This window comes from Buteo buteo, chromosome 4 (assembly GCF_964188355.1).
Source record: "Buteo buteo chromosome 4, bButBut1.hap1.1, whole genome shotgun sequence".
NCBI classification, from domain to species: domain Eukaryota; kingdom Metazoa; phylum Chordata; class Aves; order Accipitriformes; family Accipitridae; genus Buteo; species Buteo buteo.
The window spans coordinates 26,541,601-26,609,178 of record NC_134174.1 but is presented as its reverse complement, the minus strand read 5'-3'; the positions used below and the strand labels follow the sequence as shown (position 1 = coordinate 26,609,178).

The 67,578-nt window shown below is 46.5% G+C and overlaps 5 protein-coding genes across 11 annotated transcripts; 4 read left to right on the top strand and 1 right to left on the bottom strand.

The window, feature by feature from the left end:
- Positions 1–7,146: 7,146 nt before the first annotated feature.
- On the top strand, positions 7,147–23,957 carry LPAR2 (lysophosphatidic acid receptor 2). 2 transcript variants are annotated; one of them, XM_075025197.1, is made up of 3 exons: positions 7,147–7,386; positions 11,566–12,308; positions 16,136–23,957. In XM_075025197.1, the coding sequence occupies exons 1-3, from the start codon at positions 7,346–7,348 to the stop codon at positions 16,435–16,437; spliced, it is 1,086 nt and encodes a 361-aa protein (XP_074881298.1). In that variant the 5' UTR covers positions 7,147–7,345; the 3' UTR covers positions 16,438–23,957. The 2 variants fall into 2 exon arrangements, with proteins under 2 accessions (XP_074881298.1, XP_074881299.1); XM_075025198.1 differs by lacking the exon at positions 7,147–7,386 and adding an exon at positions 10,267–10,347.
- Positions 23,958–27,056: 3,099 nt separating this feature from the next.
- Positions 27,057–41,607, top strand: PBX4 (PBX homeobox 4). 2 transcript variants are annotated; one of them, XM_075025193.1, is made up of 9 exons: positions 27,057–27,415; positions 30,947–31,020; positions 37,490–37,731; positions 38,090–38,280; positions 38,563–38,698; positions 38,945–39,101; positions 39,306–39,412; positions 40,211–40,312; positions 40,748–41,607. In XM_075025193.1, the coding sequence occupies exons 1-9, from the start codon at positions 27,204–27,206 to the stop codon at positions 40,838–40,840; spliced, it is 1,314 nt and encodes a 437-aa protein (XP_074881294.1). In that variant the 5' UTR covers positions 27,057–27,203; the 3' UTR covers positions 40,841–41,607. The 2 variants fall into 2 exon arrangements, with proteins under 2 accessions (XP_074881294.1, XP_074881295.1); XM_075025194.1 differs by having other exon boundaries at positions 27,058–27,415; positions 40,211–40,297.
- A 120-nt stretch (positions 41,608–41,727) lies between these two features.
- On the top strand, positions 41,728–48,305 carry MVB12A (multivesicular body subunit 12A). 2 transcript variants are annotated; one of them, XM_075025195.1, is made up of 12 exons: positions 41,728–41,875; positions 41,969–42,014; positions 42,318–42,659; positions 43,105–43,178; positions 43,391–43,463; positions 43,838–43,925; positions 45,029–45,088; positions 45,274–45,345; positions 45,436–45,583; positions 45,649–45,736; positions 45,843–46,470; positions 46,560–46,796. In XM_075025195.1, the coding sequence occupies exons 1-11, from the start codon at positions 41,798–41,800 to the stop codon at positions 45,938–45,940; spliced, it is 1,167 nt and encodes a 388-aa protein (XP_074881296.1). In that variant the 5' UTR covers positions 41,728–41,797; the 3' UTR covers positions 45,941–46,470; positions 46,560–46,796. The 2 variants fall into 2 exon arrangements, with proteins under 2 accessions (XP_074881296.1, XP_074881297.1); XM_075025196.1 differs by lacking the exons at positions 41,728–41,875; positions 41,969–42,014; positions 42,318–42,659; ... (5 more) ...; positions 45,436–45,583; positions 45,649–45,736 and adding exons at positions 46,984–47,100; positions 47,283–47,365; positions 47,723–47,787; positions 47,918–47,968; positions 48,078–48,305 and having other exon boundaries at positions 45,948–46,294; positions 46,375–46,470; positions 46,560–46,656; positions 46,772–46,898.
- Positions 46,970–63,570, bottom strand: ATP13A1 (ATPase 13A1). 4 transcript variants are annotated; one of them, XR_012650056.1, is made up of 27 exons: positions 63,221–63,570; positions 62,392–62,481; positions 61,891–62,081; positions 61,461–61,533; positions 60,984–61,139; positions 60,769–60,838; positions 60,000–60,106; positions 59,230–59,359; positions 58,894–58,949; positions 58,188–58,314; positions 57,775–57,912; positions 57,156–57,276; positions 56,385–56,542; positions 55,410–55,585; positions 54,895–55,005; positions 54,235–54,360; positions 53,799–53,907; positions 53,091–53,290; positions 52,597–52,693; positions 51,978–52,159; positions 51,534–51,648; positions 51,032–51,228; positions 50,453–50,595; positions 49,743–49,854; positions 49,356–49,499; positions 48,623–49,000; positions 46,970–47,382 (listed from the first exon to the last, which is right to left on the bottom strand). XR_012650056.1 is itself a non-coding variant. In XM_075025191.1 (26 exons), the coding sequence occupies exons 1-26, from the start codon at positions 63,557–63,559 to the stop codon at positions 48,890–48,892; spliced, it is 3,579 nt and encodes a 1,192-aa protein (XP_074881292.1). In that variant the 5' UTR covers positions 63,560–63,570; the 3' UTR covers positions 48,395–48,889. The 4 variants fall into 4 exon arrangements, 2 of the variants coding, with proteins under 2 accessions (XP_074881292.1, XP_074881293.1); XM_075025191.1 differs by lacking the exon at positions 46,970–47,382 and having other exon boundaries at positions 48,395–49,000; XM_075025192.1 differs by lacking the exons at positions 46,970–47,382; positions 54,895–55,005 and having other exon boundaries at positions 48,395–49,000.
- A 112-nt stretch (positions 63,571–63,682) lies between these two features.
- Positions 63,683–65,808, top strand: CHCHD5 (coiled-coil-helix-coiled-coil-helix domain containing 5). The gene is made up of 4 exons (XM_075026831.1): positions 63,683–63,785; positions 63,867–64,007; positions 64,116–64,267; positions 64,933–65,808. Coding segments are annotated over exons 1-3 (294 nt in total). The 5' UTR covers positions 63,683–63,783; the 3' UTR covers position 64,267; positions 64,933–65,808.
- Positions 65,809–67,578: the final 1,770 nt, after the last annotated feature.

Genomic DNA, 67,578 nt, shown 5'->3' with positions numbered 1-67,578 from the left:
TTATTAGCTGGAAACAGGTTTCATTCACAGGTGTTTCCTTCTGAACCATCAGCACTTCTTCACCATTTGCCTCCCTAGAATATAAAGACAGGGATGAGGGAGCTACTTGTAGTCTGGGGCTTTGATGGAGAAGTATGGGAATTCAGTGGGATTCATTGCTGGTTTTCTGGAGCAGGCTTTTTCTAGGTGTTTTTATTCTTTGCAGAATCAATCCTCTAAGGGTAAGAAGTATTTGGTTATCAGGCTGTGTGCCTCAAAATGTCAAATGTGATAAAGTATCTGTTCTTTGTTAAAACTAATGCAAATATTAGGTATCATCACAAGAAGGTGGTTTATAGATTGGGGCCCCTTTGTAGATCACTTGCTGCTTGCTTTGAGAGGAGTCAGTGGGGCAGATATGCTCCCAGCACGCTAAATCTCTGTGGTTTCTGTGTAGTGTGTATGCATGTACACCCTTAGAGTATGTTAAGTGAATGTTTGTATGGAGAGAATCTGTTGCTGAATGTTTATGTCGGCAGGTAGGAAAGGCCTTTCCCCAGGTCAAGAAGGGGCCAGCAGAAGCAGCTATTTATAAAATGGCAACTGCTGTCTTCCTGAGGCTAGCTTGGGCACAATTCAGGGTTCTATTTGGGTGGGAGATTTCATTCCTTAAGTGGAGCAATATTAATGTTACCCCTGTGCAGGGTGCTTCCGTGCTCAGTTATTGCTGAAGACCAGTACAGGCCGTTACGTTCTGCCTTGCTATTCTAGCAGTTACCAGTAGGTACTAAATTTACTTTTATTCTTTCTTCTAAGCTGTTTTGTTGTCTTGCACCATAGCGGGTGGCTTAGCAGCAGGAGTGGCTGTGTATGTTGTTTAGTGGCAAAGGAAATTATTCCTATCTATACCTTGGACTTTAACACATCTGGAATACTGCAGTGTATAAAATAAGTCAGTATTATTGCGTTCTTGTTTTATTTTACTTTAAAAGCTGTCTTCCAACAGTCAATTAGCAGATCAGATGAGGCAGAGTGCTGGGTTGATGAGGTAGTGAAAAGTGAGCTCCTCTGCATGTCTTGCTGGGAGTTCATGCTGCTGCAGACAAACAGCTTTTGTTTTCTTCTTCTCTCTCCCTCCTGCCCCAGTATGTTTTGTAAATGTACAGATTAACAGTACCTATCCCATATGGAAGATGGGAGAGTGAGTAAACCAGGTATATGAATTTCTGATCAGCTGAACTCCCACATTTGAAATTCAGAAAACGCTTTGCTTGGGGAGTTTTTGCTAAAGATGCGAGTTACAGTGTGCTTCCATCCTTTCCTTTGTATTACAGGGCAGGCATACCTGTAGGTGTCATACACCTCAGGCCATTCAAGAAAAGCATGTGCAAAGGAAAGTCTGGAATGAACTAAATCAAATATGCATGTCTACCCATCCAGGCCCACAGCTTGTGGCTGGAATCCTTTCAGGGCACTGGCTGCTCTCCTCTATCATTTATTTTAAAAAAAGATGTGTAGAGCTGTAATTCAAGCTTTGCTTAGACAGCGAGTTTCAGATACTTGGCATCCAGGGCCCTGGAGATGGTCAGTTTTGTAAGTATCTTATAAGCGGGTTTCAAGGCAGTTGTATTTTTCAGTATAAATCTGTTTAATAAAGGAACATGTAGACTTCCTATGCCCTTTACAGGAATTACTTGGTTAAGGGAATATTTTTCTTAGAAGGAGCAAGAGCTTTCTTGTTGCTTTTAATACCTTTGCAACAGAAGAAGGCATGGAAGCAACTGACTGAAGTATTTTTCCACTAGAAACATGCCTAAAAGCTCAAGGCTTTAGGAAGTTAGTAAAATATCACCAAAAATGATCAGAAGTTCAGGATTAAGTGAACAAAAGCAGAAAAGACTGTTTCATTTGTAATGGAAACCTTGAATGTTATGGGCCAGACTGTGGCCTGAATCTACTGAAATCATTTTAGTTACCCCATGCTTACTGATATGCAAAGGGCAAACAGAATGTGGGCTCTGGTGGTGAAGGCAATGAAAACCAAATGGTTTTGGCTGCTGACCAGGCAGCTGGGTTTGCCTAGGAAAGACCTTGTGCTTAGACCAGGACTGCAGGACCAAGGCAGGACAGGAAAGGTTTGCTAGCTATCGCTTGAATGTGTTCAAGGGGTTTGGTGGGGGAGAGGCTTGGAAAGGAAGGGTTGTGCTGAACATACCTTTTGCTTGTTTAAAGTGGGGGTGTTGTAATCTTTTCTCCATGACCTCACTCTTGTGGGAGCTGATTCTTGAGGAAAAAACGTGAGACTTGCTAATGTGATTCAGTCCATTGATGAAGCAGTTGTGGGCATAATGAAACATCCCTGGAGTGAGCTGGAATCTTCACCTAACTGGGGAAAAAGCCGTGTTGCTGCAAATTTTGCTTGACCAAGACGGCCCCAAAGGCTAACTCTCTGGAGGAAGTCACATTTCTTCAAAGGGACAGATATTCCCTTTTCTTGCTCAGGGAGAGTAGCTGTGTGTCAGTCCCTGATGCTCTTGTTGAAGATAAAGCTGCAGTTGTGCTGCATCTGCTTATTCTGTAGCTGGAGGGTTTTCTGAATTGGTTTTGTTTTTTCTTTCTAGACTTAAGCAGAAAGGCATGTTAAATGCTTTTTATGACTCTCCAGCCATAAGCTGCAGGCATCTGACATTAAACCAAATGGAGACACAGGGGAAGTGGGTTTTCTGAAATAATCCCTATAAAAGCAAAGGCTGAGGCATGTGGAGCTTGAGTGCCTGTAAAGTTCCCTGACTTTCCAGTGAGTGCCAACTGAACAGGGAGACTTCATCTTGCTGGGTGCCAGCCAAGATCAGAGGAGTTCAGAGCAAGGCAGTGTGCAGCCTTCTTGCAAACGGAGACTGAGCTGAGGGCTGCCTGCATGTGGTTCACAGGAAGGGAATTTCCACCCAGTTTTGTTTTTATTGACAATAGTGTGAAATGCCAGATGAAATTATCTTTGGGTGAAGATGAGGCCGAGTCCCGCTTCATAAACACAGCATCCCGACTTGATTTTAACCTCGCTGTGGCTTCTAATAATGTGACATCATTCAGGGGCCAAGCTATTCTTTCTCTGAACTGCTGTTTCTGCCTTCGGTATTGCTTGTCTCTGTGTAGGATAATCTCCTTCTTCCTGTGTGAATTAGGAGGAGCAGCAGCAGAGGGGCCCCTAGACCATCCCGACTCCAAACAAAACACCGCTGCAAATAACCCTCTCTTCCCTCCCCTACCCTGTTTTCTCTCCACTGCTGCAGAACAAATGTTTTCATCTTGGGAGAGTGCTGGGATAGCCAGTAACTGGGCAGAAGGAAGTTAGCCCGCCAAAATCCATTTCCAGGATAGTTACCTGGGGCAGGTAAGAGTGGTGGTTTGCCAGGACATGGATGTGTTTGAGGGAATATCCCAGCTGTTTGTTCTCGGTTGTTTTTCCATCTTGTCTAACAAGGCAAAGGTGATGAGATCCAATGTTATGTTTTGCTGCAGTGCTCTCCCTGCTTCAATTTAAGGTGTTGTCTACAATATGGAAGAAGCTTTAATTCTAAGTGTCAAAACGCAGCCAGAGCAAACCTTGGGAAGGTGAAAGGGGGAGAGGAGTTTTCCAGGTTCTTTGGGATTTGTTCTGGGGCAATTGATTGTAAATGGTTGCTAACTTGTTGGAGGAAAGGCAAATTCCTGTTGTAGGCAAGGCTGCAGTGGGCATGGATTTCTTCCCTACCTCTTTGTTGAAAAGTACTCTTTGATGCTGTAGGCTTGCAAACAACAGCTCTGCTCCGCCTCAGAGTTGGCTGCTTTTCAGCAGCAGTGGGTGTTATGAAATTCCTGCATTTTTAACACTGATGTATATGCTGCTTTCCATCGAAAGATTTGGCTGTTAGCTGAAGTTGTAAGAACCGTGTTGTTGTTTCGTTGTACTCGAGGGAGTGCTCCTCCCTGAGGGTTTGGGAATCTCTGGGCCAGTTGGGACTTGGGAAGTATTAATTTGAACAACTGGTTCTCTGCAGAGATCTGCTGGGGGAGAGATGATGACAGAACTCCTTCCAGAAGGTTTTTAACATTCTTTGGATTCCAGGAGAGGGGTCTCAGAAAAAAAGAAAAAAAAAAAACAAAACCAACCCTTCAGATTGTCATCCATGGGAACAGTCACAGCTATAAGGCTTGAAGAAAAATATTGGCTTTAGGCTTGTTTGAAAATGCAGAATCTACTAAAACAATTAACTTCACTTTGAAAAACAGAAGTGTAATAAAGGGGAGGCAAACATCTGTTGTCTTTGGAAATGTTTCTCTACCAATTCTCTGCTGGGCACCAGAATGCGATCAGATCTGCCGGCTGCATCAAGATCAGGTTACTTGGTGACTCTGCTTGAGCAGCCTTTCTGCTTGGGGAGGGGGGAATGCTGCACAACACCCTATGAGCCCCTTCTGAACTGGTGGAAGCAGGAAAACTCATGAAGTGATTGGAGGGGAAGGGGGGAGACAGAGGGGCTGAACAGGATGGGTATCTGGTCTCCTTGGTCTTGCCTGTGTTCAGCATCTGGTACTCAATCCCAGTGTTGTTGGAAGGTATCTGAGCTCAGTCTTTAAGAAATCATTACACTGGCTGCAAAAGCTGATGTGAGGTTTTCAGGTGTGGTAAGTTTTGGGTTTGCAGGTAGCACCCTGAAAGGGTGAGGCTGTGCAGGGCCCAAACTCATGTAACGTGGTTAGAGACACAAACTAAATGGGTCTTGGTTCCTTCTAATATCCCCCAAACCTGAAAATAAACAGACTCCCAAATTTCTGTTATGCAGAGAAGCGAAGTTAGTTTTTTTCCTAGACAAAGGGACTAGAAAAATTGCTGTTAAGGTCAGGACTTTGAAACCTGAAATATTCCCTCGCCTCCATATGCATGCAGGTACAGTCTGTGACAGGCTTATGTGAGCCCTGGCCTGATCCAGTCTGAGATTTCTTGTATCTCCCTTTGTCCTGATACTGGTGTGTGGGGACTGAGTTGCAAAAGCGCTTCTGACCCTTTGTCAGCACTGGGTGCTCCGAACTTGCTGGGTCTGTCTGACGCGCTGAGCTATTGTGATGGACTGTTGACACTTCAGTTGAAACCAGTTATGCTGGGCTGTTTTCCTGATTGCTCTGGGTGTTCCTTTATGAAAACGTTGCCTCTAAAGCACTTGCTGAGTGCCACTTTGAAACCTTAAAGGAACGAGTAAATCAAAAGTATTTTTAGACTGCTGCCATCCCAAACTCCACAGCTGCAGAGCACGTGTGACTTCGTAACTGTCTGAAGCCTATCGAAGCCCGTGCTGCTGCCAAACAGTTGCTCTGACCTGGGTTCTGCTTCTTGTGCACCAGCATGGAGAGTTGGATCAGTGACTTAAACCCGTTGCTGGCAGCACAAGTGCTGGAGCAGACTGAAGGGTGGGGTGGGGAAATGGGGGGGGCTGTTTTATTGCAGCTTGGACTTGGGTCTCTTTGGTCTTAAACTAATAATGTAACCAAAAGGATAATAAATGCCTCATGGGAAGGTGAAGGATCTGCTCTGTGTCAGTTGAGTAAGATGCTTCAAATTTGAAGTGACTTCTTGTAACTACAATATTGTTGTAACTCTGTCTAGCTGCAGTAAGGACTTCTGGCTCTCTGTGTTAGGACTGGCTTTCTTGGTAAGTTGGTTGTTCTCTGCTATGAGAAAGCAAGCTTGTTAAACTATAGCTAGTTTTTGTTTGTTTGTTTTCCCCAAGAAAGGACTCTGGGATACCTGTTAGTGCAACTTTTTTCTTCTGCAAATGCGTACAGAAATCTTGTGAAAGGCGCCTGTGCCCACTAATGTCTTGTGGGTGGCATTACTGGCCTGAAGGTGCAGAATTTGTAAGCCGGTGGCAATGATCAATTCTTTCTGAGTTTCTGTAGCCGTTGTGAACTTTCCAGCATGATTTTGGCCTTGGGAGGCTGCAGGACATAGGGGTAGAATTTAGGAGGCCTGGTGCAATTTTTGCAGGACTCAGTAGTTACCCCTCTGCTATCTCTCTCAGCCTGTCCTATTCATCCATCTTTTCTTCTGCCAGTGTCACTACTACTCTGTTTCCATTTATTGGCTGCCCTGTTCTGTTAATGTGTCCTTGGATCTTTGGCCCTATCTCTTTCCCCTTTGTGCTGGGTTCTCTTTGTAAATCTTCTGCCTCTTTTACATAACATTACTTGGCTCTGCCAAGCTCTACGGTGTATCTGACTGGCAGCAGATTAGGGTTGTGCTTGGTGATAACATTGTTCCTTGGGGAACAGATGATGGTAGGAGGAGGGTGGGAGAGTAGGAAACTGGAGCCGAATGGAAATTGCTGGGGCCTTTGCAAGAGCAGCAGGCATAAATCAAAATGAATGGATGTTGTGAACTAGGTTTTTTCCTTCATAATTTATACAGCTATGGCTTGTTAGCACTAAGTGTGCTGTTGGTATTTGTATAGTACTTAGCAGGTAAGATAATCTCAGATGTGTCAAGGACTAGCTAGACTGACTTATCAGAAATGTGAGCTCTCTTTCTAGCAGTGACATGCACTTTCACCAAGTGGCAGGAAAGTCCTTTCCAGTATGTGCCTCAGTTTCCCTCGTGTCTCACGACATCTCCTTCTCCCCGCTTCTTCCCTGTTTCAAGCTTTCTTGCGCTGCACTGGGCAAGTGTGGCTGCTGTGGGGGATTTGGGGGGCCGGATCCTGACCTGACAGTCCACTTGAGATGTGGGTGCTGTAGTTGTAGGCTAGGAAAACAGCCTGCTGGTACCAAGGGAAGACAGTTCCTCCACCATGGGATGGCACATGGTCATTTGGAAGATCTGCTCCCCTCCTGTGGTGGGGCGAAGGCTCTGGGGCAGCAGGCGAGCATGAGCAAACCCCCACCACGGGGCAAACTGGTGCGGCGGGAGCGTTGGGACCAGAGGGTACCAGTTCCCACAGAGCAGCACCTTGCCGGCAGGAACGGTCCACGAGGGTGATGCTGGCGGATCGGAGCTAACTCGTTCCAGCCAGAACCGGAGGTGCTTGGAAAGTGGCTTTGGCCTCCATGAAGGCGGCAAGGATTCGGGTTACAGCTCCTGGGTCTCCTGGAAGGACCCGCCTAGGGGAGGACCCAAGGAGGGACGGGCTCATCGGAGCTTTTGCAAACTTGCCTCCCAGGAGCCAGTGTTTCGGAGCGGTCCGTGATGGACTCTGAGGCTGTAACGCTTGCCTGAAACTTTCCTGTAAGGCACTTTGCCTTTTTTTTTTCCGTTGCTTGGAAAGCACCTCTGCCCTCCAGAGATGGGGATCTCCTTGCTGGATAGCTGCTCTGGTTTCCTGTGGTGGGGAGACCAATGCTAAATGTCAAGTTTGGATGCGGTGGTTGTGCTTTCAGGTAAGAACGCTATTCTTTGGAGTAAAAGCTTGTACTGTTTATGGCTTAAAAATATAGCAGTGGCTTGAATGTTTGGCCTCGTAAATCCGTGTGCAGTGGACATGGGCAAAACAGGTTGGATTTGAGTCCCCATGAGCCTTCATAGATCCATTGTTCTGTCTTCATCAACGCTGATTGTGGTTATTAGTGGGAGCATAAATTCAGCCATTCATCTCTGTTCACTTCCACACTAGGCTGGCTGTCGCTTTGTTAACAAGTGTTGAATGTCTTCCCAGATCTCAAGGAGCTGACTAGCATTTTCCACTTTTGCAAGCAAGAGGAAATGGAGAAGGGAGGACACTTACACCTTTACTTTCTGTGTAAAAGGACTCTGAACTTACCGTGAACCTGGGGTGGTAATTAACTGAGTAAGAAGGGAGCCGGTGTATGCACATGGATAACGCTGGCAAGGAGAAAAGATGCGTTCTGCGCTCATTTTGTGTGGTGGTTGCTTCCTACCAAACTGCAAAAGCTGTACTCGATTTTAAGGGGGGAGACTTGAGCGGAGTTTGAGGTAGTGTGATTAGAGAAGAGGCTGTGTTTGCGTATTGCTCAAGGAAAGGGGCTGCTGAATTGTTGCAGCACGTAACTAGAGTCTTGTTTTACCGAGTAAACAATGCTAGTAAGGAAAAATCTTGTAAGATCCTGCTGAGGAGTGTAAGGCCATGGAAGGGGGTTGCTCGGACACTGAACAATAGACTCATCCAGCTCCTTTGTGCATCATGGCACCAGCCTGACTTTCTATCTGCTTGCTGCTATGGGCAGGGTGTTCCTCTTCCCCTGGCACTGCCTGTTAAATTTTGATTTGTGGCACTGTCTGCCCTTGATGCCAAGCTCCAAGGTCAGTTTTCTAATTGCAGGGTAGTGGTGAAATGGCACACAAGCTCCCAGAACCAGTCACAAGCATTAACCTGTCAGTCCCTCCTGGACCCCACCCAGCTCACAGTATTGCACAGATTTAGTTTGTAACCTACGCACATTGCAGAGGGATTTGCAACTCTCAAGCTTCTCCCTGCGCTCTAACTGGGTCTTGCTTAAAGAAGCATTTCGGGCATTGTCATTAGGATTAATGCTGAGGGGCTGTTTCTCTAGATTTGAGTATTACACATGCAGAACACAGCTCCTTTGTGGGTTTGCACAGCTCTAATCCCCTCCCCCAGTAAACATACCATTGAACCAGCACTTGTATAATGCTTTGAAAAAAGTTCCTAATTTGCCAGGAGGAAGTTTATGGGGCCTGTCATAGCTGTGGGATCTTTAAAATTTGCAACAAAATAAGATTGGTCTCCATAACTTAGTGGCAATTTTAAAGCTAGTCTTATCTGGATTAAATTTGTCTTGGTGTCAGCCCAAAAATTACTGAGATTAAGACCTAGATCCATCAGCATGTTATTTCACTGTGGTATTTTAATGTTCCTGAAAAATTGAAGTGTAGTGTGAGCTGTCTTTGTGCTACACTGTGCACAGGGAAGTGCCTGTTCTGTTATGATCCTCATTGTATCAGTTAAACTTTTATAACTGGGGGGGGAACAGTTATGCTACTCCACAGCAAAAATGTGAATGGGTTTAAATGGCATTTGAAACCTGCTTGTTCATGTGGCTGGACAGTGTTCTCCAAACCCTGATACCGCTTTCATTTCTTTCCCCCTTTCTTTCCTGAGCATCCACATGTGTAGTCTTAAAAAGGTGAAGTGACTTACCTAACTTCAGCAGTAATTTCCTTTATTTGGGATTAAAGCTTTCAGAAATGTTTAGAGGAAACTCTTTTGCTTAAGAATGGCCTAGCCTTTGATTTGGTGCCTCCCCAGATACACCTAATGAAGGTGGTCACCCATCTGCCTGTGATTCACAGCGGTTGCATTTGTCCTGTTCCTAGGCTTTCCTCCCTTGTTCTTCTATCGCTTTCCTCTGAGCCAAAATACTCTCAAGTTACCTGCCAAGTCACCACATGGTATCTCTGCAGATCCCACTTGGTTGCCTTCATCTTGTGCGCTGCGTTTGGACTGCATGACTCCTGAACAGCTCTACAGCTTGAGATCTACGAACATCCCATGACCTGAAAGGAAAGATGGACTTGTTAATGTAGTACTAGCCCATGACTCCATCCCCTGGGGCAAGTTGATTCCTCTTCTGCCTCCTTGTCCTTTCTTCCTCACCAATATTTGTAAAAAATAGTATTTCCTTATTCAGCAGACTTTAAAGTGAATTAGTTCAGTTGTGTAGCTTTCTCACCTTATGGTAAAGACAGCCTATGCTGAAGCAGGCTGATACAGAGCCCATTATGGCAGCAGAGATCAAAAGTTCAGCTGCAGGTATGATAGGGTTTTCCTGGCTCAGCCATCTTGTTTGCACAACTTGGCATGTGTGCAGGCAGAGGTAGGTGCGGTGCAGGTGATAACAAACTGGCCTGCCTGCAAAGATATCTCCTCCCTGTTACTAACAGCAACCTTGCTGCTATGCTGAGAGCTCCTGCTGAAGTGTCCCAGAAAACTCTGCTGCCTAGAGAGTGGAGGAACATGCAACTAATTAGAGCCCCTGAGCTGTGTTTTGGTTTCGGGGATGATTAAAGTGAATTGTGAGTCGGGCACTTTGGGTTTTCTCCCTGTCTGAAGAGGATGGTACTCTTGCTGTGTGGTCTGTGTTAAGCTTTCTCTAAAATGAGAGTGATAGTTGAGCTCATGAGAGGACAGGGAGAACCAGTGACTTCATGTGCGGAACACACCAGGGTAAGGAAAAACTGTGTCATTTTTCAGCACCTCGATGCCACAAGGAAGGAGGCTCCAAACTGGGTTTGCCCATCCCAGCGGGAACTGCAGCCAGCCCTGACTTGAGATTTCCAAGCTCTTGGTTAGGAAAGGAACATGAACATCTGCTGTGGGGTGTGATGATCGGGCTTCTGCTCATCCCTTCGGTTTGTTCATGGTGCTTTATCTTTTCGTGTTTTCATTTTTTTTATGGACAAGTAGCACAGTTAACACCTGCTCAATTACTGGGTTTAAATTTTGACTCTGTAAGGTAAAACATCCTTTAACTTAACCTGCTGCTTCATGTTTGGCTGTCCACAGGACAGGATGTTAGATTACCAGAGGTATATGGGCTTTGAAAATTAATGCTTAACGTTATGATCCAGATGAATGGCTTGTCTGGTCTTGCTCCCAGAAATGCCGAGTGTGTCAAAGAAATGTGAAAAGTCCTTCTTGAGACTTAAACATCTTTTCCTATAAAGTTTTTCCACTGACTTCAATGAGTTTTGAATTGCAGCCTTGTTCCAGATCTGGAAGGGGAGAAGGGAGTTGCCTCCCTTGTTGCACAGGTGACTTACTGGGTGATACTCTGAAGTTGATACTGTGGATGCTGACCCCACACACTTGTGTAGTCTGGAAGTGCTGCAGGGGTTCCAGATGATCCGGCTCTTCCAGAGATCCAGCCCCACAGTTGTATGTGCTGACTTTTTGCTACTGTTTACTTTTCGGGGCCAAGGAGCTTGTTTCTGCCCAGCTCTTTGCCTCTCGGCAAAGTTTGGGAAGTACTTACCTGTTTTGGAAGGATCAGCAAGCGCTGCGCATAGAGCAGTGTTCGGAAGCAGCTGTGCATTACATTAGCCTTTAAGCAATAAAACTACCCAGGAAAGATGAGATATGTGTGCTCACTGAACCAGAAGCAGGAGTCCTGGGGACTGCAACAGCTGCAGAGGCTCAGAGTCTTCATCAGAGTGTTGTTCAGTGATTGACTGATAAACCTTCTTTGCTGCTGCTTTGTTTTTACATTTTTGAAGTAGGACATCTGGGACAACAGAAATAGTTTTGTCTGTCATCCCCATGAAGCTGCGTGGGCGGGACAGGGAGAATCTCTTATCAGATCTGGCAAACCTTATCTCCTCCCATGAATGTTCAAGGTTTTGCTGCATCCTCAATATGGCTTTGAGGACAGATGAGGACTTGGCCTGTGAGATGTGTAGCTCCGTCTCGAATACAGAAGTGGTTTTCTGTTGCTCGTGTGGTTGTTCCTGTGTTTCAAGCTCCTCCCTGCCTCCATCTGTGTCAAAGGCATTATTGTAATGCTCAGCATCTCCCTGGCTTGTAATAGTTGTATGTGTGTGTGCGGGCACAACAAGCTAACGATACTCTCATCCCTCTTTAGGACAGCAGCAATGAAGCACTGTTTTTACAATGAGACTGTGGGGTTCTTCTACAACAACAGCCGCAAAGAGCTGACTACATACTGGAGGACGAAGGATGTCCTGGTAGTTGCCCTGGGCCTGACAGTGAGTGTCATTGTGCTCCTGACCAACCTGCTGGTCATCACTGCTATCATCATCAACCGGCGTTTCCACTACCCCATCTACTACCTGCTGGGGAACTTGGCAGCTGCTGACCTCTTTGCTGGCATCGCATACATGTTTCTCATGTTCCACACGGGACCTAGGACAGCAGAGCTCTCCCTGAAGACCTGGTTCATCCGTCAGAGCCTGCTGGACACCAGCTTGACAGCCTCTGTGGTGAACTTGCTGGCGATCGCTGTAGAAAGGCACCAGACTGTTTTTACTATGCAGTTACACAGCAAAATGTCCAACCAGCGTGTGATGATCCTCATCTTCTGTATCTGGGTCACGGCTCTGCTCCTGGGGCTCATCCCTTCCTATGGCTGGCACTGTCTCTGTGCCCTGGAGAAGTGCTCCAGCATGGCACCGCTCTACAGCAGGAGCTACCTGACCTTCTGGGCCATCTCCAACCTGGTCATCTTCCTGATCATGGTGGTTGTGTACACACACATCTTCATCTATGTCAAAAGGAAGATGACACGGATGTCCAAGCACACTAGCTTCCACCCCCGCTACAAGGAGACCATGATCAGCCTTGTCAAGACGGTCACTATTATCCTAAGTAAGTCCACTTGCTGTAGTCAATCTAAATGACACTTTGATCCTCCATCCTGGGTTGTGTGGGGTTGGTGAGGTGAATCTGCTCGGGACAACATGGAAGATCGGGAAGTGACATTCTGCTTCCCTGGTCTCTGAAGCTGCTGGGGTGATGGTTTGGTTGGCTGCTGAGGAACTCGATGGTGTCAGGACTCTGCATGAATTGTGTGTGAGCTGTAATGGGAGCAACCTGGCAGACAGAGGGGAGGGCAAGCTCCTGAATCCCTTGCCCTCTGACATGGCTGCTCCTCTGGTTAGCAGAGACAAGAGGAACTTGGTAATATCTGACTGCTCTAAGTGCAGGTGCTTTGGGCACAGAAGTAGCTCTTCTATGTGCTCAACTCCTAGTATGCTTCCCCAATAGAAGGGTAGAATGGAATTGGGAGCTATAATCAGGCCTTGATCAAGAAACAGCACTTAGTTCATCCTTTATTAAAGGATGGAGAGAGGCTTGGGGCAGATATTCCAAGGTGATGGGAAGAGAGAATGAGGGAGTTACATCCAAATTCCTTACTGTTTACTGGAACAAAGCACTGAACTCTGTTCAGATTTTTTTTGGAGCGGCTCAGTACAAGGTCTCAATCTGCTTGGGTAAATACATCCCTGGGAACTCTCAACTCTTAGTTCGAGCTGCTCTCGTGAGCTTGGGATCTCCAGCAGAGTGCTAACTGCCTGTCAGTCTGTCTGCATCTGCAGTCTGTAGTGCAAATAAGAGCAGATCAGTGACTGGAAGTGGTTGGCGCTCAGGCTCTGCCTCTGCAGGATATTTAACTTTCTTTGGATATGTGCTGTTCTGTCCAGTGCTGCACATCTAACAGCGGAGGCTGGTGCCTGTATTGTGCTTTCAACAGCTTATGACTCCATGATTTCTTTAATCTGTTTTTTGCCTTGTGCTTTAATGGTCTAACAACCTTTCTTTAAAGTGAAATAAATCAATGCGCTCAGATCTTCCGCAACCCAGCTCGACTCTGGGCCTATGGTCACAACCCCTTGCTTGCAAATCTTCCCTGATAAGCGCAGAATTTGCTCCGTCAGGAAAACCTTGTAGCTGCAAACAAAGACTACTCCCTTGTGAACTCCTGCTGGCAAAGCAGGGCTCAGCAGGGGAGGGGAGCAGGGTGGGAGCAGTGTGGGGGGGCTGTTGGGCTGCTTGGTGTGTCCCTGCTTGGGGGCATGCTGGCTTGCCAGGTCCTGTTGCAACTTGTGAGCATCGAAACTGGAGTTTTCTGCCTGTTCCTGCCTTTCCTGTGATGTCGTCTTCCCTGCCTCACAATCTCTCCATCTCTTGCATGCAGCTGGGAGTTCATTACTGCCTTGGAGCTGATCAGATGCTGCACAGAGGGTCAGAATGATTCACTTCATATATTTTACACAGTCCACAGTGGAGAGAAGTTGTTTTGTTCCCCCTTCCTTCCCAAACGGTATCAGAGGGTCACCCTGTGGTGTCAGCAGGACTGCTTAATTTTACGGGGCTTCACAATATCAACTGGAAGAGGGTTGGCTGGATGGAGATGCCAGCCAAGAAGGAACAAGCAATTCACCCTTGGTGCATCACCTTGTTTTGGGAGATCCCTTTCCTCTTGATGTCTCCCCTTCTGGCTTGAGTGAGGAAAAAGCTTGGGCCAGAGGTGTCTCAGAAGAGCTGCTGTGGTTTCATGGGGAGTTGGGACTGGTGTCTGAGGACAGACAGAGTGGGGAGGAAACCTAATGTGGAAAGTTGAGGGAGACTCAGGAGTACATCAGGCCTTTGGGACTCTTGTAACCAAAGGGTTTTCCCTTCCTCTGCAGAGCAGCGTCGGACAGAAGCAGCAGTTGGTTCTGTACGGGTCCCTTGCACAGGAGGGAACAAGGGAGAGAATTGCTCAACTCTGGGGAAAATACCTTTCTGTTTGCATTCAGTGTACAGAAAATTGAGACTGCAGAGGGTTTTTTCCCCTCCCTGTGAAAGCCCTGGTGTAATTCTTTCTCCACCCTCTCATTCCCCAGCCTTCTGCAAACTTGGACTCTGCACAGAGGAATACTTTGCGCCTTATGCATCAGAGGGTGTAGCTGTTGGTGAGCGTGTGAGGAAGTTGAGGGTGCGGTAGGAGCTGTCTATGTGTGCCACTTCATTGCAAGGCAAGGTAGCAGCGGTTGATAATCCTGCAGGTCCTGGGCATTAAGAACAGGTCTAGGAGCTGACCTGGAAACCAGTAATAAGTCCAAGGTACATCTGGGAACTAGGAGCAAATTTTCCCACAGACCAGTTGAGTGACTCAGGATGTGATGATGACCAAACCACAGGGCAGAGTTGTTAGTGACCATGCTGTGTTAGATTATTAGGAGTTCAGGCTTCCTTCTGAATACTTTAGCTTCCATTAGGGAGCAAGGAAGTCAGCTGGATTTGCAGGCGAAGGCCCCAGACTTTTTAGGTACCTCTTTTCGTTTTTCCCCTCTCATCTTTACTCTTCCTCTGGCTTTACTTAGTGCTGCTGGAAGCCACTATTTAGAGAATCTGGCTTGCCTTGTGGATGATGAAAACCTGGCTAAAAATGTTACATCACTAAACAAGGAGGTCCCGTTCCTGCAGGTTCACTCAAGATAGAAGTATTGGACATTCCTTCATGACAACCAGGAATCTTTTGTATATTTGCTAAATTTAAAGGGGGTAATGTCATGTCTGCAAGTGTGGGGAAAGCTGCCTGGCCCAGATGTGTGGCTGCTGTGCTGACCTTCTGGGAGCGTGATTTGCTTAAATAAAAAGGGTTACCTGATGCAGTGGCCTGAAATTGGCTGGGAAGTCTCCCAGAAACCCTGAAGATCCCTCCCAAGTGTTCCTTGGACTTTTCACCAGTGCAGCATTTCACTCAATAACAGCTTTAAATTCAGCCTTTCGGTTTTGGTGCAGCTCCTCTGGCTGTTGTTCTTTCCTGACAGATGTTTTTCAGTAAAGGGTGTAGTTGCAAAGTTCCCAGAAAGTCTTGTTCTTTTCCACCCTTTCCCAGAAGGCACAGCAGGGTGCAGTTCCTGTGCTTTAAGATACAACCTTATGTATGACTTCCAGGAGCACTGATGGGCGAGTGCTCCATTTGCGTCAGCCTTAAAATCATGACCGCAAAAAGGGCTTTAGGAGCCGCAGGCACCTCCCACTCCGTCATGCAAAACAGCAATTACCCTTTTGCCAAAGAGCTTTGCAGGTGGTGGCAAGAACATAGTATCAGCCCGACTGAATCAGTGGTGGAGTTTGTCCAGCTCAGTCCTGGTGTTGGCCAGCCCATTGCTTGCCTATTTTCTGCTCAGCATATAGCTGTGTGAGAGACTTCATTGGAGTGCCCCAGGTGTTGGCCAGGACTCTTCTAAACTCATGCTGTTAACTAAAGCCCCCATAAACCATATGGACAGTGGAGATTATTTTGGTCAAGATGTATCACCCTGGCTCTTCCCTAATTTTATGACCTGCTTCCCTTTTTGGAGGGGGTGGCACGTAAATAGGAAATGTGGAGACTTTATCTTCACTCTGTAAATGTAATGATGGAGACAAGAGGAGGTAAGTGAAAGTACTTGGAAGTGTTGTTCTGAGTGAAAGGGATGGGGAAGGTGGAGGGGAAAGCCAATGCATCCATTTTTAGTATTTGCTGATTGAATCCTTGGTCTTCCTCCAAAGCAAAAATATAGTGAATCTAGTGGGGGGGGGGGGGGTTGTCCCTATTTAACTTTTTTCATGAGATAAATTCCATTGAACATCTTTATGGTGAATGACTGGGCAGGGCCAGGAACCTGCTTTTTCTCTAACATAGGTTCTTCTCTCCCCAGGTGCTTTTGTTATCTGCTGGACTCCAGGACAAGTTGTGCTCCTCCTGGATGGCTTGGGCTGCAAGAGCTGCAATGTTCTAGCAGTGGAGAAATATGTCCTTTTGCTGGCAGAGATCAATTCGTTGATAAACGCTATTGTCTACTCTTACAGGGACAACGAGATGCGTAGCACCTTCCGGAGGATCCTCTGCTTTGTGTGTTATAGGAATTCCAAATACACCCCCACGGTGGTGAAGTTAAACACCACAGACCGCAGAACACTTTCTCAGAACGGGCACTTTACTGTGGATTCCTCTATTTAGCTCTTGATCAGAGACAAGCATGGTGCTGAACAGTGGCTGCTTTCTGAGCAAAAGAGCGGAGGCTAAGAGCGACCTGCTTCTAAAGCAGTAGAGACTTCTTTTATGTGCTCAAGCATAAATATTTCTATAGAAACTTGTCATCGATAAAGGACAAGGTGCTTTTAAGGAACTGCTGGATGGTGCATTATTTAGGACAAACATACTTTGAGTAGTATTCTTATTAAAGACTGCTATTTCTAATGCAAAGTTGATTTAATTTAGCAGCATCTAGAAGTATGCTATGTACAACAAGAATCTCGTGTGATCTCTCAGCAAGCAAAGTATTTTCTTGGTACTTCAGTATTACTGCCTTCAGAAATAGTCATTCCAGTGGTAGCGTACTCCAAAGAGCCAAAGCTCTTCAGCTTTATGTGTTGCTTCCTAAACAGAGCTGCTTAGTGTTTCCCCAGAGAGTCTTATTCAGGTCGTGTTCCACCTGCTTCAGAAATTATATTCTTCTTAAGGCCTCTTCCGAGAGGAATCTGTTTGAATTGTTTCCTGAGAAGCAGATTCCTGCTTTCCTAAGTGTCCATTACTGAATTTCAAAGTACTCTGGGCTTTTGGAGGATGTCTTAGGAGCACCTAATTCTTTCCTAAAATGGAGAGTGGTGCTGTAACTCACTGCAGTTGTGTTTGTGTTCTGCTAAGTGATACCATGTGGTATTCACAAGTTCATTGCCTATTCATAAACGTGGAGTGAGTCATGTTCCCATTAAACCATCTTTCTACTCACTGAAAGCCCTTTGGGACAGGTTTAGGTTGGATTCCAAGGCAATCAGCATTTTTGCCTTAGGTTTTAATGTGCAGTTTGTACCTTAATACTCAACTGCCCAAATAATGTGTTAATAGTCTGTTCGAATGTAGTCTTTCTCTCAGCAAACCACCATAAGAAATTAGCAATATTAATTAATATTAGTGCACATAGGATCCAGTTTTCTGAGTAAGTCCATTGGCTGCATCTGACATGTAATGTAAACTGTCACTCTTGATTGCGAGGCCAGACTGGAGGGCAGATGCTCTGCTGGTGGAAGAATATTCATGGCTGAAAAACTGTAAACACTTCTCCAGGTTTCCTTCACACTATTAAACTTCAACAGTGTGAGTGTGCCTGTGACAGTCCAAAATTGAGGGTTAGTTGTTCACCATGGGCTTCTGTGAGAGCAGGGAGAGGCTAACAGAAGGCAGGTTTTGGAATATTGTCTAAATTTATAATTTGGTTTTGTTTTTTGTTTTGATTTTTTTTTTAATAAAACAGCCCTGTTCTGTCAGATGATCAGCTTCCTGACTGATCACCTTAGTTGGCTTTGCAGAGAAGACAACTTACTGGAGGCATTGTTACTCAGATGTGTGTGTATGGACTTTTTCTTGCAGAACATGGTCAGGAAGTGACAGTGTTAAGGTGACAGTCTCCTGAATTGACTAAAACAGTCTTGGAATATGGTTCCCATCTCCGTGTCCCAGAGACTTTTTGAATAAATATTTTGTCCTGGGTTTTAGAAAAGACTTGGAGTTTTTCCCCTGTGTCCCTGCTCTGAAGCCCTGGGAAAAGTAACATCCTCCAGTTGTGTGATGTGATGCTGGAAGGGAGGGATACTGGTCTGTGTGCTTGCATCCATTGTGACTTGCTGCGCAGTGGCCCTGCTACTGATCTGCCTTCTAGGTAGGTTGCCCTTGAGAGTATCTTGCAGGACTGTGCATGTGTGGCTGGAGGGGTTATAGCCTCCAGAAAGAGCGTGGAGAGAACTGGAGGAAGTAATTTTCAGCCAGCCATCTGCAGCCAGAGCAGGGAGTAAGGCCACAGCCTTGGTCCATTGCTTGTAAACACCAGAGTTGGCTGGTTTGGGGAAATTTCACACTATTAAAGCATACCAGGTGGTAGGGCTAAGAGAAGGTGTAATTGTATTTTTATTGCCAAAGATGACTTCTAGTTACTTTTACTTTCCCTGGCAAATACTCTTATTGGGATACAGGTACACACTGCAGTGGAAGCAGGTGGTGAATTAGCAGTAGCTGGAGGAAGACAGTAATAGCGAGCATCTGGAAAGCTGTTACTGGGAGGACAGAACAAACTTGGACCTTTTCTTTCTGCTTTCCTGAACATCCCTAAATCAGGAAGTGCATGAATCCTACTTCATGCAAAGCTAATTTTACAATTAAATACATGCTAAGCTCTGCCTTTCTTTTACTAACAAAGGGGGAAGGAGAAAATATGAAAGTTCATATTGTCTCGGTGTGGGATTAATACCAGTCTGATTTAACTGGGGTGTGTGTAAAGAATTGACTGTACTGCATTGGGGTGTGAATGAATCTTTGTAGTGGGTGAGATGACGCTTGGCTCCTAGAAGACCTGCCGTTGGCTTTTATGCCCAGTTGGGTCTTTAAGCTGTACACGTTCTTCCCTGAGGGATCTGGTAACTAGCCTGACCTCAGCCTTCTGCTGGCTGCTTGTCGAGCCGCGTTTAAGCAATGCGATCCCACTCTGACAAGCGCTTTCCTGTAAGTACCTGCAACACAGGCTGACTTTAAGTCATTGACAACAGACTCTTGATGCTTTACGATCACAATATAGAGAGGGTCATATCTGAGGGTTTTTTCCAGTATTTTAAATGGTTTATTTCAATTTATCCTAACTGCCAAACCAATGTAAATACTAAAAGAACTGTCATATACAACACTGATGGAAAGTATATCAAGAACTTGACCAGTTTGTACCCGGCAGAACATCCTGACTCCCTGAAGGATGTCAACCCTTTTTGTATAAAAATGGACTCTGCTGAGTAATGGTAATTGAATGTACAAATGCAGCTTATAGTCTAGCAGTCTTCAAAATGCAGGATTTCACAAAGGTAAATAGCAACTGATTACTGTAAGGAGGAGGAAAAAAGTCCCAGACCTTTCATGGAGCTTGTTTCTGAGTGATGGCTGGCACCCATCAGGAATGGAGGCAGGTTGCCTGAAATTCTTCAGTGAGATTTCTCTTCCCGAGTGACTTGGGACCCTTGGATTTTTAGTTGTTTCCAGCTGGCTGTAATAGATGAGAGAGCAGGAAATTAGAAGTCATAGAAACTAGCCTGGAAAGTGCTGTTTTCAGTGAGATTTGAAAAGAAATAGTGAATCAATGAGGCAGAAGAGATAGGAGGAGGATTTTAACTGCCCTTCCAGCAATGAAGATGGGGGGGAGGGAAGAGGGGGAGACATAAATGGTGTATATAAAACACATATCACAAAAAAGAGGGGTTTAGGTTGTGCAGTATTCCAAATGACTTTACTTTCTAGTTTTATTTGGAAACAAAAAGCCTTGCCCAGCTACATGGAGGCAGGAACCACGTTGCACTGTGTTTTTTTCACTCAGTTTTGTGTTCTGAACAAGATGCTGCAGAAGAGGGTGTGGTGTTACCTGATTACATGTTCGTTTTCCAAAGCTGCTTAGAAGACTTTAAATATAACTTTATCATTGTATGCAGAGCTGGATGCTGCCAGGTTTATGGGATAGCTTGTTTTTTAATTCATGATCCATAACCTATGGTGTGTCTAGCTTAAATGTGGCAATATCCTTCTTCTCAGTTTGAGAAGACCCCCTGCCTTTTTTTTAAATCACAGTGTGAAATTGCCTTTGAAGGTTCATTGCTGGTTTCATCAAGCTTTTTTTTTTTTTAAGAGGAAATCCCCTTGAAATTAGTGGGGGGGTGGGGGGGCTGTTTTGTGGTTTGTTTTTTTTTAGGCATGTGAGATTGGTCTAGGCTTAGGGTGTGTTGGGTGGGAGGAAGGACGAGACACCTAGGAAGTACTTTAAAGGGATCAAATGTGGGACAAGTGAGAACACACAACTTGATCAAAGATAGGCCGTATGGTTCCAGGAATGAGAGGTCATGCCTTGCTGACTGGTTGGAATTCCTGAAGCAAGCTGCTGCCAAAAGTAATATGGATTTTGGTGTGTTTTTTGGGGAGGGTAGCACTGGAGATTAATACTGTAGGGACTGATGGACACTGAAAGTTTATTTTATTGAAGAAAAAAAAAAACAAACCCCAAGAAAACCCTAAACCCAACCTGCAGGAAGGGGAAGGACAGAATAAGGGGGAAAGTGAGATTAATAAGGGGAAGCTGGGTATGGTGGGTTTTTCTTCATTTTTAAACTTCAGTTTGTCATCTCTCTGACCTACTGAGACACAGAAAATGAAGATCAAAGTTTCTGCTAGACTGTAAGTGTAGTCAATGCAGAAGTTAAGCTTTTTGGAGTTAGTTCTGCTTTTCTAAGTCTTGGGCAATAGTGGAATATGATGACTGAGAGTTTATTTTTAATGTGCAAGGGTGACTGGTGTGACACCTGGGGCCCCTGGTCTGCATAATGGTGGTAGATAGTTTAGGAGCCTACCCATACATTTGCATTGCGCTCCCCCCGCCGAAGGCCAGCAAGGAGACAGCGAGCACCTAGAAGCTTTTATAGGGCGAGTTCTTCTTGGCTTAGGACACACATTAGTGCAGTTGTGAAGTGAAGCCTGGTATCTCTCTGCAGTGGATTGGCATGTGTGTAGCCAAGGTAACTGAAGATCACACTGATGGTGTAGTAATTACTTCCCGCGGTATTTCTGTGAAAAGCTTTTCTATAAAAAGCACAATGTTTAGCAGCAGAGGTTGGGTTTCACAAGTCCTCGCTCCCACACAATATGTGAGTGTAACTTCTCTGAGAAAAAGTGAGAAGAACCTGTGTCTCATCTGAAAGCCTGGAGTCCAGTTTCAGATGGACTTTCTGGAAGATGCTTCTTTTCTAACTGGTGGTCTTGACCAGGTGTTGTCCTTACACTGTGACTGTTACAGAGAATACAGCAGGCACAAGAAGGAAGAGGTAAGGAGGGGCTCCGATTTCCCTGCATTTCCCAGCAGGGAGAATAACTGTTCTTTAGTTGTTTGCACCCATTTCCTGACAAATGTCACCTCAGTCTGTTCTGTGGCAGAGAGCATTCAGCTGACTTCTGCTTGGCTTACATCTGGAAAGGACCATTTGGTTGAGTTGCATTGACCCTTTTCATGGGAGAACCAGTCTTACTCTCCCAGTTTTTCTCTGCTCACTGAAAGCAAGGAATACAAACTGGAAAAAATGTGCCCAGGATTTCTCAGATTTTTCAAATGTGTCTGTAGATGTTTCTAAAGCTTCAGTGTCCCCATCACACCCTTGATGTCCCGAGGACTGTAGGGGAAGAATGTCCAAAGGCAGCAGGAAAATATCTTCCTCCTAAGTTTCATAATCATGGGCTCATCTAGATTTCAGTGCCACCAACCAGGAAGTAAAAGGAGCTTGCACGTTGGATTTCGCTTTGGTGTAGTAATTTTTCATAAAATTATTTATTTGGTGCTTCCCGCCTCTGATTTTTAGCACTTAACACCCACTTTTGTCTTGGTAGGAGTAATGCAGCATGGTATCTGGAGGTACCAATGGCTAACTGGCTGCTGTGCTGTATGGTGACAGAGAAACAGAAATGCTTTTGGCACTGCTGCTTTTCTCTTCTTGCTGTCTCCATGCCTTGGGGACCTTCACAGAAGTGGTACTTTCTGTTATTTTTTCTCTGGCTGTCAGGGAAATTGCACTTTTTATTACAAATAGTCAGAGATCAAAGATGCATCCTTGTATCTTGATGTTTTCTGGTATGGGCTGTTGCGAGTGTAATGCAGCTTTCAGTGCCAGATCAGTTTTATTTTACCATTTCCTTAATCTGGCTGTAAGAAGTGACTTAGCTCACAGCCCAAATCAAAGTAAAACTCACCTATGTTTGGAAACCCTGACAGATCATGGTGAGTCCAGGAGGCACTTCACAAATATGAAAGCCAAAGCCAGCGCATCCCAGACATGTGTCACCACAGTGCTGCATGTGGTCTGAGGCATGGACTGTGTAGTCATCTTCATCTGCTGTAACAGTGCTTGATGTTCCCGAGGCTGTTGCAGCGGCAGCCAAGGGGTACGTAAGCAACTTGAGGTTGAAGCTGCAGGACATGTGCATGAATAACCACAAGCACAGGTCAGAACAGTGTGACTGTGCACACGATGGGATGCAGCTCTCCAGAGCCTAGGGAGATCTCCACAAGTGGTGTTTTGAAATGGTGAGTGTATGATTCTCGTTGGAAGTAGCTCACGAGTGCCCTTACTGGCAGGAAAACCTTGGCAGCTGCTGCGGGGATGGGGGTAGCTGTTGTGCAGTGTGCTGTAGCCTTCGTCCGCCGGGAGGCAATGTAAGCCAAGCTTTTTCACCGTGTGTTCTCTTGTTCTCTGACATTTTGTGTCCCCTTCTCCCCTGAGAAGGGGGGATGCATAGGCTCCCGTCATCCTATTGGCACTTTTTAATGCTCTCACTGGCACCTCTCAATGCTCCATGGAGGGGCTGTGCCACCCGTGCTGTCACCAGTATGTGAATCTAGGAGTTGGGTGACGTTAGTTGTGGCAGTGGAGCCTGCTTCCCACAACTTCCCGGTTAGTTTTGGGGCTGAGCAAAGCCTCTGATCTGTGAAACCAAGTTCATATGTTCCGACTTACAGGACACTGACAGCAAGCAATAGTCACAGATGCAAGAGCAAGGTGAGAGTTTCTGCCCATATGAATGGCATGCAGGTGTAGTGGGCAGGTATCTTCATGCATGTACATATAACTTACATGTCTTATGGGCAGAGGCATTGACAAATAAGTCTGTTGGCCCAGGTAAACTCTGAACTACAGCTGCGGAGCATGCAAGCTTCTTGCTGGGGAGATTGTCATTTCTGTGTGCTGCTCTCTTCCCTCGCAAAAGCAGGGATCATGGGTCTAGCGGCTCATCTAATCCCATCACAACACAAGCACTTTTTTGAGCTGTAGCTCTTGCTATGGAAATGCCTAGTGATAAGGCATAGACTACAGTGGGGGTGTATCTCCCTGTGAGTTTATGCTCTGTGGGCTTCCGGCTCAGTTTATAACTTGTCAGTTGGCATCTGAAGTCCCAGCTTCAGTTTTAAAATGAACTCTTCCCCCTCACCCCCCTTTTTTTTGTGCTGACAGGAGAGAATTCACTTGCTAATTATACCCCAGTCCATTTCCAATCGAAGTGCACAGGGCAATTTATCAGAGAGCTGGAGACAGCTCTCTCCGTTCCCTTGGCTGCATCAGCAAGAACTTTTGCAAGACAATTTAATTTCTTGTCATCTTTTAATCCAGCTCCCTTTACCCCTATAGTCAGCCTGTGAATGAGAAAAGATGGTTTATTAATCATTTTAGCAAAACGCTGAGAAATACAGCGTTTCTTCAGTGGTGCTTGCTCTGTATCTCATCAGTCAGCATTCCCAGAGCCACAGGGTCATAAACATTCAGCCCTGTGACATGGGAAAATTAGTTCCCTCATTGTGAAAACCTGACAAGTGTGAATGCAGGGAGCCAGGTTTTGCTGCCTTTGGGGTCTTAAAAGGTGTTGCTCAGAATTGGATTTGGCCCCAGCATTTTATGCAAGAACCTGCTTCAAATAAAGCCTGAAAAAAACCCTGTATGTGTGTTCTCAATGTTGCAAAGGGGGGGGGGGGGGCCACTGTCTTACTGAGTTGAGTGGGAACTTGTAGCTCCTAAAGCCAAGCATGTGCCTAAATCAAGGTCCCAGATCTGTGGTGTTATGTTGGAATAAATGGAAGGTGGCTGGATGCTGCAGAACTTTTCCACTACAAAGTGATGTGCTAGAATCTATCTAAAGCTGCAGGTTAAATACCGCTGTCATTACTGCTTACTGGTAAGCTAGCATAACAAAGGAGGAGGGGTTGGTTGTTCTGAGCCAAGTCACAACATCAGGACTTGCAGTGTTTATCTGTTTTCTCTGTCACTGTCATTTTCTTCCCTGCCTCTCTCTGTCTCTCCTGTCTTCACCCCCACCCTGCTTCTGCACTGATGCCTTTCCAAATAAGTTGTCCCTTGCTTAGGACACTTCCTGTATTATTCCACAGGAGTTTTAGCTAAGATTTTTTTTACCTGAAGTAACAAAGGCAGAACATCTAAACACAGAGGTCTGGAATCAGAATAGATCTTGGTTTTCATTATACATGAATGTTAGAGCTCAATTTGAATTACTCATATTTGGAAATTTTAACAAAGCAGCTGCTGTTTGCTGCCAATCCCCTGATGTGGTAGTAATGGTGGAAAGTATTAGCATGAGCAAAAGCGCTGCTTGGCCATGCAGGCATTGTCCCTATAGAACCAAATCCAGAGAGATGAAGAGCCAGAGTTGCTTGAGCACTGAAGCTTCATGATAACCATAAATGGGACTATATACACACACAGAGACATATGTACACTTAAAACAGTAAAAAGCTGTTCTGTTTCTGGGCATTAATGCTGCTTCTGGTCCAAACACTACCCAATGATTAAAAAAAAAGGTGAATGAGCCAAGATGAGGTCGATTGAGAGTGTTACTGTGGTTATTGTGTTCCTCCCTGATTTAAAGCTTTAGTCAGTTCAATCAATAAATGCACTGATACTAAGAGAATGGTAATGCTCTGCCTGGAAACAAGATTTCATGATCTGGGTGGAGCTGAGCAGATTTCTGGGAGCTCAGTACTTACAGTTTGTGTTTACTGATACCAGAAGTTTCTTGGAAATTTTCTAATGTAACAAATTTTTGTCTTTTTTTTAAAAATGCAACAATTGCACCCACCCACCACCACCCCCAAGGAATGTCAGTATGCTAAGACTTCTGACCACCACTCTGCATTGATTATAATTGTAGCGGTGCCTGGAAATGTCAGTGGGTTTAAGAGGTACGTGGTGTTATGGGGGAGAGAACAAGCTAAATGGGGGAAGAGGAGGAGGTTGCCCTGCTTTGTGTTTGGAAAGGGACCCTCGGCCAGGCTTTGCCAGGTCCCTGAGGGGCCCTACTGCCTTCCAGAGTCATCAGGACTCTGCATGTTACCATAATTGCTGCTTTTAGTAAACTTTTTTCACAAGAACATCAATGCGTTTGCTGCAGAGGAATAGAAAAGGTGTTTTAACTTTGTCAGGGCAGAGCTACTTCAGCCAAGCAATTGCCCATACACTGCACTCACTCTGCTGGGAACATCCCCAGAGGGGAAGCTCTGGGTCAGTTTGCAGCACTTTCATCATTCATCATGTAGTCTAGGAGGGAATGTTTTCTTTACAAAGATTTTGCTGAGCAGCTGGAGAAGCTGACGTGCCTGGCTGACACCGAGACCTGGCCACCAGGTGTCCGAGAGAGGGATCGAACCCGGATTTTGTGTTCTGAAGCAGAAGATGAACGTCATATGCCTGCTTTGGAGGATGAATGCAACATTTCATATTTGCAGAATTGATATTGTTATTTTAAACAGCACTAAAACTGCAACACTGAATGTTAAATTACTCTTGCCCATGAGGTGAAGATTCAAGCGTTGGACTGGTAGCAATCAGGAGCGTGGAAGATGCTTCTGCTTGAAAGGCAGCTGTAAAAGGACGTAAATCCTGTAAGCGTGTTACACTGTTGGAAGGTAAAACGCTGAAAAAGGTGAAGAACAATGATTGATGCAGTCAGCTCTGTGCTTGCACAGAAGCATGGAAATACCTAATCTAAATTCAAGTTTTCCTCCTTTTTTTAGCTTCTATTTTTAGGCAACCCTAGGTCTAGCTATAGTGCTATAACTTTAAAGTAGCAGTTTAGGAAGATACCAAAACTTGGCATAAAGCTGCCTGGGTGACCCTCTATGAAGAGTAACTTTTTCTGCACTGCTTTGTAGCTGCAAACCTTATTCAGCTGTAAATACATGAGATGTACAGCTGCTTTGCTGTTGAAGCCTCTGCACGCTCAGAGCCATGCATGGTCACCTTAAAGTGTCTTTCCAAGGTGACAAAGCAATGAGTGAATACGACCTGAGCCGGGGTTGAAGCCTGTGTTGCCTGCTGATGGAAGAAGGCAATTATGGTGCTGTTTGGTACTCGTGGTGTTGGTGTTTCAGAAGATCAGTAGCTTAGCGGTGACAGAGCAGAATAAATCAGTTTAGAGGTGACAGGGTTTCCTCAGGTTACTCAAAAACGTGACCAGTATTAGCAACAAAGAAGAAATATATAGTCTAATTCTTCCTTCAGTTGTGTTTCTTACTAATGAAGCTCCACGAGCACTGATCTGAATGATCCTGCTCTCTTTGAGTCTAAAAAGCGGAGAATCGAGACAAAGTGCCGTGTTTGTTCGATGCTTGGCCCGACATCAGGTACCTGCGAAAACGATGGCGGCTGGGCAAAGAACGGAATCCTTGCACCTCATTTAAATGCGCATTAGCACGTTAAGATTGTTTATTGTCAGCCTAGACAAATTAGAGGTCAATTAGGCGAGGAACCCCAGAGCTTATCTGAATACAGTTTTATGAAATGGCCGATTGCCGCGCTGACGTGGCGGCGTGAATTTGATCCCGTCAGCTCCTCGGGAACCTCCGCCGGTAAACGGAGGGGACGGGGCCCGTCCGTCGTGCCCGGGAAACCGCGGGACCGCAACCGGGAAGAGGGGCGGGAGGCTCTAGGACCCAGCGCGGGGCTCTCGGCGGCTCCGCCCCCAGCGTGCGGGGGCGTGGCCGGGCGGGGGCGGGGCACGTCGCGGGGCGCGGGGCGGGGCGGGCCCGGTGGCGGCGGCGGCGGCGGCGGCGGCGGCGGCGGGGGGGGGCTGCGGGCGCTGGGCCCTGTTGTGTGGGAGCCGCTGGGGCCGCGCCGCTGCCCGTCCGCGGCGAACCGGCCCCGCCGCCCCCCGCCATGGAGGATCCGTCGCGGCTGCTGGCGGCGGCGCACGGCGGCGGGGTGACTCTACCCGGCGGAATCCCACCGCCCCCTCCGTCAGCCGCCGGGGATCCGGCCGCCGCGCCCCCACCGGGGCCGCCGCCACCGTCCGCGCATCACGACACGGGCGACGTCCTACAGCAGATCATGGCTATCACCGACCAGAGCCTGGACGAGGCCCAGGCCAGGTACCGGCGGGCCCGGCCGCCGGGCGGGGAGGGGGCTCGGCTCGGCTCGGCGCGGCGGAGCTGCTCGGTACCGGCCGCCTTCCCGCGCAGCCCGGCGCCGTGACTCAGCTCTGCGCGGCGTTTGGCGGGGAGGGGGGGAGGGGGGGGGGCACGGACGGGAGGCGAGGGACGACACGCTCAGCCCCGCTGCTCCCGTCGTTACCGGGGCTTGTGGCGGGGGGAGGCGGAGGGCAGCGGTCCCGCGGTGCGACGTGGCCGCGGCTCCGGCGGGGGAAGGGGGGCTCGGTGGGGAGATGGCCCTCGGGAGGCGAAAAGTTCCACGGTGGTTCCCCGGTTGCCGGTGTTGCCGCGTCTTCGTCTCCCGTCAGCTGCGGGGGGGCTTCAATACCGGAGGACGCCCCGGTTCCTCGTAATTAATTTTCCGTCCTTCGTTAAGAAATTGCCCGGGTGATGTAAATAAGAGAAACTGCTGGAAACGGGATCGTCCTGCCTGCCGCCACCGGGAACGGGCAAACGGAGACGGCGGCTGCCGTTGAGGGCCGGAGTTGGCTGGGGAGGGGAAGCGAGGGGAACCGGGGGGCTGTCGGGCCCCTCACAGCGCAAGGGGCTCGCTGGTTTTTCACCCCCATCAAGAAGTTTCTCTTGAATCATATTTAAAGGAAAAAAAAAAAGAATTAACGTTCCTTCTCTCCCCGCCTTCTTGACTTCACTGGGATGTAAATAATTATATGGCAAAACCAGCCTGGAAATTGTCAGAATTCGGCATCTTCTGGTGCGTTCCTCTTGCCCTGGAGCTGCGTCCAGCCCTGATTGGCGCGGTGTAATTACACGTAATTACACGCTTTGCTTCCTCGGCATGCGTGAGGTGGGCAGCCCCCGCCATGAGGTGGTTTGGGAGAAGGTGGAGACTCGTAGAGCGGGTTTATAAAAATCAGCAAAATGGTTTTCTGGCCTTTTTCTTTCCCCCCATGGTTAACGTGGTGCCGCTCCTCCGGCTTGCCCCTTGGTTGACTGTTTGCGCACCATCGCCTTTCCCTGCCCGCACCCCGATTTCCCTATCGCGGCGATTGCCACGGTACCAATAAAACCATGCCAGGTTTTGTTTTGAGTTTTTTTTTTTTTTTAATCTCTGCCTAGAGTTTAGCCGGTTTTGGGTACGCCTGTTGCTATCGTGCGCTGGCAGCAACTGGCGTGCCGACGCAGCGGCATTACCAAGGGTGGGTACCAGATTCCTGATGGTGGAGTCGATTATATGAGTGTAAGGAGAAACCATGCACTCTAAGAATGTCATAATTTGGGTTTAAAGTCGACTCTTTCAGGTAATTTTCAGCTGCAGCTTGTAGGGCGATGAAATCTGTGAGCGGTGCTTGCTGTGGGTCACATGTAGGACCATTGCTCCTTCCCAAAACTTGATGTTTTTCTGCCTGGCGCTGTATCTCAGAAATAACCACCCGCAGCTCCTGTATAGATTCTATAGGCATGGATTTGCCTGTGTGTTGTGTAAGAGCTGCAGTTTTCTCTCACAACCTCCTATGTAAGATAATTTTGAGCAGAATAAACTTGTCAGGAACTTTAGTTTTCAAGTAAGAGTTGAGGAATGGGCTTGGCCGTTGTTTAAAGAAAATTACTTTAACATTGCCTCAGAAATGCTGTCGAAGTCCAGCCAAAGCACAGCAGGCTCTGAAGGCCCCCAAATTTTAAAGCACTTTTGGTGTGTTTTCAGGCATATATGCATAAAAGAAGCTTTTGCGTTCTGGACAAGAAGTTTGTTGTGTTTACTTAGTTCTCCATAAGAGGACTTGCTGCTGAGAAAGTAAAACTCGGGCCTGGTTAAACCCATCGCACAAGTGATATGGGGACCCGGGACTTCTCACACCTCAGTAACCGCTTTATTCTTTGGGGATTGCTTTTATTCTTTTGTATTAAAAATGGCTGTTGATGTGTTTTGCGTGTATTGTTTTAACACCTAGTGAATGTCAGAGGGTTCTTGCAGTGCACGCAATAAGAATTTTTAAAATCCAAGTTGAAGACTTGGGTGAAAGTTTCATTGAAAGGAAATTAATCTGCCCAGGATGAGTTTAACGCTGCTGTTAAACATGTTACGTTATGACCTCAGTCGTCTTCACAAGAGTTAGTGGCCATATTAATTATGCAATTATCTCTGGCTCTGGTATCTCTACTGCCTTGTACCTAAACACCGCTTTTTCGACCCGGGTGGAGAGTACAGTCTGAAGGCTTGGAATTCATTCTCTCTCTCCCTCTCTCCCCCCCGTTTTTTCCCTCATCAGGCAAGGACAATAGACTGCACTAGGCTGTCTTCTCAGCTGCCTTTGTTCTCAGGCTGTTTGTCTTTGGGTCGATGTTATCAAACATCTCCGTAGCTGAATGGGTTTTATACTTCTTGTGGCCGTGTTGTGAAGGAAAGCGGCCCATCGACTTCAGCTTCTGCGATTTTTGTTAAAAGCTTGGGTTCCGATATTCGCTGGCCGTTCACAGCAGTAGCTGTAAGCATCATGGGTTGCAAGGAAGCCGAGCACCTGTATTCACGCCGTTCCCGATAGCTGGAGTACTGACTGGTGTGCCAGAAGGAAGGCCAATTCGTATTTATGTAAAAAACCCACACTGAAACCTAGCTATAAAGGCGATTTAAATATTATTTCTGAATTATGAGAGGGGTCACAAGAAGCAAAAGAGACTTTCTTGGAGGCGTATGTTGCAGCTAGATACTTCTTTCCACTGACTTCCACTGGAAGTTGGGCACTGAACTGCTGCCTGCCCTTGAAAACTGGCAATGGCTTGGTGAAACACCGCCCACCCTCCGTGGGGAACCTCAGCTCCCGCTTTTATACGGTGCTCACCACACTCCAAATGTGTTTTCAACTCAGCAAAATTCTCTGTTTTGATTAGACATTAGGATGGGTTCTGTGTTAATGGTGTAATTAACATTGTCTCCTCCTGGAGGGAAGGGGGAAAACAAAGCAGCAAACACTGGAAGAACTTCAAAAAGGCAAAATGAGCACGTGTGGTAAAACTTGGACTAAAATGCTGTTAAATACAATCTGCATTTCACTGGATCAGGTGGCCACTCGTGTGAGCTGGGCAAGTCACTGAATGGCACTTGGATTCTCTGTTGTTCCTACTGTTCAGGATCTATATGCTCTAAACCCAGGTTTTTTTCTACCTTTTGGTTCGATTCCATTATTAGATTTTATAGAAGCATACTAACTCAAGAAGGAACTTTTTTATCTCTGCATATAAAATACACTTTTGGTAGAACTGAAGGTGTTTACAGTTCCTCTAAGCAATGCAGAATTTTGAATTTTAAGGCCTGTGTATTTTTACAACAGTTTGCTCCTAGTGATGACTGAGTGTGGCACTTAAATGAAATATATCACCAGAACTTGCACATTTTTTTCTTAATCTTAGCACTAACCTGGTATTACTGAAGCGCCATCCAGTCCTCTGTAAGTCTTGGCACCTTTCGCTGCCTTTCCTGTTGGCATTCACTCATTCTTTCTTCTTCCATTTCAGAAAACATGCCTTGAACTGCCACAGAATGAAGCCTGCTCTTTTCAGCGTGCTGTGTGAGATCAAGGAGAAAACAGGTGTGTTGGTGTCTTTTCTGGCCTCAGCTTTCCAAAATACCCCCCATTCAGTCATCAGCTCAGCTCTCGTTTAACGTGGCCTGTATTTTCCCTGATAGATTCTACAACTTAAGGCTATTTTTTTCTTTTTTTGGCTTAATCATAGAATCATCTAGGTTGGAAAAAAACTCTATCATCTTCTGTAAGGTGGAAATGGCTCTGATGTGCTTTTCATAATGCTGTCTGTGTGCAGGTTTGGAGAAAACAACGCTGCTTATTTGAACGAGTCTTTTGGTTGTGCGTATGTAAAGAATCTGTAGGTTGGGTCTTTTTGATGTCTGGCTAGGTACCTGGAGAACCCTGAATAATCCTGCTGTGTTGTTGTGCTCTTTTTTTCCTTGAAGGAATTGGTACCAAAATTGTGGTGGTGGTAGTTAAGAGTTCAAAGTTGACAAATAACTGTATTACGGAGAAAAAGAGACAGTAAGGCAGAACGCTTGGGGATATTGGAAGACACAGAAGTAGCAGGAAATGGGAGTTGGTGATCACACAGCTTTTTGAGGAGCAGAAGCACTGGGGGCAAATAGATTTCGATTTTGAATTACCTAGGATATGCTCATACATGAACACTTAAGCAATGTTGCTTGCGTATCTGATTTCTATAAACTATAGTGAATTTTGATGGGTTTTTTAGAGAATAACTACTTTCATTATATGTAACTAAAATGGTGGTTTGTTTTCTTTTTTTTCTAACTTATAGCTGTATTAACGTTTTGCACCCTAAACCTACATTTGTATTATTTTTTCTAAAACACCGAAACTTGCAGTGCTCCTCATTGTATTGCCAGATGAGGGACCATACAGTTCCGTCCTCTGCGGTGCCCTTGTCACGGAAGGGAGCTTTGAAGCAGACGTTACACGTTCGTTTCTGGAGAGTTTGGTTGCATATATTGTGTTCTCATGGTAGCAGTTTGCTTCTGAAGAAAAACATTGTGGTAGTAAGTGCGTGTGTGCTGTGCTGTCTGGGTGTGCTTTTATGTCTGTCTGTCCTTCGAGGATTGCTGTCCTTAAAGAGGGTCTTTCATCTGTTTTTCCTTTCTACACTGAAAGCTGCCTTCTGCGTTTTATTGATTGAAACTGTGACTTCTCTGAGCTAAATACACTTGCAGGAACAGGCTCTGATGTCGCGGTTATGCTGGATTTGTTTTGGTCTCATAGGTTTTTGAATGTCTGATGGTCTGTCTATTCCTTATTTAAATTATGGGGAGCAGATGTTATGGCTTCAAGCAAACAAAAGCCTGGACATACTGTAGCACAAGGTTTTGGGCTTTCTTTGTGACCCAGGCACACAAGCTTCTTTTCTAGCTCGGAAATCAGTTTCAAACATGTTCCTCCCCCCCCATCTTTCTTTCGTTCTTTGTTGGAGCGCTGGTATCATTCACAATGGCTCAGGATAAGCCGTACGCCTTTGCAATGGGCAGCCAGCTGAAAGGTGCCAAAAAATTCTCCCCAATAGTGTTTATTAATAAAAAAGAAATTACAAATGACTCTTTGTAATTTAAATAGATTTGGCCGCATTTAATATTTTGTTCTTGGCCCCCACCCCCTCCAATGATTTTAATTTTTAAAATTTTAAACCAGCTATGGGAAGAACAGGTATTTTATTTTCAGGTCTTAAATACCCGCCTGGAACATAGGTAGCTATTTTGAAGAGGGATCTAATCCAGTAAAGCCCACTTAGTTTTTTGGGGAACTCACAGAAGCATTTGGAGCATTTTTAATCTATGCAGCAGATAGGGTTTTTGCTGATTGGGTTATACTTTTCAGATATGATTCAAGCTGTATGAATTCAAATATGGCATAATTCTATCTTAAAATCAGAATTAAACATCTGTAGTGTTAAAGATGCATGCTTTTGGTGCTGAATTTTAAATTTCAGAGTTTTTCTCCTCGGCTGACTATACCATGCTAGGAGGATGCTAGTCTGTGATGGGCTTCAGGCCCCTTGGGGCAGGGAAAGTGTATTTCTACCCACTTTTGTGGAACACGCTGCGCAGCGGGACTCGCATTCTGTATTTCTGGTAGGGAACATGTTTGTTGCAGCATCGTAACATGGAGTGCCATTTTTTATTGTTTCTCATCGCTGCTAGCTGCAGCCCTCTGTCCTTCCTTTCACGTGCTGGCACTTGGCTAGGTTAATTCAATGGGTACCTTTTCATTCGGTTATAAAACTTGGCAAGCGGCGTGGCCGAAGAACACGCTTTCTCTTTGTTGCTGAGTTTGTTGACATTCTTACGTAGCCGAGTCTTGTTCCTCAGCGCTTGGAGCCCCGCTGGCTTTTGTCTTCTGTTTCCATTCGCTTTCCTCTCTCCCTGAATGTGCGAGACTGTCTTGGATTTGGAGAAAGCGCTCTTCTGTGACACTGCTTTGAGACCAGCTGAACCAACAGCAATGTTGTTCTCTGTAGTGGGGTGCTTGGGAGGCTGGAATCCCCACAGAGGACCGCTAACTGAAAAATGGGGTGTCTTGTGTGGGTGAAAAAAATCTGCTTAGTGCTGCAGGAGGGGTGTGTGTGGTATTTTGGTAGCATTAAGAAGTAGTTCAGAATGGGTTCATGATTGCTTTAGGTGACCTGCTGTTAAAAAAATGCACCCCTGCCTTCTCACCTAACAGTTTGATTTGTGGACTGCCAAATGGAGGAAACCCTTCTGTTGGAATAAAACATCAGGAGTCAGTATTTAGCATGAGTTACAGGATAAATATTTGCAAGTGTAACATAGGGGATAGGATCATCTGGGAAAAACTGAGACGTGGCTGAGGAGGGGTGCAGGTCCAGCACCCAACTGCCTGCTTCCTTGCACTCTCCATAGGTATTTTATACTTCATACAGTATGGGCTGTTCCTTTCTGGCCCTAATATGGCAGGTTTGGGGTCTAACTTGGTGTATTCTGTACCAAATAGACTAATTTATAATGCTCTTCTGCATTACTTGCTCTCTGAAGGAAAATCTGGAAAGGAAAGCAAGTCTAAGCAAAGCATGTATCACTTATTTTGGTACCAGTGATCTTGTACAGTTCATTACAGAACTGCAAATCTTTAATTAATGAGATGTAAATATATTGTAATGATTGCATTTGCATACTGAGTGAGGCTTCAGCACCTTAGGTTGTGATGTATTTTAATTAAAGATTAATTAGAAATGATGGGAATTTCATTTTGCTTAGTATAATTATTTTACATATTTGATGAATATCTGGTAGGTGATGTGCCAGAGAACGCACACTATTATATTGGTACAGCTGACAGGAGTGACTCCTCAGGCTTTTTGAGCCAGTGTAGGGTTTTTCTTAAACATCCATAAAAGTGATGGATTATGAAGGATTTAAGTGTGAAGGATTTTACCATTACGCAAGAACTTTCTAAATCACGCTTAAAGCACTGACTATGCTGTAACTGGTTATACCTTAACTCCAGTCTCTTAGCGTCTTGACTCAAAGCCTTGCATATTGATAGAATTGTTACATGTTCTTAAACTATTGTGGGAACTTCAAAAATTTGATGGCCAAAAGGTTACTGAGAGGGGTAAGCTTTATAGAGAAGCATTCTCCTCGAAGTATTGTGAGCCAGTAGGTAATAAGCAGCATGTAAGGACAGGCATATGTAACAAGTCAGTGTTGACCGAGATCCTTTTTTTATTGTGGTAACTTTTTTTCCCCTTTGGAATCCTTTTTGTTTAACAAAATCTAATTCTTCCAGAAGGCACGCAAACTGCAAACTCCTGCTGGCATAATTTTCAGGATTGTACACAGAAATGGGTGACGCCTGACCCACAGAGCATGCTGAAAGCTCGCAGGGTAGATGCAGCTACCCTGACAAAACTCTTAGGGGTAAAGCACGTACTTCTGGAATTGTTTTTACCAGACTATCAAAAGAGAGTTGCAGAAGCTGGTGAGAGCGCAGCGTTCCTGCTGCTGCAATGGTTTTGCTCTCCCGTTGTGCCATCTTTTGAGATTACCAGCTCTGGAAGGTCAGGAGATGAACAACTGCAGCTCTTGTACTTGGAAATCGGAACTGGCTGCTACTTGCAGCAAACACAGTTATGAATTCACTGAATAGGTAGTTTTGAGCGAATCTGATGTAACTTATGATCTGTACAAATATTATCATTAGGTGATGATACTAGGAGTAAAAATAAAGCTCAAGCAAAAGGTATCCATTCCAGGAGATGATGGCTTTAATTTAAAAATAATACCTGTGGCGATGATTTCCGTAGAACTTGTGTTTTAACCATCACACCTATTAAGATGGAGTTGCCAAAAGTTTAAAATCAACCTGATGGAGCAGATCGGATGGACCGAGCTTCTTGCATTCATCGATTCTTAGGTCTGCTCACCTTTGAGAGAGTTTATTAAGTAAAAGTTTGAACTACTAGGTTGGAAATGCAGTTTACGATACATTGATGATGGTTAACTCCTTTCTAGTTTCTTGTGACTTACTAGAGCCAACCAACCTGAGTCTTCCCTCGAGACTGGGAAGGTGCTTTATACATGCTTTTCAGCAGTCAACTTGAGATGAGCTTATGTGTAATTGATGATAACTAATGTCTAATTGCCATAATTAGACAAGTGACATAAAATTAAGCTGCAGCTGGGAGCTTGACTTCAACATGAGGTACTCTGATATGCATCGTAATGTGCATAAAAAGATGTTTGGCAGAAGCACGTTCAAATAAGAAGGTGACACCAAAATATCTGTTCCACTGAATTTGTGCTCGCCGGTCCAAGTAGTTTAATGTGAGTTTTATCAAAAAGACTTAAAAGCAAATGGCTGCTGGTGAACTCTTCTGCTGGGTCTCCCGGAAAAAAGGAGAACTGGCGATTTTTAAAAACAAAAACCCAGCAACAAATAAAACCCCCCTTTTTTTCCGTGTTTGTTCCATTTCTTGTAAAGTTCGCTCAGTGAAGGGTGTTTGCAGTAGGTAGTCTGCAATGTTTTTTTAAAAAGGTATTAATTTTAATTCCATAATGAGTTAGAAAAGCCACTAACTTCTAAAATGATCAACACTTTCCTCATTGTTGTCTTAGCTTGAGTTCAACAGTTACCCATGTACTACACTATAGCTATTTTTGCCTTACCTTTTTCCGCTTCCAAAAAGACTGGGGATGTTCTGGAGGAGACCTGGATTGCCGTGACAGAGCAAATTTGGGTCTGCAGCCACTCCAAAGCGCTCTCTTCATCAGAATTGTGCACTCGTTTCTGTATAGCCTGCAAAATACGAAGTTCAGCAATGTGATTACAAGTTTAGGCTGCTTGTATGTTCAGAACTATTATTGGGTTTTTTTAGATAAGCTATTCTTTTGCCTACAAAATGCTGAAAATTGTCGTAAATGTGTCCGTTTAATGTCTCTGTACATATACTTTGTTCTCCTGCCTCACACTAGAATCTTTGCATAACAAGAGATCTTTTGTATTTATCTTCGGTACGGAACATAATATCCTGTTAACCCGCCAATTACAATTTGGAAAAGGTCATTTGAATTTGGTAGCTTCACAAGGTTAAGACCAACTCTTTGTCAAACTAAAATTGTCTAGCACGTAAAGTCAAACTAAAAGCCAAAAAACTGTTGGCATTTTTTGTATTGATTCAATATCTCGTGAGACGTTACGGTTTTTAAAAAAGGAAGTTAATAATAAATTGTCAAAAAATTTGGGAAATTAAGTTTTTAAAATAAATTTGCTTGGAATCAAACTTGAATAATCTGAGCATACAGACTGCTGCCATCTGGGTTTGTTGAATATAAGCTTAAGGAAACGGGCTTCTGGTGCATTTTTTCATGTTGTTTCAGGTTTTGATAGATTTTAAATAGATTTTGATAGATTTTAAAATTCAGCACTGTTAAGACTTCAATTTGTAGCCTGCTGCTGTGTAGTATGGTTGTATCCTTGGCATATAAAGCAGATGAGGTCAAACTCATGCCTTGTGTACAGATTTCGATGGGATCTTACATTAGTGTGGTGCTTGTTTCCATCCTGGACATAGAGGCGTAACAGTTGTCCCAGTGGCTCAGGCCTTGTGTCTGTCCATTGTAGTCCATCTGCATGAGCTCGTGCTGAACGCTCTTGAGGACCGTGCAAGGAGCCAGGCAGCAGGCTGATATGGAGGGCATCTGCTCTGTAAGAACTTCGTTCTAATTTTTATAGACAGCTAAAATACTTTATAAATGTGGTATAAACTGGTATGACCTCAAGTAGTCTTACTATCTGCGTGCATTTGAAAACTCGCCTTGCATTTTGGTGTTTCTTAATGGGAACAACGTCCTGTTTGTTTTGACTTGTTGCCTCGTGGCTTCGTTAAACGCTCCCTTTTCTTTCTTGAGCTCAAGACCTGCTAAAACCTCTGAAGAGTGTTTAAATGCTTTGCCGGAATTGAAGTGGATGCTCTTTCCTGTTTCGGAAATAATCTTTTGATTCCCTCTTTATATTTATCTAGTGTTAAGTATTCGCGGTATTCAGGAAGAAGATCCCCCAGATGCTCAACTAATGAGACTAGATAACATGTTGCTGGCAGAGGGTGTCTCCGGGCCCGAGAAAAGAGGAAGAGGAGGACCGATGGCTGTAGCAGCAACATCAGGTGGCTGTCCAAATGACAATAGCATTGAACACTCTGACTACAGGGCCAAGCTGTCACAGATCCGACAGATATACCACTCTGAGCTAGAGAAATATGAACAGGTGATCTTTCTGCATGGAAGAGTTTTTATCATCTCAATTAAACATAACCGTTTTTTCCTTTGGTGTTGGTTTTAAGAACAGAACAGGAAGTATAATGAATTCAGGTGAATGCGAGGATATTCAATTCAGTTGAAAACTTATCTCAGTGTTACAGAAATAAGGTGAAGATAGAGGGACTGGACATCAAACTAAAGATAATAAATGTCTCGTTTATCTTTGTTGCCGTTTTTTAAGAGTAAATAGAGTAAAGCTGAAACATGGAAACTCCTCTAAAGTTTTTTGGATATATATATTCTTGTTGGGGAAATGAATTCTAGGGTATATTATTGTTTGTCGATACAAATGTGTGTATTTTCAGGCCTGCAGTGAGTTCACCACCCATGTTATGAACCTGCTTAGGGAACAGAGTAGAACGAGACCAATTTCGCCAAAAGAAATAGAGCGCATGGTGAACATAATCCATGGCAAATTCAGCACCATCCAGATGCAACTGAAGCAGAGCACGTGCGAGGCAGTAATGATCCTGCGTTCACGCTTTCTTGATGCAAGGTAGGAGAAAACACAACCTAGCGATAACAGATGTTTAAGCCTGAACTTCTTTTGTTGCTTGATGCCAGTTGACTGCGTAAGAAGTCTCAAGTCTGTCATTCCCAGTTTCAACATTTAAGGATTTGCCACCCGTTGTGCCTGCTTTGACATTGACATCTATTTAATTCCACTCAATTCTTACATTCTCCTTCAAATCAAATACATTTTAGAGGAAAAAAAGCCAACAGTCTACTCTGTCCGGTCTACTCTATATTTAAACAGGAATAACTAATGTTTTTATAGGCGTAAACGACGTAACTTCAGCAAACAGGCAACGGAAGTACTGAATGAGTATTTCTATTCACATCTGAGTAATCCTTACCCCAGTGAAGAGGCCAAAGAAGAGCTAGCGAAGAAAGGTGGCATCACAGTTTCACAGGTATGAAGTGATTGATCTGGAATTAAGTGACTTTTTTTTCCTCAAACAATGTTTTTTTTCCCCCATACTTAGGAACAGGCTTCAGTTACTAGTACTTTAAATAGGATTTAAGTTATTCTGAAGGGTTTAGTAGTAGGTATTTTCTGTTTGAAGCCTAGTTTAAAACGTCTCCTTTGCTGGTAACTTCCGAATATAGTAGAAAATATAATAGTTTGATCAAATGCTAACAGCGATATATGTCTCCAGGTTTCCAACTGGTTTGGTAACAAAAGAATTCGATACAAAAAAAACATGGGGAAGTTCCAAGAAGAAGCCAATATTTATGCTGCAAAAACAGCAGTAGATGCAACTAATGTCGTGGCTCAAGGCAACCAGGCAAATTCTCCGTCTACACCAAATTCAGGTGAGTGAGAGCACCAGTGAAGAGTCTGTCTGCTCGAAAGTCTCTAATTTATTTCTTGTCACAGTTAGTACTATGGAATACCTGTGTTTGAAACAGTTGCAGGATTTCTTTTTCTTTTAAACTTAAATAATGTAATACTTACTGAAGAGCCATTTTTGGTGGGTTTTATTTCTTATTAAAACATGTTGTGGTTTTTTTTTTCAGCTTCCTCTGGCTCTTTTAAGATGACAAATTCCGGAGATTCGTTTATAAACTTGCAGTCATTGACTTCCTACCAGAGCTCCCCAGTGGGAGCCAATGTGCAGTCGCAGGTCAGTAAGGAAAAAAAAAAAAAAGGTACTTTCAGCAGTGGGATAAATGTTAAAATCCCATTTCTCTGTCCTTTATACTGTATGAACAGGTTGCTCAGGGAGGTTATGGAGTCTCTGTCCTTGGAGATATTTAAAACCCAACCTGCTGTAATCGACCCCGCTTTGAACAGCAGGGTTGGATTAGACAATCTTGTTTTATTTTTTTCAAAGTAGATTCTCTTAATACCAGATAGGGATGGATTTTTCTGTTTCTGGCCAGCGCTGGCTAGGATGCAAGAAATGCCTAGAGTCAAATTTCTCAAGTCGAGAAACAAACATGCTCAAGTGTGTATTTTCTCTTGGAACTGGAATTTTCTCTTACAGAACTAACTGATACCTAAATTAATCTACTGCTGTTGTTCTCTCCCTTTAAGTTTACATTAATGAATCGGTGTTTTCTCCTTTTAGAGTCAGTCTTTCTCCATATAAGTAGAACTGTGCTTTGGATTTTTAATTAACAGTATTGTCAAACTCATTTTAAGCTTTCTGCTGAATTTCTAAATGTACCTGAACTGCATAAAATCTGTTCCTCTCTTATAAAATCTATAGGTGATAGGCTCTAATTCTGCTTGATTATGAAGCAGCTATGTATAGCTCTGTTAATAGCAAGAAGCTGTGAAGAAAACTTGTCTTCCTGCAAGAAAACCTGCCCCTTATTTAAAGAATTTTTGGCCCAATAGATATGTACCATGTACTACTGCATTTCTTTCACTTGACTTTTTATCCTTACCGTTCTCATTCTGCGGCATCTTGTTCTAGATGGATTCCTTACATCACGTCATACACCAGACAGGAAGATATGACACAATTGTGGGGAATCCTTTGTATACGACGCAGCGTATAGATGTAAGATGTACTGAGGTATTACCTGCTAGAAACAGAAATTCTGCCCAAGATTGGTTAACGATCTGTGAATAAATGTTGACTTTTTATTCCCCCCGATGTATCTGATGTGGGGATAGGAGGAAGCTGGAAAAGGTGTAGTTTAATACAGCAGCCTTTCCCTCCCGGAGACTGGATTTAGAGTTCTGGCTTTGCTCACCAGAAAATTTGTGCACTTTGGTTAATTCTTGCCATAAGGAGATGGCACTAGGAATAAGAGTAACACCATAAAATCTTGGGGGGGAGGAGGTTTTACGGGTTATTTGTGGACTGTGCTTTGTCAGAGCCGAGATGTAGTTATTTCCTTCCAAAAGCACTGTCGCTTGTAAGGTGTAAACATATAAAGGCATACTTTGTTGTCTGCAAGTAGTTTCTTAAAGATTTAATGAAATGATATATTTATTCTCCCTTCAGGCTAATGGCAGCTGGCAGGATGCTACCACCCCTTCATCAATCACTTCACCTGCTGGAGACCCTGGAAGTGTTAATTCGGATGCGTCTAATTAAGTTTTTAGGACCTATTGATGAGAGGAAAGAGGTCATTAGTGTAATTTGTCAATGTTGCTCTTTTGCCAATACCATTGTTTATACAACTTGACACACAGCTAATTACCTCAGAAAAAACCCTGGAACCAATAGAAGATTGTGATTACAATGATACCTCTCTACCTCTCAGCCTCACGCAGTTGAGTTCTTTTTACTTATGCCCATTGGGATGTGAAATTGTTTTAAAAGAACTTGCTTCATTTTCCTAACCAAATTCATTTTTTAAAATATGGATTTTATGGTAAGAATCTGAAAGTGTCTCTTCTAGAACTTGGCATTTGTCTCAAGTTTTACAGCTTAAGAAAATTGACTTATTTTAATTTCCATAAAGTTTTTTACTATGAAATTTCTGTTCTAGTTGATAGCTACTAACAGTTAAACCCCCTGTATTGTAATTGTATGCGTTCTCTGTATTGTAATTTTGTATAGGAAAATAAGCTTTTCTTACCTAGAATTCATTCTGAGCTAATTAATCAGAACGTTGCTTTACCAAAACTCTCACTGGACTTTGCTCTCGGGTAGGACCTTCCATCCTGTGTCATTCCACGTAATTCTAATTTAATGTCTAGTGAAAAGAAAAAAAAACAACAAAACAACCCACAACAAACCAACAAACCCCCCCAACTTCCCCATGGATAATAGGTTTTTGTGCATTTCTGCAGCTGTTAACGCAGAGTCCACCCTTTTCAGTTGAGATTTTATCAAAGATAATAAACTTCCAAAGCCTTTTTTTTTTTTTTTTTTTTTTCCTTCCCCTCCTTTTTCCTCTCAGCTCTGAGGCGGCGGGGGTCCCTGAGGGGATGAGGGCGGGAAACTGAGGGGAGGGGGGAGGCGGCCTCTGCGCATGCGCCTACCACCGGGCGGCGCCTTCCCGCCATCCCACGCGCCTAACGGCCGCTGCGGCCGCGGGACGCCGCCATGGCGGAGCGACCGGCGGAGGGCTGCGGGCCGGCTCCCGCTGTACCGCGGCCGTCTGGCGGGACGGAGGAAGAGGAGGTGAGCGGTGTGTGTGTGTGGGGGGTCCTGTCTGGCTGAGGGGGGCCGCGGGGAAGCCTCGCTACCAACCTCGTAACCGTTTTTCCCCCTCAGCGTTCCCCCGGCGGAGCCCGCCCGGCGGCTGAAGCTGTAGTGTCAGGTAAGGGGGGCGGCGGGCCCGGGAGCGGGGAGGGATGGGTGGTGCTGAGCATCGTTCCCCGCCCAGTGGGGGCCCTCCCGGGGCTCGGGAGAAGGATCTTGGTGCTGGAAAGGAGAACCCGAGGCACCGGCGGTTTTGGGAGGCTGTGAAGTGGGGATCCAGCCGTCGTACCTCAGCGCTGCTGCTGCACCGAGCTGGATAACAAAGCGTAAAGAACAGGTTCAGCGCTTTCGAATCCTTGGGAATAGACCCTTTCCTCTCTTTCTACCCTGCTGATGCGTTGATTATGTCCGTTTTTCTCAGATGCTGACCCTGGAGAGAAGAAAGCGAATCCTGAACAATTCCTAAATCTACCTGATGTAGCTGCTGTTAACGAGAAGAACGTTAGTCCCAGTGAGACAGTGGGATCGAGGAAAGGACCCCAAGGAGGTCCCAGTCTCAGGAAACACCCCCTTGGACCTAGTCCCAAAAGACTGTCTCCCTGGAGAAGCAGTGCTAGGAAAGACCATACATCACGTTCTTTTAACTTGTCCCCGAGACTGCTCATCACCTCTCCTCAAGCCAAGCATCGCTCTTGGTGTCGTTCAAGCCTGAAGGGGACAAAACGCCGAAAATCTCTGCCTCCTGTTCACCAAGATGTCACTGGTCCGTGCTCCCCTTCCTCCCTTTATCAAGCGCTCTCAAGAAACTTGTAGGGCAGCCCGCAGCGACTTGAGATTTAATTTCATGGCATGACCTTTACGGTGATTACAGCATAACTGTGTTATTCCAAACTAGTAGCCACTGACATCTGTGATGGCAGTGGTCTCGGAAGTCCAAGTACTTGAGGTTAAAAGGAGGTGTTGCGTTAGCAGCTTCTGTAGACCAGTGGTTTGTTGTCTCTGCCTTTTTATTTCCACGGTTGAGCCTTACGTGTGACTTTTCCTTGCTAGGAACTCTGTTTCTCTCTCTTTTCCCTGCTCCTTCCATATCCTGCAAACCACACTCCTGTACAACTACAGCTTTTAGTGTCTTTCAGGAACATTTCAGCTGTTTGTAGCTTGGTGTGAATGTAATTGTTCTTAAATAATTTTGTTCTGGTTTTTTTCAGAATTAAGCAAATCAATTAGCCTGGAGCTGCCAGAGGTAGACCGGCTTTCTATGCTGTTGTTGTCCAGTTTCCAGGTAAGATCCTCTCTTTTAAAAGTGAATAATTTTTCTCTTGCCTGCCTTCTGCCACTAAACGTATGTTCTGATTTGTATAACTGAGTTGTGAAATACGGGCTGGGGAAGGAGGGACTCCTTTCTCCTTCAGTAACAAATCCTCCCGCAAGCTCTGCCATATATATAGAGCTCAGGAATTGGGTGCTAAGACCTTCTTTTCCATCTTCTCTTAGTTTTCTGCACAGAAGCTCAAACGTGCCTTGAAGCAGACTGACAGCTTTAGCCCTGAGGCTTTCAAAGCTAACGGTAAGGTGCGATATATGTATCAGCAAGGGTAATCCTGAACTTAAAAATACTGGCTCTTCCCTAGCATCCTCTCAAAACGCAACCAGCTGTCTCCTAGAAGGGGTGGGTGCAGCCAAAAATATGGGAACAATGTTTTTAAGATGCTGTTCGTGACCACAGTTTCTGGGAGGGAAGACAAATGGACACACGAATGTAAACTGTGGCCGCAGAGATGAGTTATTCCTTTAGAAACAGCATAACTAGAATGCCTTCTGATAAGGAGTCAGAGCAGTGTCTGCGGGTTAGGAAACAGCTTCGTTTCTCAGTATTACTAGTTTTCTAGGCAGTGGGTACGAGTGTTGTTTTATCCTGTTTTATTTTGCCTTCATCTCCAGTGCACTCGGTTTCCGAAGACCTGAAGCGATACATACAGAAGTTGAAACAAGACGGAACACTGAAGAGCTGCGTAGAAGACCCTAAAGGGTAAGGACTTGCCAAATTCATCCCCTGTGGAGTGTAAGTAAGTAGTGAGTCGTACCACTTTGGGGGGCGAAGTGGAGGGAGAAGGGGGTAGCCTGAACACAAAACGCATCTGTTGCTGCATACAAGGACCTCGCCCTGCCAGCACAAAGCAGTTGTCAAAATGCTTTGGGTTCATTGTAACACTTTAATTAGCTGGCTTCCCTCATCCAGGCAACTATAACAGAACCAGCGGGGAAAGGCTAACGTGCCAGCAGATTTTAGGGGTGTGTGTGAAACTTTTTAATGGGAAAGAAACCACTGTGTTTTCCCTTTGTAGGCGTGCAGGGTCTGGGGAGGGGAGTGGTTCAGAAGTCAGAGACAGACTAAATAAGATTTTGCCTCTTAAATGAATAAATATGTATAAAAATTACAGGTATATGTGCATGAATAATAAGGATCACATATTTGGGGGGGGTCATACGTAGCTAGGGTTGTTCAGCCTGGAGAAGAGAAGGCTCCGGGGAGACTTTAGAGTGGCCTTCCAGTACTTTGGGGGCGGCCAACAGGAAAGCCGGGGAGGGACTCCTTGTCAGGGAGTGTAATGACAGGATGAGGGGTAACAGGTTTAAACTGAAAGTGGGTAGGTTTAGATCAGAAGTTCTTTACGGTGAGGGTGGTGAGGCACTGGAAGAGGTTGTCCAGAGAGGTAGTAGAAGTGTTCAAGGCTGGGTTGGACGGGGCTTTGAGTGACCTGGTCCGGTGGAAGGTGTCCCTGCCTGTGGCAGGGGGGTTGGAACGAGATGATTTTTAAGGTCCCTGCCAACCTAAACCGTTCTGTGATTCTGTTTTTCTGGTTTTGGCCTGCCCAACCGTCTAAATTTGCAAAGAGTAACCCCGCTGATGGTGGCTAAGTTTTTTTGGGGGGCTGGTATCCCTGGATAAACCAGTACAGTGACTATTCCGAGGGGCGTTATCTTTTTTGGGATCAAGACTTTTCTCTTTTGTATTCTGCAATTCTAAGCATTTAGCGCCCAAACAGTCACCAGAGCCCTCTGTGGAACATATACATCTTGCTATACATATACATCTTGATGTACGGTGCTGATGATCTGTCTGTGCTTTAGGATTTTACTGGATCCGGCTTTGGATGAGTCGGTGGCCCAAGTTAAGGAGTACATCGCCAGGTAAGATCGACCATCTGCACGGTCCGAGTCTCTCAACACCAGTATGGGTTTGGCCACCACTTCCTCAAGGGTATTTTGGGCATATTTAATCCTTCAAATGGTTCTTTTTTTTTCGTATGAGCCAGTGCTGCGGTTTGGTTTTCCAGCTGCGGGGTACAGACCTGTCCTCTCCTCTTGCTCTGCAGGTTCGCTGCCGAATGTCAGTCCTGGGATGAGCTCTTACTGCGTCACCAGGAAAGTGCTGAAGAAATATCCAGGTGTGATTGTTACCCTCCATCTTAGAGATGTTCCGTGTCGGAAAAGAAAACGAAACGCCGCCTGAGGGGTAAATGACTTTTGCTGTGCAGGCAGCTGGAGGAATGTAAGAGGAGCCGAGGGCAGGCCGAGCCTTGCAGTTACCTCCAGACATCTCAGGCCCAAGTCCTCGCCACCAAACCCAACTACCAGAAGATCCTGGATGAGCAGGGGGAGGTCTTGAGCTGCATGGAGCTTGTGGTGAGTTGGGGGGGGAATATTCTCATTAATTTTTTTTTTTGCCTGTTAACACTTTGGTTTTGCAGTTTGACGATCTACAGCAAGCGGTGAAGCTGCTGCAGGCCTTCACCGAAGACAGCCAGCAATACCTCCGGCACCTCTCGGAGCAGCTCGGTAAGCTGTAATCCCTCGGTGGCGGGGTGTGGAAGCCTCGGTGGGGCTCGTTAACGGGGGTTAACGAGCGTGTCCCCCCCCCCCCCCCCCCCCCCCCCCGTTTCAGCCACGAGGACCTTCCAGCAGCTGGTGAACTCCCCTGTGCGCAAGCTGATTGCCGTCCCGCCGCTGAGGAAGATGATGCCGCCGCCGCCGGAGGGCTGAGCCGGGGGTTGGCGGGGGGGCTACGGGCCGCGCTGTCGGTGCTGCTGTCAATAAAGGCGGGGGGAGCCCGGTTCCTGCCCGGTTCCTTGCCGGTTCGCCCGCGCTTCCGCCTTCGAAGGCACCCCGAGAGGTCGGTCGTCGCTTAGTGGTTAACTCATTCGTCGCTCAGATGGCGTCAGCCAATCGCCGTAGCCGTAACCATGCACCGTCCAATGGTTGTTGAGGAGCTGGGGGGGGCGGTGCTCCGCCACTCCCGGAGAGGAAGCGGCGGTTATGATGGCGGCGGCGGAGACCCCGCTCACCGGCGTGGCCTGGGCTGCTGCCCCCGAGGCGGCCCCCGCCGGCTGGACCGCGGTAGGGGCGGGCGGAGCCGGGGGACGATGACAAGGCCGCCGCCCGGTTCCACCGTGGCCTGACGGTCCCTGTACCCGCAGATCACCGTTACCGTGGAGGGCGCGGCGGCCAACCTGGGCAAGGGATTCGGGCACAAGGGCGGCGGGTACCTCTGCGTCTGCACCGGCGGAGCCCAGGTGCGGGGTGGGGGGGGAGAGACCGGGACCGGGGCGGGGGGTGGCGGAGGCCAGAACTGGGGCCGGTACCGAGGTCCCATCCTGTCCAGGCGGCTCCTTGGCCCGTAGTGACCGATCTGCAGGTACTGAGTGACCGGAGCCCTCAGCCCCCCGGCTACACCCGGATCCCCGAGTTCCCGGAGCCCCGTAAGTATCCCCTACTCCCCTGGCGGGGGGGGGGGGAGGTCTGGGACAGCAGGGCCCAGTCCCTGGTTCCCACCTTCCCGGTCCTGTCGCCTGCTTTCCTCCCCCTTTTCCACAGGGACGGGCATCTCCCGCAAAAAGCGGGTCTACATGAAGCTGCTGCCACTGGACACCGCTGAAACGGCCGTTTTTGACCTCAAGCTAAGCTCCAAGAGCAAAGCCCTCCCGCACTACATGAAAATAGGGTAGGGGGGCCCTGCCCACCCTGCCACTGCTCACAGCAAAGGGCCCGGTGGTTATTTATTTCATTATTATTTTTTTTCCCCTTAGGGAAATAAGTAATTTTGCCATCTGGTGTAAAAAAGGGCCGGTTTTGAAATCCAAGGCGCAGCCCATCAGCGAAGGTCTGAAGCAGCTCTCGCTCCAACCCCCCGACTCGGACCACAAGTGCGTATGCACTCATTTATTCCCCCCCCGCCACCCCAAGTCTTACCTGAACCAGTTCAGGACTGGGAATAAATCCTGCAACTGCTGGTGTCACCTCACCGTTTCTATTCCCCTGGTCTGGGGCTCGTTACCTGCTGCGCGCTGCTAATGCTCCAACCGTTAATTATTCCAATCTGCTACAGGTCACCCGCAGCTCGATGCAGCATCAAACGCACTTCTCAGCACGAATCTCTGTACGACACCTCCAACATCTACGGCCTCTCAGGTAAAGTGGTTCTTCATCTGGAATCAAATGAGGAAGCTGCATAAAGCAAGCATATCCCTGTCTAAAGAGTACTTTAAAATGAAAATATAGGCCGATAGTTGGTTTGCACACAGTTGTTCCCTTTAAAGACTGCAATTGAGCTCAGTTCTTAGAAGAAGGTTTTCTTAAAGACTTTTCCCTTCCTGAAAGTTAGTCCTGGCTTGAATTAAAAGATGTCACCAACATCTTGCTCAGACTCTTCTCTGGGTGCTAAGGTGTCCCCTTCCACTCATCGGCTTTATGTGGCAATTAAGTAATTGTGTATTTTCAGAGCAGCTCCTGGGATGTTCCTAAAGCATCTCTCACTTCTCTTCCCAGCTATGGACGGAGTGCCTTTCACACTACACCCCAAATTTGAAAGCAAGCTGAGTTCTGGCAGTAACGTGAGTCTTCATTTAAGCTGCTGTTCTTAGTCCTACCTCATAACTAGTCTTAATTAGAAATATTTTATGTCGTCTTTTTTTTTTCGGCTATCCTTGCAGAAATTAGAAATATTTTATGTCTTTCTTTTAGGCTATCCTTGCAGACCTGAATGTTAAGTCACTTGCCGATATTGAGAAAGAGGTAAGCAGGCTGCTTTGGTCATGCACCTCTTTTGAGGTGGACAGCAGTCATATTTGGAATTTCTCAAATACCAGTATTGTGTCCTGACCGCTTGTTGTTTTGTTTTCAGTACAATTACGCTTTTGTAGTTGAAAGGACGGCTGCTGCTAGGCTCCCACCCAGCGTCTGTTAGCAACGGAGTCTACCTCAAGGATGTAAACTGCAGCCAAACATCCCGCTGAGCTCTTCCCTCTCTCAGATTAAATTTCAAGATAGCTGAAGAAATGCAATCAATATCTGATTACAGGAATTGCTTAGGGAGAAAAATAAAACATGTTTCTCTTCTCACCTGCCAAAATATTTTTGTAATGGTTTTGAAATACAGGGCTTCAGGGTTGGCATGTACAGCAGCATAATGTATAGAAGTTCTTGGCAGTGTTTGTTCTCCTACGCTTTGTCAATGCTACAACTCTTTATTCTGAACATTACCTCTTGCAAGGGTGGTTGTAGTGTTTGTTGTGTAAGAACTCCTCCCCCTCAGCCTCACCTCTAGTTTGTTGCTGTTCTTATTCCTGCACTTGATCTCACCATCTATTAAAAACACCACAAAGCTTTCAGCCCCACAAAGGAAGTTCCAAACATGTTTCAAAATACATCGATTCTGATTTTAGTTACCAAATTCTGTAAACGTTTCCTTAAACATTAGGGCAGTACAAAACTCCCGACAGTTGGTAGTACGTCCTGCAAACATTAAAAAGTCAGGTCTTGTTTCACAGAGGTGGCGTCCGTGTGATTTGGAAGAAAGCTTCCCCACGCCTGTTTCTGAACAGGATCAGAGTTATTGTCAAAAGAATTAAGGATGATTCTCGTGATGGCGAAACGCGGCCCTGGGTGCTGTCCTTCGTATAGCGCTGCTGGGGGCGAGGGACCTCGGAATCCGTTTCAGGAAGGCACTTTAAGTTTTGCGCTCCCCAGCAGAAACTGCAGAATTCGGTCCACTAGCAAGGCGAGGAAGAAATCAGCCAGCAACACTTCCGTGATCACAATCTTGAACTAGGAAAAAAACCACAACCCATTAGCCCCCCTTCAGCTGCTCCGTCCCCACAGCCCAGAGCCTCTGCAGCAACTGCTGAACTAGAGCCTGAACTTCTGGCTTTCACAGCGTGCTGTAAAAGTCACTAAATTGTAAAAAAGTGACAGCATGCTGGAAAAAATCCCCACTCCTTCAGCAGGATTGCTACCACATCCTCTCACTTAGAACTATGGGGGTAGTTAGTGCTCCTGTGAGCTATTATCTGCTAAAAACCTTAAGATTCCTCCAGAGTTCCTGAAGACAGGCTCAGACCTCTTCTCCCTCTGGAAACCGTGCCTAAAATTCAGTAGGCACAGAGAAACGCTGCCTGCTCACCTCAGTAGGGATTTCTACCAAGCCAAACTGTTCATTGAATTCTGGCGAAGAGCCTGTGAGAAGGCCCACAATGGCAAGCCCTGAAAGGACGATGCTCCACAGTAAAGGCTTGTTCTCCTGTAGACTCTCCATAAAAGGATGGCCCTGAAACACAGCAGGGAGAAATGGTGAGCAGAGGTAAGGCTGTACTCATGCACACTAGGGGATGCGGAGCAATTCGTGACACAGTTTGGGACAGTTGGCTCATTCCAACTTGGTGCAAAAAGAGGGAGTTTTTCCCCCGCAGAGCACTGACAAAATGAGAAGAACGTTGTTTTGTATTATTGCACCTGAATTACAAAATCATTTCTCTGGTGCTGCTGGAGATGTAACTTAAACATGGCTTGCCTTGTAGTTGATAGCAAACGTGGCCATCTGCATTGCCATCGACATGATGTAGACAGTGCTGTTCACAAGGCTGGGCTCAAACTCCTTGTACAGATCCACAAACTCCTCCTGTCTAAAAGGGAACAAAGCTGGAGATCAGTGGACCAGACTCAGAATCACCAGTTTATTTAAACTATGGTTTATTTAAACTACATGCAAGTTTTGTTGGGCAACAACAGTTTGTTCGCAAACTTTGGTGGCTCCCATTAGCAGCAGTCCTACCTCCGACACAAGCATGCTTGCATGGGTAAGAGCAGAGCTGTGCAAGCACAGGTAATCATTGGGTTCTCTTCCACAAAATAAAAATGAAGTGGAAAAATATTTAGGGTGTGTGTGTGTTTTCCTTCCTAAGCATTCCAGTAATCCACTCACTGGTGTTATTTCTATTTCCCTTTCCCCGTCCATGTGGGAACAGTAGACATGGGAACTGCAATGTATCACAGACCATATTCCCACCGGTTCCATCGCATCCATGCCACACTGAGCTGCCTGCTGACGCACAACTCAGAAATGCTTTTTCTGGATGCGTCTAACACATGAAACTCCTAACGCTTGGCATGCTTGATAAAGCAGTCGCATAAAGAGCACTGTGATGGGGGAGGCCTCTCTCCACCCTCTTGCTTAACAGCAACTGGAGAAAAAATTCCAGCGTCAGAGGAAGAGACACTTACTTGGAATTGCTGCGTGCCTGAGCACCGCGGTACAGGTAAACAAGGCTGAGGAAATGCACAAGGAACTGCAGCAGCACTGTTAGGACCGTGTAAAGGTTAAAGATGTTTGGCAGCGGGCGCTCCTTGGAAAGTGTCTTCAAAGGCTGCAAAAGAAAAGCAAGCAGGGTTGACTGGAACGGTTTTGACCATCTCTAGGCAGTTTTCCAGCAGAATCCAACTAACAACTGTGTTTCTTGGGAAATGCCTGCGAGAATTTCACTTCACATGTACACGAGACCCACAGCTTAGTCAGTGCAAGTAACAGCCTCAACTGAACCATTTATCTGCATTACCCTTCCCACCTCTTCCACCAACCTGAACAAAGCTGCCTGCCTGCAATCACAAGATGCTCCCTTAAGCAAGTGCTGGCCTCAGGAGCCTCCCAAACCCAGGGGAGCAAAAAAACCTCATGCCCTCCAGCATTGTGGACTGTTAACTTATTAAAATAAATGGCTTTTTTTGGAGAGAGGCACTCCTTCAGTAATCCTGATATAACTGACATCAGCCAGCCACTGTTCCAACACACTTTCCTCCCCTTACCTTTGACCTGGAGATGAAAAGGAAGCAGCCAGCCAACAGCAGACCCTGCAGAGTTGCCTGAAAATCACTGAACTTCACCCCTTCCAAGTAGAGGACACTCTGGCTGTAAGCAAGGATCAGGGCGTTCAGGGCAAGGATCTTGAACATTTGGAGTGTTGTCACTAGCGTGCAACGACCTTGCTTGATCACGTGGCAGACTAAGGAGCAAGAGGAAGCAGCATTTGGAAACAAATCAAAACAGGTTCTGGGGCTTTGTCCCTCAGTCCTCTCCTTTTCTGAAGCGGTACAGAGGGAAGCTAAGCCCTCACTGCTCCCGTCCCCATCCAAGAAACCGCCACAGGGTTGCTCCACACAAAAAGGCGGCAAAGCCGTGGGTTTGGGGGCATTTCTCACCACCCCACGCCCTCTGTCTTGGCTTCTTTCAAATCTAGATTTACTCCCCTTGGGGAAATGGGACACATGGAGATGGCCACCAACCGTTCAGCTCCCACTACGCACTTACTGCACTGAATGGAAGAGAGCTTGGAGGTAAAGGGGGCTGCAATGCTGGCATCACCCAACTTCACGACTGGTACACGCTCCTCTTCCAAATCCTTCAGAACCTGACTGATCCGCTCCTGCAGACGAATAGGAGAAAGACACAAAGGCAAACCTCATTATCACAACCCGGATCAAAGATGATCTCGTACTATCCTCTCCCACACCCCTATTCCAAGGGGAGGAGGCTGAGAAGCCTTCATGCTTGCAGCTTTAGCTTGATGGCTGGCTGGAAAAGCAGCACCTTCTCTGTTCAAATCCATTTTACTATTGCAGGATAAGAAGCAAAAAAGCTGGTCTTTTCCCAATATGTCCTGCCATTTCCAGTTCTCATGAATTAGCAGTAAACCAGAGGAGGAACAAAGAACAAGGATAAGTTAACGGGGCTTTTAAACGTCTTGTTACCAACCCTCTGAATTGCCAGCTGTTCCTCTCTTTGGGACATGACTCTGTGCTTGGCACCACGGGAGGTGGGCTTCACAGTCCCACTCCCCATCGACGGCAGGGCAGGCCTCCCATCACTGGGTCCATCTCGGGTTCTCTTCTTCCGTTCGGGCAGTCTCTCAGGAGCATTTGCCAGCAGTGCCACTCCTGTAGGAGTGTAAAAACATCAGCTGCAGGGAAAAAGGCCTGTAATCCCCTTCCTGGCAGAGCATTTTCAACAAGTAGGGATCCCAACTGCAATCTACACCTGGAGTCAGGGGGGCAGGCTAGTTACACAGGGACTTCAGACATGTTACACTTGCTGAAGTAAAGCTTAGTGGGAAAAAAAAACCCAAACACATTAGGAATAATCTTTCTTCCAGGAAAACATGTTGGCAGCTAATTCATGCTGCCTGCTGGCGCACACACAGTAAGTATTCCACCAGCGCAGAGATCCTTCTTCTTTATGTTAGTTTATGCCACCAAATGATGTTGGTCAGATCGATCCCAGCCCTCAAAACACCAGAGAAACACTGGTTCTGTGTTTAGGAACACTAGCCAAACTCAGACAGGGGCACACATGAGAGTCCTGCATGTGGACTCACCCACATCTGCATGTTTCAGAGCTCCGACATCATTGGTCCCATCCCCACACATCAGTGTGACATAGCCCAGGCTCTTCAGAGTAGTGATTACAAACTCCTGCAAAAAGAAAGGCGTAGTGAGAATGGGCAGCCTGTGTGTTCTGATACGCTGCTGTCTGTACTGGGTTATGCATCTTGGTCAAGTGCTTCTGTTCTGCAGGAACTCACTGGCCTCACAGCCAGACTCCAAAAGCTTCACCTTCAGGATCTCTTTTAGGAATGCAGAGCTAGAATGGGCTAACAGGCTCAGGACTCTTCAGGATAACAATGTGGCACACCCTGAGCTCTGGTCCTTGCTGCCTGCTGGCTTAGGTATCAGGAGAGGTTACGCTCATTTGCTGTAAGCAGCTTTAGCATTAATCATGTGCTAGTATCTACGTGGCTCCCAGGCACCACATGAGCCCTGCTGGGAACCCTGCTAAAACTGGGTTTTACCAGCAGCTGAAATCTCTCACCTTCTGCTTTGGCACCACTCTGGCAAACACCTGGATGTGTGGTATGAGTTTCAGCAGCTGCTGTCTGTTCACAGACTGTAGGTGAGAGAGACCTTCCCCAGTTATGCACAGGTCATACCGCTGTGTCAGCTCTCGCAAGGAGTTTGGCAAGATTGGGAGCACGACAGCACCGTCGATGGACTGCCACTGCCAGCTGGAGCCTGGAAAGAGAAGCACGAGCTTGACATGAACATGCCTGAGGTGCCTGGCTGTGAGAAATGCTCCCAGCCACTCTACAGATGCTGACCCTCGCGTTATGGACACAAGGACCTCCACTTCTTAGGACAGTGACATGCCCACCTCGCACCTAGCTATGGCCTTTATGTGGACTCCCCTTCCCTGCAGTGACATGGCTCTCAGCTTCCCTGGATGGTCTCTGAACCTACACAGCAAGGAGGCCTTCAAGCTGCCGTTATTTTGGTGCTCAGATGGCTTAGTTTTGGAGCTGGCAGAGGAAGGTATGTAGTTTGCATAGTACTCTAAGCCAGAAAAGAGAGGGGTAAAGGACAGAGGGTTATCTAGGCTTCTGGAAAGTGAGTCATTTCCATTATCAGCATCAAGCAGCAGTGCTAACAGCACGTGGCTAACTTTGATACAGTGCCCCAGCAGGGCTTTGGCTGCTGTCCTCCAAAACACAGAACAGTTTCCTGCAAGGGATCGGTTGGTTACCTTTGCTCACAGGAGGCTGCAGAATGAGGGTGTGCTCCCTCTGGAGGAAGTGTAGCTCCCGGGCCACATGGCAGGCAGTGAGAGGATTGTCTCCTGTTATCATCACTACCTGAGGGGAAAGCGAGAGAGGTCAAAAATCAGTTCTGGGTAGGCAAGCAGCACTTCACAGGAAGTCTCCTTTACACTTAAGGGTTCTGCCTAGCTTGGACCCTTGTGACATTCCCTATGAGGTGTTGCTCTCTGCAGCACCCCACAGAAATGCTTTCTCTCTGGGCCAGGGCAAATCCCACTGCAAAAGTAACATCATATCCACAAGGTCTCCCTGCCTTCGCCATGGAAAAGCCTTTGCCCTCGTTCCACAAAGGCTTCTGGTACTGAAATTCCACATCCCAAACACCATGGCTACCGGTAAGGCTAGGATGCTGCTGACGCTTACGTGGTGTGATGCGTTCTGGATCTCCCTGATGACGGATTTGGAGTCCGCTTTGAGAGGACAGGAAACCACAATGAATCCAACAAACCTAAGATCGCACTCCAAAGCTTCACGTTTCATCTCTCGCACCTGCCAAAGCAAATCAGCAAGCTGAGTGTTACCTGCTGCTTTGTAGCAGGAATCTTGTTTTCCAATGGGTGCTTCCTTGCAATCAGAGCATCACTAGAAACACAACGGGTGCTCTGAGATGCACAGAGCAACCCTGGACCGTCCCCAGCTGCTCTAGAAGAAAGGCCTCTTTGGCACAAAGCTCCACAGAGACAGCCCTGAAAACAGTTACATGTGCCCATCCCCACATAAAACCAGGTTCACAGCTAAGAAGTTCAGTGCTAAGCCTCCTCAGTTGTTACAAGGAAAGAATTGACCCTGCTTTACGAACAGGGAAACAGAAGTATTGATCAATAATGCACAGGAATTCAAAGCTGGGAGCACAACGCAGAGGCTGCGATCTTCCCAGAAGATCCAGATTGTAAAAGCAACACGGTTACAGCAGCTCTGGGCAACCACATCCCAAAAGGGACACCCTCTTCCCCAGCCCTGCTCACACCATCTCTGTTTCCTTTGACAGGAGCTCAATTTCAAGGCTTAAACAGACAGATATACCTGCTGGTGAGTGAGGTGCCCCAGTTCTTTGTAGCCAAGGGCCAGCACTCTTGCCCCCTCATGTGAAATTTCCGTGTGGACAGCATGGTAGTTGCTTGGGCACTGAGACAACTAGAGAAGGCATGGGGAAAAGCACCATATGAACACAGTTCCAAACACAATTCTGTGGAACATTCCAGCACTTCACATTAAATATTCAGACAGTGGAAAAGAGGCACCTTTGGCAGGGTCCCTCACCATCAAGGGCAAAAGAGTAGATCCCTCAGATTTAGCTCTCTGCTGTCAGCAAAAGCAACAGGGCCAGGAACACATATGGCAAGATACTCAGATCTCACTGGGATTAGACTGAAACTCCCCAGCGGAGTTTATTTTCAGGCACTGGCTCGCTGTGCTCTTTTGCAGGATGAAATCCCTATGTCATTCAGGTTCCAGACTGGGCAAGGACAAGCAGAGATGTACAGGGACAAGCACAGGTGCTAGAGAAGGCCCTTCCTCTCCTAGAGAGATGCGCTCACCATTTTGTGTAGCGTCTCTGGGGCCCCTTTCACAGCTGCAATGTAACAGAGATCAGTCGAGCCGATCTTCTCGTACGACGCCAAGACAGACATTCTTTTCAGGGCACTGGCAAAATGAAAGCGCTGGTGAATTTTCAGTCCCTGAGTTTTAATACTTCTGGGGAAAACTTTCTCATCTGGAAACAAACAGATCAGGAAATCCTGAAAGGTTTCTCGGTATCAAAAGCAACATCCCTCCCTTTGGGTCCCAAAGGAACCCATAGGTCACCGAGATAATATGAATTTCCTCTCTTTAGATGCAAGCATACAGAGCTGGAAATTCTCATGCCAACAATTAAGGGATATAACTGATCAGAACACCTGTGCGCATTAGTACGAACAGCTACACAGCAGGTTGAACGTAACTTGTAGCAGGTAAAAAAACAGAAGCAAAAAAACCACAACAGCATGGGTTTCAGTGGAATGGGTATACGGTATTTCTGGAAGATTTCTACTTTAGTTACCTGTTTGTGAAAGACAGGAAAGCAGAGTAGAAAGCCTCCAAAGAGACTACCAGCAGACCATGCTAAAACCCACACTGTCATGTTTTCACTACTGCTATCTGCGCTAGTCATACCCTGATTTTAGTGAGTCTACACAATCAGAACCAAAAGACACCAACCTGAGCATGCCAGTTGCAGAATGCAGTATCTGCAGTCCTGAGAACGGACTCCTACTATTTGTTGTCCCTCAGACATACAGTGCAAGGATTTCCACTGCCCCAAACCAGTTCCTGGGATCATACCAGATGGAATTCACTCCGTGCAGAAAGCTGGCATGAGGCATAGGAAATCTCTACAGACTAGATAATGTCAAGCTCAGAACTGACAAAGTGTTATCATCATCACCTCCTCCAAAAAATCCTACCCCACAACCCACACCATATATAAACACGGCTCAGGTATCAATCAGGGAGGAGCTGGAATCAGGTTTTACCTTTGGTCAGGGTCCAGTCCACAGCCATCAACATTGCCTTCTCTAACGGATCTCCCACCAGCGTCCCATCATCCAACTGTACAAGTGAGTGGCAAGTAGCAATCGCTCGGTGGGTTTCTACAGGAATGTCAGATACTGGTGTCACTTCCTTCCCATCCCTGCAGCATAAAAAAGACTGCCCATGTTAACAGACCCATTCACATTATCTCAGACAAATTCTGGAATTTTTCCCAGCCAAAAATTCCTACTCTAATACAGTAAACAGTGGAGCTTCTCGTGGCAAGATCAAAGCCATAGAAAATTTGGCGCTGTCTCAACAGCAAACAGTGCCAAAGCCCATAATTTTTGCCAGTCCTCCAAAGCAAACTTGATTCAAGGAGAACACTCAAAGTAGAGGCCTGAACTAACACATTTAAATAACTGCAGAATCAAAGGGCCGAGACATCTCTCTGCTGTGGCATCTAGCCTTCAAGCACAGTTCATTACGGCAGTGACACAAGAAGGCAGGATGCTACTGCACAGAGAAGCAGCAAAGATCTCAGTTACATAAAAACCCCGTGCAAGAAGTCCCCCAAGACGATTAAATTCACAAGTCCTGAGCCCATAAGTGTTGTTGCCAGAGACCAACAACCCTCTCTCCTTCCAGTTCAATCCACTTCTTTCACTCTCTGAATCCCTATTCTATCTTCTCTTCCTTACTGGAATGGGATCACACAGTGCCCAAAGCCCAGACCACAGCAAATCATATAATGAAAATCACCCAGGACCCACCTGAGCCCAGCTACTCCTCTCACTACGAGGTGATCACTGGTTAATGTGCCGGTTTTGTCAAAACAGCAAACTTGAACTTTGCCTGCAAAGGGGATGCGGAAGGGCTCTGTACAGTACACATCTAGAAGAGAGGAGAGGAAATTCTGTGAGAGATCAGCTACAACAAAGCCAGGACAGGACACTCAGTGGCTTTAATCACAAGACAGGAGCTATCAACACGGTGCTGATAGAGTTAATGAACCCAAAACTCCCCATTCTGAATTTCTGTGGCATTTGAAACCAGAAGAGACCCCAAGTTGTAGCAATGACGTAGTCCAACACAGAAGTCATTGGCCTCCCTATTCCATATATAGGAGCCTGTTCAGTGCAGAACTGCAGGACTGTTGAGCAAGCAGTTCCCTCCTACACTCGATTTAGGACCCACTTCAAAGCACACAACTCCTAAGTTCTTTGAGGTTTAATCCCCCTCATATACACCAGCTCCAAACCCATACTGTCACTAGGTAGAAACTGAGGACACTACAGTCATTTCACACTCATTTCCTCACCAACATCCCCACAGTTCCAGACATAAGAAAGCAGTCCTATTTTTGTTTCTGTGTTTAGGCTTGGTACTTACAGAGCTTGGCCAAGGCAATGAGGGAGGTGTTGACAGCCAGAGAGAGCTCAATGGGAAGTTCAGGTGGAACGACCGAAGTCAGTATTAAAGTACACTCCAGGAAGAGCTTGTAACGGTTCCTGCTAGGATCCTTGGTGCCTACGGAATGAGAAACAAGACCTGTATACCTCCTCATCCTCAGGCTGTGTGCCCCACAGAACTAAGATGAGTACCACAAAGAAGCTCACCTACCTAGGAAGGGCTGTGGGAGGGCAAGAAAAGCATCCAGAATGCAGTGTGGGCCCCTACACTGAAACACTGGCGCAGCCCAACCCAGCTATTGTAACTCTCAGAAATTACGTCAACTGTCCTTCCCACAAGCTTTGGTACAAGTCCTGTGTAGAGACCTGGAAAGAGGCAAGAAGAAATCTCACCTTCAATCCAGACGTATGCTGCAGCAGCAATGGCAAAGACCAGCAGGAACAGGATGAAAATGAAGGTCTCTAAGTTATTGGCTGTCACTCTCTTCACCCCAAAGAGGATTGTACGTAGCAATTTCCCCTGAGAAGAACAGCCTTCAGTGCAAGAAGCTATCTCTGCAGCATGCAGTAGTTTGTTAAAAATATGTATGACACCCAATTTTAAAATTACACTCTGGTGTTTTGGTGCCAGAGCCTGAAACTTATTCCCATTCCTGTAATTAATCTGTTAAAAACCCTAAACCTGTTCCTAAGTCACTTAAGTTGATGATTTCTTTGAAGCAGTCTTCAATTTTCAATTGAAAAAGCTCACGTTCACACCTCCAGTCTCTACAAACACACTCAAATGCCCTTTCCTAACAATTATCATTACAGAAACAGGGATAACCAGGAGCTGTAGTATACACATAGTGTGGCCAGTCACAACAGGAACCCTGAATCCTGACTCCCAGGCTTCTGCACCAAACATCAGACTACTTATTTGACACAGAGAAGAGACCAACCTTATTTATTCCTCTTCCAAACAAAAAAGTAATTTTAATACCCTGATTTATATTTCCCCACTGTGGTACTTCATAAGGATTTCCTGACAGCGAAGCACTGAACGACACAACCAACGTCATCAACAACACAGAGGTGAGAAGGCATGTTCACATCTTACCTGAGATGTGTTGAAGCCGGTCCTCAGAACATATGCCACACACCCATTATCGACAGCTGGAACAGGAGCAGGAATGAAAACAGTAAGCTTACGGAAATCCTTTATAGGCTTATCACAGACACAATACACTCGAAGCTACCCCCTCCTCTCACTTACGAGGGGACATAGTCAACTTCAACAGAATATCACAGCGGTCCAATAATCACAGTAAACTGTTAGTGACAGAGCCAAGGAGAATGACTCAATGCCATCCTCCAAAAGTTGCATCAAGCCTTTTAAAATAAATCTGTGAGCGCGTGATGTGCCCTCTCCAAGGGAATTTGTGCAGGTACATACGTTTCAGTCCTGTGCTGGCTTTCTGGGGCGGGATGTGCTGCACCACTTTTGTTCCGCCAAATATGATGTGTAACCGGGAATCCGTCTGCATGTCCAAGACGTGCTCTGGACTGAGATCCTCCACAGGCTCCTGCAGAACAACATTCACGTCTCAGATTCACAGCTATCAACAAGTAAACTTCAAGTGTTCCTTTCTGTTCTTATCCCAAAAGATGTTCTTAGCTTCACGTCAGCTGAAGGTGGCCTGAACTGAATCTAGACCTTTACACACCACTCAACTCCTGATCAGTCTGTGTTTAGAGCCTGGCACCTGTGGAAATTCTGGTTTCAGGGGACTAGTTCACCCTTGGCACGCTGAATTCAGCAAGGGAGGCTCTGCAAGCATTACTTTAGCATTTTTAAGTCACCCACTGGCACAAAAAGAAGGAAGATTCAGGGTTTTGAAGTGCTTTACACTTGTTCCTCCTCCCACCTCTACCCAGCCAAAGGAATCCAGACTGGGGAATGTGTAGGAGGGTGATGCCATGCCCACACGACGGAGTTCAGACCCAAAGGCTGGAGACACTGCCAGACAAAACAGACATTTCTGTTTCTCATTTACCAGAGACCATCAATCACTGACAGGGAGCTGACAACAAACAGACCAGGTTGCCTGGGCCAGCATTTGGACAAAGAGATTAATTTGCACTCGCAAATGCTGCAGTGGCTTGAGTATTTTTGCTCTTCCAGGTTGCAACAAAGGGACAGCAGAGGGGACACTTCACACAGACCTTCATCTGTGGCACAGACTCCCCCGTCAGCATAGCTTCATCTACAATACACCTTCCACGTAACAGCAGCACATCACACGGCACTAGATTTTCATGAGGAGATCGGCCTGCAATTAATACGTTAAAACTGAGAAGAAGCTCAAAGGCAGAAGTGACTATTGTTTGACTATTTGTCTGGCAGGGCACAGCTCTCCTTCAGTTTAGCTGAGATACAGGAGATTCCTAAAGCTTCAAACCTCTCATGGGCTGCCAAGTCTAGCACAGCACGGACCCACTCAGCACTGCTGAGAACCGAAAGGGTTTGAAAGTTATTAAGTCTCTATTGAGACCAGAAAAGTTTAAAATCAAGTCACTTGGTTCTCAGTGCCATTCAGGCTTCAAAGACTGGCACCACATCCTGGGCTAATACAACCTTAAAAAGGAGAGCAGGGTTAAGAGAGAGATCTGCCCTTCCCCTTTCTATTCTAGGAAGATATTGTCAGGAGGAAGGGAACTCTTCATCTTCACAATCCTAAGCTGAAAAATCTGAGGACAATTTATCTAGGTATTTACCTTTCTTCAAGACAGCTAGCAGGTCCAAGAGATCCAGCCCAAGGATTAATCTCTTGGACCCTTGAATTGTGACACCTATGAATCAAAGTCCTCAAAAGCACCCAACCAAGACTGTTAAGATTTTTATGCCTAATTCAATTCACTGCACAATTTAACAGACCAGAAAAAATCAAAAGCTTATTTAAAATCAGATTACAACCATCATGCAAGTCATTACCAATGGAAACAATGTCCCCTGGAATAATCTCATCACTGGAAATGGGGCGCCACTTGCGGTTTCTGTAAACCTGTAGAAAAAAACAAACCACTTTGAGAAGCCCTGCATGCGTCAGAAGAGGTTCAGAGGAAAAGGATGGGAAAAAGGAACAGCAAGTCAGCTATAAGACAGCTACATCACAAATTTAATGCATAATCCTCTCTGGTTCCAATTACCTGGATCATGTACGGCTTGTTGCCCATTTTTCGAATCTCCGACATGTTCCTCATTTGCTGCTGGACCAGAGAAGCTTCAAATGCAACCAACATGGAGAGGGTGAAAACACTGTAATACCAGTATTCATCCAGGCACCACAAACCCACACAGAACACCTGTGGGGAGGACATGGAAGTTATTCTAATCTCACTCAGAAAACAAAAGCCTTCAAGTTCTAGGAATTTATGTTTTTTTAAGTTAACTTGGTATACACTTAATAGGAGCAAGCCAGAAAACCAGAAAGTCACAGTAAGACATTAGGGAGAAACAGGGTCACTCCCAGCAGTAAAACCAGTATTACAGTGCAAGAACAGCATCTAGTCCTGGTTTTAGAAAGCTGCCAGCTGGTTTATGGCTCTCAAGCCAGGATTGTAAGGAATCCTCTCATTTTTTAGCAGGGAGAAGTACTTACAGCTCTTTTTGCTTGTTCATTTTACCTGAAAGACGAAGAATGGAGCTGTAGCTCTTTCTTTAAAGAGTTCCAAGAACTCCGGCACCACCATCTCAGCCCTGGGAAAGAATTGAATCCTTATTAACCTAAACATTCAAGACTCTCAGCAAAAGCCCAACCCAAAAGCCATCTGCAGCCTCTGGCGTCAGAGCAGGTTCTACTCCAGAATGTCCACAATCTCCCTGTTTCAATGACTTTGATTCAGTTAATTTGTTATATGCAATTAATCTGCACCCATAGACCACGCTGGAGAAAACCCCTCGGTCCAATACTGTTCTCTATCCTTAAAGGAATTTAACGCAAGTGCCAGGAATAATTGAAATGTAAAAAACAGGACCAGAACCGTGGTTCAAAAACACTGTTCCTGACACACTGGGATACTTTGGCAAAGTGAGGTCTGTGCCTGGAAAACTTACTTGTTTGTACCGTATTTCTTCTCAGCTGCTCGAATATCTTTGTCCTCCTGATAGCCTCGGGCATTCTGGTAGTAACAAAGGGGATGTTCCACAGGGAAAGCTACAGGAAGAAACTGTTTCTTGCCGTCTATCTCATATGAGTATTTGATTTTCTGAAATTCAAAGGAAAGAGCTTCCTGCCCATCCTCACCCTGCAGAAAGGGGGGAAAAAAACAACCAGTTGAAGACACGCCAAAGGCTTCACTCCCCACATAATCTGGCCTGAAGAAGGAAAGAAACCCCAGTCCCTTACATCTCCAGTTATTGTACGACTCTGCTTGTGGTACACACACCAGGAAACACCGTGCAATCTTTAACATCCCCACTTGTGACCGACCACAGCTGATTTTTCCTTAATTACTTAAGTTAAAAGCTAACAAACTGCAGGCTGAAGTAGCACGATGCAGCAGCTCCCTGGCACGTGACAGATGTCAGTTCTGCTCCCGACAGCCGGATCCTTACCTGGTCTCGGTGGAGTGGCACTAGTTCTACTGATCCGTTATTTGGGGTTGGCACAACTTTAGCCAATGTGGCTTTCTTAGGACAAGGTTCCTGAAACGCAAACAAGACACGCTTTGTAAAGCGGGTCACAGACCCTGAGTTTCAACGAGTCGGGAGGAATCCTTGCCAGACTGCATTAAGACATGCGGACAAAAGAGCTCTTTGCAGCCGGGTGCTTTTGCAGAGCCGTTGCGAGAATCAAAGACGTTCCCATTAACACAATCCATTCCCCAAATCATACCTTACCACTGAAGGAAGGATATTCAGTACCTCACTTGCAATTAAGACATATACAGCTGCCAGTATGATGCGGTTACTACAGCAACTGCAAAAATGGGAACCAGCGAGTCCACCGTCCAAAGACGGAACAATCGACACTAGCAAAGGCAGTCTGCTCCTGCCCTGAACACTCAACTCTCCCCAGGCTGCCTGCGTGCACACACATTGCTGGACTCCCCGACACTGCGCCGGGGCCTGCCAAAGGCACGCATCTCTCCTTCCCCCCTGCCAGCACGCAGCCACCCTGCCCAAGCCCAGCTCAAGGGAGATGCACTTCTGTGCAAAGCGTCTCTTCAAGCCCCTCACCCTCTTTCTCACCGCGCCTGCAAAGCTTCCTTTCTCTGCCACATCACAAGAAACATATTCTGCACCCCCCTAAGAAACTGAACGCCTCCGCGCTCTCAGCCGCCCCCGCACGACAGGAGAGCCCGCGGGGAAGGGCACGAGCCTCCCCGCGCTGCTCGGGAGCAGCCCCGGCGGGTTCTCCAGCACTGGCAGCCCCGGGACTCACCCTGACGCAGGTAAGGGCGCAGTGAGCGTGCACCGACCACAGCCCCGAGAGAGCCGTCAGCAGATGGACGACACCGATAGCGGCGAGCGCCAGCAATGCGGCTTCGGGGGGCGCGGGGCCCGGTCCCGGTTTCGGGCCCTCCTCCTCCACCGTCGCCGCGGCCGTCGCCTCCCCCCACGCCGCCCATACGCGCGGTCCCCACAGCCACAACCAGGCCGGGTAGAGCCCCGCCACGAAGGGCAACACGGTGCCGTGAAGAAGCCTCGGTCGCCGGCGGTAAAGCGTCACCGACGAGACCAGCTCGTCCACGGGACCGGGAGCCGGACCGGCCGCCGCCATCTTCCGAGAAACCGCAAACGACATACTTCCGCTTCCGGCGGGGGGAGCGCACGCGGCATCTGGCGCCTGCGCAGTGGTCAGTTTGAGCTCCGCACCGCCCCCCCGCCGCCGCAGCTGCGCATGCGCAGCCGCCGGCCGCGCCTCCCGGCTCGACGCATGCGCAGCGGCGGTAGAGCGGTGGCCGCGCATGCGCACAGCGGTAGGAGTGCCCGGTGCTCGGCGGCATGTGAGTAGCGGGCGGCGGCGGGGACCGGGCCGGTCTAGGCCGCGTTGCCTCCACCGTATTAATTTTACCGTTTCCCCGCAGGCAGGCGGCTTTGGAGATTACGGCACGTTACTGCCGTAACGAGATGGAGCAGTACGGGCGGTGCGTGGCCGCCAGCCCGGCCTCTTGGCAACGCGACTGTCACCGTCTCCGCCTCAGTATGTCCCGCTGCGCCGCCGCTCAGTGAGTGCGGGAGGGGTGGGATGGGGTCAGGGATGGGGCTGAGACCGGGTTAGGCCTCTCGGGTTGGATCTCAGAGCGGGAGCTGAGGGTCCGGTGTTGTTTTTGCAGCCCCATCGTGCAGCAGATTCGCCAGGACTGCGCGGAGCCGTTCGCCGCCTTCGAGCAGTGCCTGAAGGAAAACCAAGCCTCCGTTATGAACTGCAGCGACCACGTCAATGCCTTCCTGCTCTGCGCTGAGCAGGTGAAGCCCTCCACATGAGGTAAGCGTCAGGCTGTGGAGCAGGGTTGCTTTCTCTCTAGACCTGCGGTCCAGAGCCCTCCTGCTGACAGCTACTCACCACATCTGCTTGGGAGCTGCTCATTTAAGCAGCTGGAGCAGAATAGTACAGCCCCGCGTAGACATAGACCCGCTTTTTTCTCTCACCCACCTTCCCTTCCTGTCTCAGAAAAATATAGAGCACAGCCAGGAAGTTTACTTAGGCTAGAAGTGTGGTACTTCATTGGTGTGGATTGCCAGGGGCTGTAAGTGATGTGTGTGTGGCCATTATGGGTGTGAATGCAACAGTGTTTTTCTCCAAATGGCTTGGTCATGCTCAGTGTCGGACTAAGCCGATACCCTGTGGGAGAAAAGCAGTCTTGCTGAGGTGAAGTCATGATTTTCGTCCACATCTGGTCATCGGTTTTGTACAGTAATACATACAGAATGGTGGTGTTGGGGTAGGTCAGCTTGCAGTGCTCTGCAAAAGATCTTGTAAATGTCTATGGAGCAACGTTAAAGTAAATAAGATGTTGTTAAGCATGTAGAAATCACCTGAATGTGACATACTCCCATGACCTGACATGGTAACCTACTGTACCTCATAACTAGGGTGCTGCGTACGCACAGAGCCTACCTGATGCTTTTATTTGTGCTGTTTTTTCATAGGGGAGCCTTGGAATTACAATTCCTCTTCAGGAGCGAATGACAAGTCTTCCTGTACGCTGGAGTATTGTTCCAATGCTTCATTGGGTTGGTTTTTCCCCTCTGAAAAACGAAGCGCGGCCCTGCGATGTGGTTTTCTTGGTTCTGGTCATGCTACGCTTGTCTCCAGCAGAGCGCTGGACTCTGACTGGGATGTCAGAGCGTTCGTGATCCATCGGCACTCGTGTGCTGGTAACGCTGGGTTTTGTATGCCAAGTTGCCTCTAAAAACTTTATAAGTAAATTACAGAACTGTGTTGAAGCGACACCAAAGGATCAGCAGCAGCCTGCAGATGTGCTTGAACAGGAACCGAAAACTAAAATCAGCCCTTACCTCTTTTTCTGCAGTCTGTATTCTTCAACAGTTCCTTTGATAATTAAGCATAATATTTTCCTTCGTCCCAGTAAAAAACCCCACTTTTCAAGATCCAAAGCCAGTTCTGGCTTTTCCCACTGATGATGGAAGCTGCTCTCTGAGCTGGACTGACTACAGGAACATTTCTCTGACCATAAATTTTCCAGCGTGACCCACTTGAAAACATCCTATGTGGCTCCCAGTTTTGGGGGTGGTATGAGGGGTTGTAACCCCAGGCCTTCTGCTGGTTTAGAACAGCAGAGGGAGTCTTCCCGCCGGCAGAGACGGCAGAAAAACTGCAGATTTCAGGGCACTGACTGCTCTATCGACAGCGCAGCAGAGATCTTCCAATGCAGGGTGGTAGGGGGGCTCCTCCATTGTTCTTACACAGGGGAACAAAGAGCCCAGCTCTAAGGAGAGGTGGTTTCTGGGCTGTCACTAGTGGAAAAAAAAATTAAACAATAAAAGAAACAGTAGATGGTCTAACGAGGAGTGGATTAAGACCCTGGGCTTAAGACCTGCGATCGCATCTGCAGAGGGAGAGTTTGGGGGTGCTACGACCTTGGGCCGTTGGGTCTACTCCAGTGTGCATTGCCTGAGTCTGTTTAATGTGCTGCCTGTTAAGTGGGACTGAGAATCTCTCCCAGCAAAAGTTTAAACCTTGGAAAGTCCTTTGGGGTACTTGAGACCAGGTTCAAGGAAGGAGAAATCAGCTTCTATGACCTAGTTATACAAATGCAGCCTCGGAGGAACAGCTTTGCAGCTGTCTGTAGTAGGAACTTGGTCTTCCGGAAGAGTTACCGGGAACCATAAACCAAAATTTTCCAGAAGTGTGCAGGGAGCAGATGACACACAGAAACTGTTGTGTACAGCACCAGCAGAGTCTGTCTTTGAAAGCACAGCACAGCTTTGCTGTGTTTGTGTGAGTTTTTTTTGTACCTCTAAGAGAGGGTGAGGCATGGACCGGGAAACTTGGCTTTGACCTGGTTCCCAGGGGTTCATACCCCCTTCCTGGGACACATAAATCCTTAGTGTTTCAGCCAGGCGTAAGTCCAAGCGTTTGCCTTTGAGCCTGTGGTGGTTGGCAAACATCGCTTGGCATTTTCCAGTTGGGCGGAATTTAACTCCTTTGGTGAGAGGGACGGCAGATTTAAGTTGATCTGTTCCAGCCTTTAGCAGAGACGAATCACAAAGCTGGCTGTTGGCATTGCTGTTGTCTGTCTTGTAGAGGTGGCTGCATTTCAGCAGTGATGGGAACTTATGAAGATGCTGGGGTCATGTCTAAAAACATATGTGCACACTTGCAGAAAACTTTTTGTTTCCCTTTATCAAATGCCATGCATTTGAAACATAAAGAGCCGTTTTGTCTTCTGGGAGAAAAGTTGGGAGAAAAAGGTGACGGTAGCTTTGCTTCAAGATGAATTTAGAGAGGGGGCAAGTGCTACCAGAAAAGTATTTTTAGTGAGTCTTTTGAGTTTTATTTATACCAGGCAGCACCCCATTAGTCATAAATGTCTGTGGTGTGAATAACTTTATTAAGGATGCCGTTATACAGGAGCAAAGGTGCTTTACATGTTGTTGACATTGTATTGAAATGTCAGCCTGTCAGCAGAAAAGCCATTTTTCATTATGTTTAAGGTGCACGGGGCCCCCTCTTAAGCCCAGTTATGCCTCCTCCTTCTCAGGAGCCTGAGCCACTCTATTATTACTTGATCTAACACATTAACCACTGAGCTGCCAGGCACTTGCTGTTGTCATCGGTGAGCCAAACACTCACAGGGTTCAGTTCACTTGTTACTACGGAGAGGGGGAAGAGGAAGATGCTGCTCCATCCTGTTTCTGCGTACAGTTGAGGAGATAAATGCTTTCTGAGAAAATATTAGTGAAGGAAAACTGCAAGTTTTATTCTGAATAAAGAATGCACATCTTGCACTACACATGTAATGTAAATGTAAAATAACTTCATGTAGCAGAGAATCACAGAACCTTCCCGTGGAGGGAAGTATTATGGTGATGGTTGCTACCTGCAGTTGTTGCCTTCCTCAGTTTACCAGCTCCCTTGGAAAAGTTTCTAGGTTAAATCAACTTGTAGCCCTGGCAAATTTGGCAAATTCCTTTGTGAAAAGTGAAAGGAATACCAATGATTTTCTTTCCTTCAACTGGATGTGCTAGAAGAAACCAGGGAGTATTCTCTTGCTTTCCTCTTAGCCTTGAAGGAATCTAGCTATATGTGCAGTACTGCATGATTAATCAGTT

Excerpts from the sequence above, each read along its gene's own strand:
- LPAR2 (XM_075025197.1), top strand. The coding sequence starts at position 7,346 with ATGCTAAATGTCAAGTTTGGATGCGGTGGTTGTGCTTTCAG. Across the intron at positions 7,387-11,565 it reads TGCGGTGGTTGTGCTTTCAG|GACAGCAGCAATGAAGCACT; the intron begins GTAAGAACGCTA and ends ATCCCTCTTTAG. Across the intron at positions 12,309-16,135 it reads GACGGTCACTATTATCCTAA|GTGCTTTTGTTATCTGCTGG; the intron begins GTAAGTCCACTT and ends TTCTCTCCCCAG.
- PBX4 (XM_075025193.1), top strand. The coding sequence starts at position 27,204 with ATGGAGGATCCGTCGCGGCTGCTGGCGGCGGCGCACGGCGGCGGGGTG. Across the intron at positions 37,732-38,089 it reads AGCTAGAGAAATATGAACAG|GCCTGCAGTGAGTTCACCAC; the intron begins GTGATCTTTCTG and ends GTGTATTTTCAG. Across the intron at positions 38,281-38,562 it reads TCACGCTTTCTTGATGCAAG|GCGTAAACGACGTAACTTCA; the intron begins GTAGGAGAAAAC and ends ATGTTTTTATAG.
- MVB12A (XM_075025195.1), top strand. The coding sequence starts at position 41,798 with ATGGCGGAGCGACCGGCGGAGGGCTGCGGGCCGGCTCCCGCTGTACCG. Across the intron at positions 42,015-42,317 it reads GGCTGAAGCTGTAGTGTCAG|ATGCTGACCCTGGAGAGAAG; the intron begins GTAAGGGGGGCG and ends CGTTTTTCTCAG. Across the intron at positions 43,464-43,837 it reads TGAGGCTTTCAAAGCTAACG|TGCACTCGGTTTCCGAAGAC; the intron begins GTAAGGTGCGAT and ends CTTCATCTCCAG.
- ATP13A1 (XM_075025191.1), bottom strand. The coding sequence starts at position 63,559 with ATGGCGGCGGCCGGTCCGGCTCCCGGTCCCGTGGACGAGCTGGTCTCG. Across the intron at positions 58,950-59,229 it reads AGCCAGCACAGGACTGAAAC|CTGTCGATAATGGGTGTGTG; the intron begins GTATGTACCTGC and ends CTCCTGTTCCAG. Across the intron at positions 52,160-52,596 it reads TCTGAAACATGCAGATGTGG|GAGTGGCACTGCTGGCAAAT; the intron begins GTGAGTCCACAT and ends ACACTCCTACAG.
- CHCHD5 (XM_075026831.1), top strand. Across the intron at positions 64,008-64,115 it reads TCCCGCTGCGCCGCCGCTCA|CCCCATCGTGCAGCAGATTC; the intron begins GTGAGTGCGGGA and ends TTGTTTTTGCAG.